A 69628-nucleotide genomic window follows, 5' to 3' on the forward strand; every position below is an offset into this window, starting at 1 on the left:
ATACAGGTCATATACAGGACATATACAGGTCATATACAGGTCATATAGAGGTCATATACAGGTCATATACAGGACATATACAGGTCATATACAGGTCATATACAGGTCATATACAGGACATATACAGGTCATATACAGGACATATACAGGTCATATACAGGTCATATACAGGTCATATACAGGACATATACAGGTCATATACAGGACATATACAGGTCATATACAGGACATATACAGGACATATACAGGACATATACAGGACATATAGAGGACATATACAGGACATATACAGGACATATAGAGGACATATACAGGTCATATACAGGTCATATACAGGACATATACAGGTCATATACAGGACATATACAGGTCATATACAGGTCATATACAGGACATATACAGGTCATATACAGGTCATATACAGGACATATACAGGTCATATACAGGTCATATACAGGTCATATACAGGTCATATAGAGGACATATACAGGTCATATAGAGGACATATACAGGACATATACAGGACATATACAGGTCATATACAGGTCATATACAGGTCATATACAGGTCATATAGAGGACATATACAGGTCATATACAGGTCATATACAGGTCATATACAGGTCATATACAGGTCATATACAGGACATATACAGGTCATATAGAGGACATATACAGGACATATACAGGACATATACAGGACATATACAGGTCATATAGAGGACATATACAGGACATATACAGGTCATATACAGGACATATACAGGTCATATAGAGGACATATACAGGACATATACAGGTCATATACAGGTCATATACAGGACATATACAGGTCATATAGAGGACATATACAGGACATATACAGGTCATATACAGGACATATACAGGTCATATACAGGTCACAGGTCATATACAGGACATATACAGGTCATATACACAGGGGTGCACATAACTTTTTGGGGCCAGTGCTCAGAGGAGCACCTAGGGATGCTGCTTGGTGCTCCCCGAGCTCGCGAGTCACGACCCGTCCCACAGGATGGATGAAAAAGGGATACATGGATAACTTATATTAGCAAAACGACATTTGTTCATAAATAAAGATGAACGAACAAATGATTGTGTACAAAACAAAAGAAACAAATGCAAAATCAAATGACTGCTCTTTAAGCATGAAAGTCTGTCAGACTCCTTTAAACACAATGAAATCAACTGACATCTCTTTAAGCACTAACTGAATGTCTGTTCTTTAAACACAATGAAATCAACTGACATCTCTTTAAGCACTAACTGAATGTCTGTTCTTTAAACACAATGAAATCAACTGACATGTCTTTAAGCACTGCTCTGTTCTGTAAACACTGAAATCAACTTTTCAACAAAAAGTTACAGCCTAAGCATTTATTTATGCTACAAGCGTAATCATCATCATCACTGCTGTATTGACTGCTGTTAATACTGTCCTCAATTTCAACCATGGTAGAGGATGTTGTAGGCTATCACTTTAAATAGCTCATTATTTTGATTGTGCAACAAAGCCTTTTTTTTCTAATAGAATTCCCAACCATATCCTGGGTCAGGGGTCGAGGTGCGATAATGAAAAACAGCTGTAAAACAAACGTCTGAAAGCTTCAGAGAAAAGAAACGTGAAGTGGTGTTGTTTTTCCTTTTAGCGACGAGTCGTTCGGGACTGAATTTTCACGTGCGGCGTGATAACCGTGATAACCGTGCGATACGCGATATGCGGAATGAAAGTACGAGTTACGATACTTTCCGAATGTTTTCGTGAGGGGAGTCGCCGTGGTCGTCGTCGGTCGACTGTTGTGATGCATTACTCGTCGGGCCTTCGGCTGAGGGGACGGCAGATAGTTACTTAGTGGGGCTTGCAGTGATGCAGCAGTCAGCAGTTGGATTTTGAGGAAGTAAATTCCTCTCCCAGCGCTTCCAGCTGTTGGTGCGCAAGAGCGCGTTCATGCCGCTGATCTGCCGCGCAGAATGCATTTTGGCGACGCATGCGCACTGGCGCACCAGTTATGTGCACCCCTGCATATACAGGTCATATACAGAACATATACAGGTCATATACAGGACATATACAGGTCATATACAGGTCATATACAGGTCATATACAGGACATATACAGGTCATATAGAGGACATATACAGGACATATACAGGTCATATACAGGTCACAGGTCATATACAGGTCATATACAGAACATATACAGGTCATATACAGGTCATATACAGGTCATATAGAGGACATATACAGGACATATACAGGTCATATAGAGGACATATACAGGTCATATAGAGGTCATATACAGGTCATATACAGGTCATATACAGGACATATACAGGTCATATAGAGGACATATACAGGTCATATACAGGTCATATACAGGTCATATACAGGTCATATACAGGACATATACAGGTCATATAGAGGACATATACAGGTCATATACAGGTCATATACAGGTCATATACAGGTCATATACAGGTCATATAGAGGACATATACAGGTCATATACAGGTCATATACAGGTCATATACAGGTCATATAGAGGACATATACAGGACATATACAGGTCATATAGAGGTCATATACAGGTCATATACAGGTCATATACAGGTCATATAGAGGACATATACAGGTCATATACAGGTCATATACAGGTCATATACAGGTCATATACAGGACATATACAGGACATATACAGGTCATATACAGGTCACAGGTCATATACAGGTCATATACAGGACATATACAGGTCATATACAGGACATATACAGGTCATATACAGGACATATACAGGTCATATAGAGGTCATATACAGGTCATATACAGGACATATACAGGACATATACAGGTCATATACAGGTCACAGGTCATATACAGGTCATATACAGGACATATACAGGTCATATACAGGACATATACAGGTCATATACAGGACATATACAGGACATATACAGGACATATACAGGTCATATACAGGTCATATACAGGACATATACAGGACATATACAGGTCATATAGAGGACATATACAGGACATATACAGGTATTTATTTTAAGATGATCATGCTTGTACTAGTCCAAAGTGCCTGTGTGATACTATGTCAATCAAATTAATTTATTCTGTAAAAGAGCTTCTGCCAAAGCATCCTGTATATGTATGACAACCCTAGTCGTCTATCTGTACAGTATAGTATAGTGGATAGTGTACATAGCCTTTATTTATGTAAACCAGCTCCTTCCCTTCTTGTGTTTTTTTTAGTTTTTCTTTCCTAGCACCAGGGGAGCCACCCCTCCTAAATGTCGTTGTTTGGTACCTGTACTATAGCAATGACAATAAAGACCATTCATTAATTCATTCATATCTGCAGACCTTGCAGACCCTCTGGCAGCCCAAGTAGTATGAATCACAGGTAAGACCGACCCATAGAGAATGAAGAACACCACATATAGTAGAATTATATAATATTATTGATATTCAGGGTGACCAAATCAGAAAAGACAATCTAAAGAAATGAATAGTACACTACACACTATAGCGTGTGATACATGAAATGATAATTTCATGACAAGCATGACTTCATGACTGAAATGTTTACTCCTGTAGTCCCATTGTCTCATGTGTAACCCTTCTCTTGCAGAAGAGGGCATGGTGCATTTCCTCCAACTCCAGAGAGAGGGCAATGTCCCGGCCCATATCACCCCAGAGGACATGAGTCGCTCAAGGGAGGAAATCAAGACACAAGATGTTTATTTGTCAATCCGGTTATACAACTACAATCGTGTGAGATACTTTCACTGGGATTGCTCCATTGAGGGTACATATAAAAAGACATATAAAATATAATAACAAGATATAAGATATAATATATAAAATAAATTAAAATGAGATAAAACTATACAATTCTATAGATTTAAGGCAAGAAAAATATACATAAAATATATATACATTTTGCACAGGAGATGGATAGCACTTTGTGTGTATGTGTGTGTGCGTGTGTGTGGTGTGCTTCTATGTGTGTGTGTGTGGGGGGGAGGGTCGTGTCTATGTGTGTATCGGTGTGCGTGTGTGTGTGTATCTGTGTGTGTGTGTGTTTGTGTGTGCATGTTATTTACTTAGCAGTCTTATGGCCTGGGGGGAAAAAGCTGTTCTTCAGTCTGTTTTTGCATGTTCTTAGGCTCCTGCCTCCTGCCTGAGGGTAGCAGGGAGAACAGGTAGTGGTGGTCTAGTGGATAGTGAGTTGGACTTGTGATCGGAAGGTTGTGAGTTCAAATCCCGCCTGAAGCCACACCACTACTAGTGTGCCCTTGTGTAAGGCACTTAGCCCTCAGTTACTCCAGGGGGAATGTCCCTGTAATTCGTAATTGTAAGTCGCTTTGGATAAAGGCGTCTGCTAAATGGCAAAATTACTAATTAAATTAATTAACAGGCTGTTGAGTGGTTGTGCTGTGTCCTTGATGACCTTCAGGGACTTACTGAGGCACCGCTGGCTGTACAGTTCCTGCAGGCTGAGCAGCTCACACCCAGTGATGTGCTGGGCCCTCAGAGGGAAGTGAGTACAGTGTGTGGCCTCATCGACATGTACATACGTCACTGCCATTCTCTGCTATAGACATTAGAGATCAAAAAACAACAGGCAGATTGTGATGTAGAGAGAGTTAAGTTGCTCTGTGTTTTATTTTAAGGTTGTGGAGGAATGCTCTGGAGGAGGGCAACGGCCTAGTTAAAATGGTCATAAAATCTCCAACCATCAACTGTACAAGAAAACAGGAAAACACCACCATCACCACCACCACCACCGCCACCACCTCCTCTACCTCCTGAGCCACAGCCGCCCCATAACGTGTGTGTGTGTGTGTGTGTGTGACGGGGGGAGGTGGAGTGGAAGTCCCAGAGTCAGTGAGAGGCAGGGGGCTTGTTTGTGAGCCCCACTGCCATGGGGAAGAAACTGTTCAGGTGACGGGAGGTTTTGGTCTTAATAGAACAGAGCCTTTTTCGGGATGGAAGTCTTTGGAAGAGGTGGAGACCGGGGTGGGGCTTGCAGCCGATGACCTTCTTGGCAGACCGAATGGTCCGCTGCAGTCTACGTATGGAGCTATTATAGTGCCATCACAAATTGAATTGTATTTCACAGATTTAATTGTATTTCACAGAATCAAATGAATTTACTTTCAACTTGAGATATTCAATTCAGTTTCTCTAAATTCAGTTTCTCTAAATTCAATTCAGTTTCTCTAAATTCAGTTTCTCTAAATTCAATTCAGTTTCTCTAAATTCAGTTTCTCTAAATTCAATTCAGTTTCAGAGGCACTCATCCGGGGACTCTAGGCTAGGTAGAACAATCTAGCTCCGATTCAATCCAATTCTGACAATGGGACATCTGTTATGCGGATTGAAAGGAAGTTTTGCATTGATTGCATTGTTCGGTCTGAAGCTTACACTCATATTGCACACAACAGGTTTGAACTGTCTGCCCTCAAGTCTTTATAAAAAAAAACATTGGTAAACACAATTAAAAATGCATTTAGCAATATTCTAACTCTCGAAGTATGGGAAGCTTAATTTTTCTTTACAAATCAGTACATTATTTGGGCTACATACCTCAAACCAGAGTTGGCCAACAAAAAATTGAACTCACCCAGTACTGGTCCCCTCACATTCAGCCTACACATTCAGACCTACCCTGGCCTAGTGGCAATGGGAACTAGAGCCATACACCAGATACAATACCAGAGCTGGCCCAGAGGCAAAGATCCAGGTATCACCCAGTATTGGCCCACCACATCTAGTCCAAAGTTGGCCCAATTACAGGAATGTATCAGAGCCACATTCTTCATTCCAGAGCTGGCCCATGTTGGAAGTTTGGCTCAAAGTTCATCCAGCATTCTTCCCTCAATCTTGGCTGACCGAATGGTCCGCTGTAGTCTATGTAGCTATTATAGTGCCAGCACAAATTGAATTGTATTTCACAGAATCAAATTGAATTTGCTTTAAACTTGAGATATTATTTCAATTCAGTTTTCAATTTGCTTTCAACTTGAAATATTATTTCAATTCAGTTTTCAAATTCAGTTTATCAAAATTCAACTCAGTTTCTCAAAATTCAATTCAGTTTCTCTAAATTCAATTCAGTTTCTCTGAATTCAATTCAGTTTCTCTGAATTCAATTCAGTTTCTCTAAATTCAATTCAGTTTCAGAGGCACTCATCCGAGGACTCTAGGCTAGGTAGAGCAATCAAGCTCTGATTCAATCCAATTCAGTAATGTAGTTCTTGGCAGTGGAGGCAGTGAACCAGACGGTGATCAATGAGGTGTGAACCAGCACTAGGAGTTGGAGTTACTCAGGTAGATGGGAGGATTTTTCCTGTGCAATTAAGTTCCCCTTATTTAGCTATAGTGGTTTGAATTTCCAAATGCTACCAAAGTTATAAACAGAGATTGATTGAAAAACTACTTTCTCTTATACTGTTTGCATTGAGGACCAGTCAACAACCACTGAATGACTCGGACAGTCACACTTTTCAATTCAAAAAGACTTGTTAATCATAATCTGACCCTTGCAGAGTGCAAAAAGACTGTATCAGGCCTCTGACAATGGGACATCTGTTATGCGGATTGAAAGGAAGTTTTGCATTGATTGCATTGTTCAGTCTGAAGCTTATACTCATATTGCACACAACAAGGTTGAACTGTCTGCCCTCAAGTCTTTATAAAAAAAAACATTGGTAAACACAATTAAAAAATGCAGCAATATTCTAACTCTCACATGTGTATTTGTCTGTCTCAGTGAAAAGGCAGATGGTGATAGTGAATCATGAACCATCTTGACTGGTTTTGATCAGTTTGACTGTGGCAAGCTGTAAAACTGCTAAAAGATTCATAAAACTGACAAACTGCAGACTTCAGTTATGAATCTCAGATGTTATCACTTCTGTGTGCCCTCACCAGTCTTTGTTATTCCATAGATTTAAATTGCTAGCCCAACTGCCAAGATCTGAATTGTGTGTGGCCCAGGCTGTAATGGAAACGATGTATGGGAAGCTTAATTTTTCTTTACAAATCAGTAAATTATTTGGGCTACATACCTCAAACCAGAGTTGGCCAACAAAAAACTGCCAATTGAACTCACCCAGTACTGGTCCCCTCACATTCAGCCTACACATTCAGACCTACCCTGGCCTAGTGACAATGGGAACTAGAGCCATACACCAGATACAATACCAGAGCTGGCCCAGAAGCAAAGATCCAGGTATCACCCAGTATTGGCCCGCCACATCTAGTCCAAAGTTGGCCCAATTACAGGAATGTATCAGAGCCACATTCTTCATTCCAGAGCTGGCCCATGTTGGAAGTTTGTCTCAAAGTTCATCCAGCATTCTTCCCTCAATCTTGGCTGACCGAATGGTCCGCTGTAGTCTATGGAGCTATTATAGTGCCAGCACAAATTGAATTGTATTTCACAGATTGAATTGTATTTCACAGAATCGATTTGAATTTGCTTTCAACTTGAGATATTATTTCAATTCAGTTTTCAAATTCAGTTTCTCTAAATGCAATTCAGTTTCTCTAAATTTAATTTCTCTAAATTCAATTCAGTTTCTCTAAATTCAATTCAGTTTCTCTAAATTCAATTCAGTTTCTCTAAATTCAATTCAGTTTCAGAGGCACTCATCCGGGGATTCTAGGCTAGGTAGAACAATCAAGCTCTGATTCAATCCAATTCAGTAATGTAGTTCTTGGCAGTGGAGGCAGTGAACCAGACGGTGATCAATGAGGTGTGAACCAGCACTAGGAGTTGGAGTTACTCAGGTAGATGGGAGGATTTTTCCTGTGCAATTAAGTTCCCCTTATTTAGCTACAGTGGTTTGAATTTCCAAATGCTACCAAAGTGATAAACAGAGACTGATTGAAAAACTACTTTCTCTTATACTGTTTGCATTGAGGACCACTCAACAACCACTGAATGACTCGGACAGTCACAGTTTTCAATTCAAAAAGACTTGTTAATCATAATCTGACCCTTGCAGTGCGCAAAAAGACTGTATCAGGCCTTTGACAATGGGACATCTGTTATGTGGATTGAAAGGAAGTTTTGCATTGATTGCATTGTTCAGTCTGAAGCTTATACTCATATTGCACACAACAAGTTTGAACTGTCTGCCCTCAAGTCTTTATTTAAAAAAACATTTTTTTCTATTAAAAATATAGCAATATTCTAACTACCACATGTGTATTTGTCTGTCTCAGTGAAAAGGCAGATGGTGATAGTGAATCATGAACTATCTTGACTGGTTGCTGATCAGTTTGACTGTGGCAAGCTATAAAACTGCTAAAAGTTGCATAAAACTGACAAACCAAAGACTTCAGTTATGAATCTCAGATGTTATCACTTCTGTATGCCCTCACCAGTCTTTGTTATTCCATAGATTTAAATTGCTAGCCCAACTGCCAAGATCTGAATTGTGTGTGGCCCAGGCTTTAATGGAAATGAAGTATGGGAAGCTTAATTTTTCAAAACAAACTCAGCCCTCTTTAAAAAAAACGCCCCCCCCACCCTCAAAGTTAACAAGCACATTATGTTTATATTCACACTGCTCTTCTTGAAAGAGGACTCTGTTTTCTTGCTGGTCCATTTTAGCAGTGATGAGGTCTCAGTCCACTTTGCATCTTGGGTAATTGCACATTTGTTGAGCATCTGACATGTACGGCAAGCGATGTTCTATGTTATGAACTAAGATAACTCAGTAGTAACCAGTTGTGGAATTATATTTATCACTACTTTGGCTGATGTGTTAAGACAGGTCCATGTTAACCTTATGACCATTCTGTTACAGCGACTCCCCCCCAGCCGCAAAACCAGCCCAACATGACTAGAATCACATCGAAAATGCAATTGAAATTTACACATCAATCAAAAATGCAATGCACTCATCTAGAAATGTAAAATGCAATGCACTCATCTCAAAATATAATGCACACATCCATAGACGGATCATGAAAAAATGGGCCCCTGGGCCTGGACGTGTAGAAAGGCCCCCCCCCCCCTCCCCAGCGCAAAAAAATAATGTTTTAGAGCGCAAGTAAACACAATGCCAACAGCATATAAGACAGCCTACGTTCACCTGCATCTCAACAGGTTTTACAGCGGAGGAACACTCAAAGCCAACAGCACAATAACTAGAAAAAATTCACCTGTATTTCAACAACACAGGATTTACAACACAGGCATGCCACACTCAATTGAAGCCAACAACAGTACATGTACAGTAACAAAATACACCGCTTTCAAACAAAAACAATTGGCAACACTATGGTGTCATATATAGCAACCACAGGATGGCTTTATAAGACTAAATTAATCATAAAATAGTCTTACCTTATGCAATGCATTTTTTCCTGGCTCTGCTTCGTGCAAAATCATCCACGATATCATCAAAGTCCAGTGATTTGGTCAGTTCGCTCTCAATTGCCATGAGAGAAAGAGCCTTGAGACGGTGTTGCGTCATTTTAGTCCGCAGTTCGTTTTTAATCCTGGACAGCACAGAGAATGACCGCTCCCCTTCGCAATTGGTTACAGGCAGAGTAAAAAATAGCCGCAGCGCAACATAAACATTTGGAAACATAGATTGCAGGCCACAATCGATAATTAGGCGGAGTAGTCCTTGTGGGCTTTTATCCTCTTCAGCCTTAATAAAAGATCTGAGCTGAATTAGTTCATCGGCTAAACTGCCATCTAGGTCAGATGGGTATGCAGATGCCAGAACTTTTGCCTTCTCAATGAGTGAGGCATTGGACTCATTGGATTTGACATAGAAAAGCACATTGAACAAACTGCACAGGTGTCCGTAGGCCTCCAGACGGTGTCCGAGGCTCTGAATAAGCGTGTCGATGGCAACATTGAAGGTCTCTATCTGAAACTTGCGTCTTCCATCAAGCTCAATATCCTGCTCTCCATTCTCGTCAGCAAAAGTCTTGCGTCTCTTTCTGCGATGGCTATCATGTCTGTAAGTCTGGCTGACACCCGGTATACTCAGAGCTGCGCTTTCAAAACTGTCAAAAAGGTCTCTTTGTGCAGCCACAAAATCACGCAACGATTCAAGTGCCCTAACTGCGGTTAAAAGGGCTATATTTCTTTGCTGCAAAATAGCGCTGGTTGCTTGAAATCTTGATAATATGGTATCCCAAAACTTGGCCAAGAACACCATTTCCAACCTATCCAATTGCGCACAGAGCCCAGCTACTTCAGAGCGCGTGCCCCTATTTTCCATCTCATCCGTAGACAAAGTCCGAAGCTTCTCTTGTATCTTTTAATAATTTTGCCACAGTGCTTTCGTTGAGTCAGCACGGCAACTCCAGCGTGTAGAGGAGAGAGATTTAAGTGTTAAACTTATGGGCATATTTGAATCCCCAAATACTGTGGCCCAGCGATGTGTGGAGGCGGAGGTGAACGCATATAGAGACTGCAACAAGTCAAAATATTTGCCAACTAGATCGCTACAGGCATCAATACTGTTGACACCGACCAGATTCAAAGAATGGGCAGCACAGGGGACATAGTGAATAAGTGGATTCCTCTTCTTTAGATGTGCCTGCAATCCATTGTATTTTCCAGACATATTACTGGCATTATCATACGACTGTCCACGGCAGTTTTCTATATCAAGTCCAAGATCGTGCACCATTGAGACAACACAGTGTGCTAAGCTTTCCCCTGTGTGACTGGTGATGGGTTCAAATCCTAGAAAGCGTTCCACTACATGGCCTGTTTTGCTCACAAATCTGAATATAAAGGTAAGCTGATCTACATGGGATAAATCGGGCGTCGAGTCGACTATTACAGAGAAATACTTAGCATCATGTAATTCCTTTGTAATGGCTTGTTTAGTTTTCTCTCCCATTTGTTCTATAAATTGTTCGCAAATTGTTGAGGATAAATATGAAACACTGCCCCTTCCCTTTTGTCCAAACTTTCTTATATGCTCAGCCAAGAACGGGTCATATTGTGACAACAATTCTAAGATGCCCAAGTAGTTTCCATTGTGTGGGGAATCTAGCAATTCATCACGCCCCCTAAATGCGTGACCCCTCTCCCCTAAGAACTTGATGACGGAGACAACTCTCCTAAGCACCTCTCTCCAATATTGCCTCTCTCCATCGATTTGCTTCATAAGGTCGGCGTCCACGGTGGCACATGTGATTCTCTGATGCAGGGCAAGCATGCAGGCACGATGTTCTTCACTTCTCTCGTGCTCGCCGATTCGCTCTGGGTGTTTCCAGTCACAATAGCCAGTAACAAAATGCATGTGACTTAGTGGACAACAGCTTGCATGCAAAACAATAAATATTTCCTGTGGATGGGGAATACGTAATCCACTCTCTATCAACCACTTGGCCATTGGGCAAAATGCATTTCAGCTGTTCATTTGTTAAAACTCTGGATTTGCCACCAATCCCACTATCCCTTACAGACGCTAGATAATGTGCACGCCGATTCTGGAACACTTTAACTCCTCTGTCAATTAGAACCGCCTTGGCCCGCTTACTTTGAGTGATCTCCCACAAAGCTGGGTCAGTTACGGTTTCAAACCAAGCCTCGCTCTCCTCTCTTTGAGTAGTCTGTAACTGAGCCGTTTGGCCTCTTGAGCACCGGCCTGCTCCTCTTCCTCACTCGCCAGCACCAACAGTTGCCCTGGTGGTGCAGCATTCGCACTAGCACTAGCAGTGCTGCTGACTGGCTCTGGCTGTTGCTCATCTCCCACGGTGGGCTCGTCAGCCTCCCCCGCAACCCTAATGTTGTTCTCTTCATTTGTTTTAATATTCTTGAAAAAAATTGAAATTCGAGGAACATGATGTAAAATATCAGATTGTTTTGCTTCTTTTGCTTTTTTATCTTTCGTTTAGCTGCTCCACTTAATGTGTGACGGTGCTCCATTTTACCTGTGCGTTGTCAGTCTCAAGTTCGTTGTTAATGACATTGACCTCGTGACCTCGTGACATTGACCTCGTGACCTGTCCCCCAGTACACAAACTGACAGCGCCCTCTAGTGTCTAGTTTCTATAGCCTACTCATTAATCTAATGGGAATGTAGCCTGTATTCGCATTAGAATCTGAGTAGGCTATAGAAACTATGTAGCCCACACAAGCTTCTCTTTTTTTTGCAAGACGTGGGCCCCTATAAAATTGTTCAAAATAGTATATTCAAAAGTATATTCAAAATAGTTTTTTTACGTTCATATAAGGAATCTCATTTGTCCCAGTTACAGTAGGACATTTTCTACCGGCATCCCTGCGATAAGAAATGCAAAGGGCCCCCTGATCTCTGGGGCCCCTGGGCCTGGGCCCGGTAGGCCCGTTCAGTAATATGTCTTTGCACACATCTCGAAATACAATGTACACATCTCGAAATACAATACTTTGATTGACTTTGATTTGACTTTGTATTGATTTCATTTAGGCACAAATATTCTGTATTTTTGCATTTGCATTTTGATACACATGCATTTCGATTTGTGTATCACATTTTCGATGTGTGTATTGTGGCACGATTCATCGTTCTTCGTTTTCAGTGACACCATGCCGTCTTTACAAATGCGTTTAAAAGTTACTGGTACTGCCCGAGTACTTACATTTACATTTACATTTTAGCAGATGCCTTTATACAAAGGGACTTACAACAAATACATTTGTCTAAGAAAATAAATCATCTATCCATCGGGCATCGTAAGAAAACGTAATCTATGCTATGATCATGGGGCATTAGCAGTTACACTGCTAAAATAATGAATAATGACTTTTTTGTAATTGCAAATCGCAAAACTTCTGTCCAGATAGCCTTCTTTTTCATTGTTTCCAAACATTCGACTTCAGACTGGCACGTTAAACACTGTGTCCAACCTACATTTTAGGTCACTGTGTCTCCAGTGTGCAGCCCCAGCAACCCTCAAACACATCTTGGTGGGTTGCAAGACCAGTCTAACTCAAGGAAGATACACCTGGCGCCACAACCAAGTGCTAAAGTGCTTGGCTGCCGAACTTGAGCACAAGAGGGTAACCACCAACGCCATGCCTCTAAATGCCCAGACTACCTTTCCACGGAAAACAACCTTCATCCGGGAAGGGGAGAAACAGCGGACCAAGCCATCACCTCCAGACTCAGGCCCACTGAACGCAGCCCGGGATTGGGAAATGCGGGTAGACCTCAGCCAGAGGCTCACCTTCCCACCCGAAATTGCAGCGACCAACCTGCGCCCAGACCTAGTCCTCTGGTCCAAGTCCTGCCGGCGTGTCTTCATCGTAGAACTGACGGTCCCATGGGAGGAGGCCATCGATGAGGCATTCGAACGGAAGAGGCTGCGGTATGCCAACTTAGCAGTCGAAGCAGAGGGGCGGGGCTGGAACGTGAAGGTGTGGCCAGTGGAGGTGGGCTGCAGAGGCTTTGTAGCCAGCTCCACCACAAGGCTCCTGAGGGCAGTAGGGATCAGAGGACAGGCCCAACGGAAGGCAATCAGAGAACTGTCCACTGCAGCAAAACGGAGCAGTCACTGGCTGTGGCTGAAACGTAGGGACCCAACATAGGCTCCCAAATGACCACGTGGTGCCACCGTGCGACACACACCCAGGCCTGATCAGCCTGTGGTGGGCCAACCTCGGCAGAGGGTGTCTTGTGATAACTGGCCGAAACACCCAATGAGGTCGGGGACCACAACTGAAGATGTGTCGTACTGGTGGCACCACGTGATCATTGCCAAATTCCACTCCACCCACTCCACTCAATTGTTGTGCTGAATATTTAGGGATTTTAACAACCAGTCCTATTAAGAATCCTGATGTCTGGTGTCAAAACCAGTGACCGCTGCGAAAGGGCAGCTGACAACCTGGGAAAGACCTGGTGACGGCCTGAAGAGACAGCTGACTGGAGGGAACAGACCCCAACGGGGCTGGCATGGGTTAGCTACCCGTGTTGGCAGGAGCCTTTCACTACACAGTGACTTGGTTCCACCCAACCATGGCTACGAAAAATGCAAAAGGAAAAACACCCCTAGAGTCTGCGAGAGCGGGGGCGGAAGATGACTCATCGGCGGATCACACGGTAACAGACCCTGGAACGGAAATGACAACGAAGCAAATGATCAGCACGGTAGTTGACGGAGTAACAACACTGGCAGGACACAAGCTACAAAGCTGCATCTGTGGCTGGAAAAAGATAACATCAGAGAAGGGTCTCAAGATCCACCAGGGCAGGAAAAAGTGCCTAAGAGAGCTTAGCGAGGTGCCTCGCATTGACCGCTACTTCCTCAGAGGTAGGGCAAATCAGTCGAGTGAAGCCCAGTGGCAGGATATTCACCACAGTCCACAGGGTATCAGAACCCCAGACGAAGCTCAACCAAGCACAGATCCATCAACGGACATGAGTCCAGAGCCTATCCAGCCACAGACAGCAGTAGAGAGGAAGATGAATGGACGAAAGCCTCAAATCTTGTGGCCTAAAGCCTGCCAGAAAAAGGAGTGGGAAAACACAGACACAGACCTTGTCCATCTTCTAGAAGGTCTGAAAGGGGGCGTGGAAAGAAAACTGGACAAGATTGGAGATATCATTTACAGCTATGGAGCAGAGAGATTTGGGGTGAAAAGTAAGAACCATGGGACACAGAAGGAACCATCAGCCCATCTCAAGTCCAGGAGACAACAAGAGATTGAAAGACTTGTGAAAGAAAGAAGGTGCCTGAGAAAACAGTGGAAGAAGGCCACAGAAGTGGAAAGGAAAGGACTTGAGGCACTACAGGCCGACATCAAGCAGCGTCTTGCAACACTGCGAAGAGCAGAATGCTTGAGAAAGCAACACAAGAAGAAAGAGCGAACAAGGACTGCCTTCTACAGAGATCCCTACAAGTTCGTCAAAGACCTCTTTGTCAAGGAGAAAACGGGGACCCTCAAAGTACCCATAAGGGAACTAGAGGAGCACCTGAGGAAGACCTACTCTGACAACCAGAGGCATGTGCCAGCCAGCATTCCGGATGACATGCCACCAATCCAACCACCTGAGCACCAGATGGAAACAAGGCCCCCTACATGGAGCGAAGTTGAGAGCACAGTAAAACGGGCAAGAACAGCCTCAGCCCCTGGGCCCAACGGCGTTCCATACAGGCTATATAAGAACAGTCCAGGCGTCTTGAAGTACCTCTGGAAGCTAATGAAAGTGGCATGGGAAAAGGGAATCATACCAAAGGCATGGCGAAGGGCAGGAGGGATCCTGATTCCCAAAGAGAAGAATTCCTCAACCATCGACCAGTTCCGCCAGATCAGTCTACTGAATGTGGAAGGAAAGATTTTCTTCAGTGTTGTGGCCCAGAGGCTCTCAGTATTCTTGCAGAAAAACAACTTTGTCGACACCTCAGTGCAGAAGGCAGGGATAAGTGGATTCTCAGGATGCCTGGAACACACAAATGTCATCTGGCACCAGATACAAACGGCCAAGAAGGAGAAGAAAGACCTGCATGTGGTTTTCTTAGATCTTGCCAATGCCTTCGGGTCAGTGCCTCATGAGATTTTGTGGACAGCGTTCAACTTCTTTCAAGTCCCAGAGGGCATCACAAGGCTGGTCAAAGCCTACTTCCAGGACCTCCAGTTCTGTGTTACAGCACAAGCCAGTACAACTGCTTGGCAGCACCTCGAGATAGGCATAATGGCGGGCTGCACCATCTCTCCACTGGCGTTTACCATGGCAATGGAGCTCATTATTCGAGCATCCCGATGGGTTGTTGGAGGGGAACGGTTGAAGAGCGGGCTGCGTCTTCCACCAATCAGGGCGTACATGGATGACATGACGACAATAACAACAACAAACGCATGCACCAAACGCCTGCTGGATAAACTCCAGGGAAACATCAAATGGGCACGAATGGAGATTAAACCCAGTAAGTCCCGCAGTATCTCCATTGTCAAAGGCAAGCTTGCCAATGAGAGGTTCCACGTCAACAACGAGCCAATACCAACAGTTCTGGAGAAGCCCATCAAAAGCCTTGGCCGCTGGTATAGCGCAGAACTCAAAGACTCGAAGCAGGTGGAACAACTCAAGCAGGATACAATCAGTGGCCTCAAGCAGATCAACAACACTGCTCTCCCTGGGAAGCTGAAGCTGTGGTGCTTTCAGTTTGGACTGCTGCCCCGTCTCATGTGGCCAATTTCCATCTACGAGGTCACACTATCCCATGCCAACCGGCTGGAGAGACTGGTGAATGCACAAGTGAGGAAGTGGCTTGGACTGCCGAGAGGCCTTAGCAGCATAGGCCTGTATGGCAACGGAGCCCTCTCCCTACCAATCTCAAGCCTGGTGGAGGAGTACAAATGTGCCAAATCAAGGCTGGAAATGACTCTAACAGAATCCCGGGATCCATTCGTCAGAGGTGCTGCTCCAATCCTAGCAACGGGGAGGAAATGGAAGCCATCTGCAGCAGTTGCGGTGGCAAAGACCGCCCTCAGACACCGGGATATAGTGGGGCATGTCCAACATGGCAGAGGGGGCCTTGGCTTGGAAACAACAACACCCACATGGCAAAAGGCTACTCCAACCAAACGGCGGAAGATGGTGGTTGAGGAGGTGCGCCACCAGGAGGAAGCAGCCAGGTGCGCCAAGGCAGTCTCCCAAGCCCAGCAAGGCCGCTGGATGAAGTGGGAGAGCGTGGAGAGGAGGAAAATCACGTGGAACGAGCTGTGGAGCATGGAGTCTAATAGGCTAAGTTTCATCATCAGAGCCACATATGATGTCCTGCCCTCTCCTACCAACCTACATCTCTGGTATGGAGAGGACCCAGCCTGTCTCCAGTGTGCAGCCCCAGCAACCCTCAAACACATCTTGGTGGGTTGCAAGACCAGTCTAACTCAAGGAAGATACACCTGGCGCCACAACCAAGTGCTAAAGTGCTTGGCTGCCGAACTTGAGCACAAGAGGGTAACCACCAACGCCATGCCTCTAAATGCCCAGACTACCTTTCCACGGAAAACAACCTTCATCCGGGAAGGGGAGAAACAGCGGACCAAGCCATCACCTCCAGACTCAGGCCCACTGAACGCAGCCCGGGATTGGGAAATGCGGGTAGACCTCAGCCAGAGGCTCACCTTCCCACCCGAAATTGCAGCGACCAACCTGCGCCCAGACCTAGTCCTCTGGTCCAAGTCCTGCCGGCGTGTCTTCATCGTAGAACTGACGGTCCCATGGGAGGAGGCCATCGATGAGGCATTCGAACGGAAGAGGCTGCGGTATGCCAACTTAGCAGTCGAAGCAGAGGGGCGGGGCTGGAACGTGAAGGTGTGGCCAGTGGAGGTGGGCTGCAGAGGCTTTGTAGCCAGCTCCACCACAAGGCTCCTGAGGGCAGTAGGGATCAGAGGACAGGCCCAACGGAAGGCAATCAGAGAACTGTCCACTGCAGCAGAACGGAGCAGTCACTGGCTGTGGCTGAAACGTAGGGACCCAACATAGGCTCCCAAATGACCACGTGGTGCCACCGTGCGACACACACCCAGGCCTGATCAGCCTGTGGTGGGCCAACCTCGGCAGAGGGTGTCTTGTGATAACTGGCCGAAACACCCAATGAGGTCGGGGACCACAACTGAAGATGTGTCGTACTGGTGGCACCACGTGATCATTGCCAAATTCCACTCCACCCACTCCACTCAATTGTTGTGCTGAATATTTAGGGATTTTAACAACCAGTCCTATTAAGAATCCTTAGAAAGCTCTTTTTTTTCTCTTTTTCTTTTTGTGTTTGGCGGGCACAATGAACAGCACAGATGCTGTAAAACTCACAATAAACACCCAGTCTCCAATAGGCTTGTTGCATTAACGTCGCGCTGCGGAACTTCCGGGTGCGTCTACTTGCATAATAACTTCCGGTGTAGCCGGACGTTGACATCCTAGTCATTAGTTAGCCGTCACATTACATTAGTTATTATACATTACATATTATACAATACATTACTTATTAGCGGTCATGAGTGGAACAATTCAAAAACGTGGGTTCACGTACCAACGACGTGAATCAGGCTCCACTGACCACTGTTGTGTGCCACAATGTGTGAATTCGGCGCGCTATAATTCACACTTAAGTTTTCATTCCTTCCCAAGCAACTCTGAGGCAAATGCTAAGTGGCTAGCGAAGATTCGGCGGGACGCATTTCGTGTCACCAAGAACAGCAAAGTGTGCAGTCAGCATTTTGAACCAGGTGATTTCGCTGTGCCAGCTGCAGGTGGGTTAAGGAGGCTGAAGAAAGGAGCCGTCCCGTGTCTCTTTAAATGGAACCAGTTCGCCAAATCAGCACCCAGGCTAGTATAGGTGTGTGGGAGCGCCGTGAGCATGCTGCGGTCGCCCCTATGATAGCAATGCAGGACTCCTCTGATGAGATGGAGGTCACCCTGCCAGACCACGATTATTGCGTGGCTCCTGATCCTGCTGCTTTGGATGATGTCCTGGCCCAAATCGAGTCATTGAGGAAGGACATAGAAAGGCTCCAGAAACAGCTAGAGACCGTCCAGCTACAGGCCAACTTCAGCCTGCGGCGATTCGCAGGTTCTGACGAGGACATACGCTTTTACACCAGGTATGTCTGATTTGTATAATTTCATTTATTAATCCCCCCAGGCAAATTAACTCACCTGTTCAGTCTCTCCACCCCCATCTCTCTCACGCACACCCATGCCATGTAGTAGATAATAAGTACTGTACCCATCGTGTGATAAGGATCATATTCTTGTGATAAGGATCATATACTGTATACAAGTCTACTAGTCCATATGTTTATAAAAGTACACAGTTACATGTTAACTCCCCCCTGTCTATATACTCCCCTGTGAATAGGCCATATAGTGTATATACGTATAGAAGTTCACATTGATTATAGATATATTCTCAGATGTCTACCGACCACTTATCCCCCCCCTATTTCTATTTATATCCCCCCCTATTTATGTCTCATTCTTGTTTTTTTTACTATCTTAAGACTGTTTGTTTGTTAGCACCTAGGGTTTGCATTTCGTTGTACCTGTTACAATGACAATAAAGATCATTCATTCATTAATTAATGTATACATACAGTACATGTTTGCTTGTAGTCTAACAACTGTATAGATACAATTAAACTAACACGTCATGTATTCTGGCTTGTCCTAAGGTTTGCTACCTATGAACATTTCATGTGCTTCTGGCGCATGATCGAGCCTTGTACCTCCAGAATGGTGAGGGTCACCCGGGCTAAGGTATCCTCTACTGACCCTGAGGAGCCTGTTCCTTTAAGAGCAACGGTATGTTTTCTTCTTTGAACTGGACATCATTTTAAAACAGGTTAAATTACAACATGTTGGCCGTTATAGTTTGGTTATATCAGCTGCTGTTCTGTTGTGGATCGTCTAAGTATAATAACAATAATAATAACTTTTTATTTGTATAGCGCTTTTCCTGCAAACGTTGCAGCTCAAAGTGCTCCAATCATTATATAATCATAATTGTATTATTTAGTCATTTAAAGGCAATATTAAAAAGATGGGGTTTTAGTCTTGACTTGAACATATTTGCTGAGGTTGCATCCCTAATGTAAACTGGCAGTGCATTCCACAATTTGATATAGAGAATATGACATATGACAATAAGACATTCGAGAGACGCAGTCCATCGCACGGTTGAGGGTCCATGTGGAGAGGTGCATCAGGAGGGTGAAGGAGAACAAACTGTTTGATACAGTCATCCCCCTCTCCATCACTGGGAGCATCAACCAGCTGTTCAGCGTGGCCTGCTTCCTGGTGAATTATCAGAATGGACCTCTGGTCAAAGCATGGGCCACAGTGATGGAAACCTGGCCTTCAACCTTCCCAACCTGGCCTGCAATCCTCACTTCAAAATATACATGAATTCATGGTCTAGGCAGCCTTTCTCAACTCCAGTCCTCGAGACCCACTTGCCAGAAGATTTGTTGTAACCAGGAACTCACACACCTGACTTCACTAATCAAGGGCTTTTCTGATGGTTTGGTTGGTTCAGTCATTACATTTTGTGTGTGAGTTCCTGGTCAGGAACTAAATCCAGTCCAGATTTAACACCTGATTTAATGACTGAACCAATCAAACCATCAGAAAAGCCCTTGATTAGTGAAGTCAGGTGTGTGAGTTCCTGGTTACAACAAAAATCTTCTGGTCCCGAGGACTGGAGTTGAGAAAGGCTGGTCTAGAGGTGATTTACAATTTAAAAATATTTTTTTTAACTCACTCATGTCTCCTGGTGGTTCATATCATGTACACCATGGCCTTCATTTACATGTAAACTTCTTTACAATACTATAATTTTATCTTTACAGAAAGTAAACTACCACTTGCATGTACCCACCAGAATAGTTAGGCTATAGCCAATCAGGACCAAGTACCATGGTATAATTACAAATTAACTTTAATACATTTAAAATACAGTGGTGATCCTCTTACTTTTTACAATGACTATACAACTATGCAAATGAATAGAACAGAATGCTGAGATGAGAGTAGAACAATGGAAATAACTATTAACTAATTGAATTGATTAAACAAAACTCAATGACTAATTCAGGTATCTTGGCATGTAAAAGTAAAATAAAAAATGGTATGCCCTTTCTCTGATGGTGTTTGCAATGCCACTGTCTTTATAGATCCGTTGGATCAGCATGTCCTCCTCAGCAAACACCACAAAGTCACACCAGTCAAGTCCTGTGACAAGCAGCTGTCCTTGCACCTGCCAAAAGTAGGCGTGTTGTTCCTTCAGCTTCAGGTTGCCTCCCTCGAGCTTCAGGTAGGAGCAGTCGACAAAGCTTTTTGCATTGGGACACTTAACTTCAAGCAGGCCAAATGGTGGGCTTTCTGTGGGGTCGTAAATCAACCCGTCCGGAGAAGACCCCAGCCAGGGTGCGTTAGGGTGGATGACGAACCCACATGGTGAGTAGTTCACAACCCTGGTCTGACAGTACTCTCGGACAGCACCTGCCTCCATTTCCAGACCCCTCTTCATCGCTGCTGTCTGAGGGGTCCCTCGCAGGATCCTGTCAGCGAGGTGTTGAGCTGGAGTCGGTCCTCTAACATGGCACACCTCCCTGAAGTGTGAGGAGGTGAGGCGCGGAGAAGAAGGCAGCCTTCTTAGCTGATGCCATTCTGAGACCATACTCTGGTCTTTGGTTGCAGCTTCAATTTTGTGAGCCATATCCCACGTGGTCTCCAACGATGTTAGAAACAGCTGTTCCTTTTCGCTGCACACGAACATGCAGTTTGATGGGTCCAGTCTGTAGTGCTGCAGAGGAAGGGGTGGTGGAGGAGGGGCATCTGGGTAGAATGTTATTTTCCTGCTTGCGGTCAGTGGTTGCTGATACGACAGTGGACTTCCTGCCTGGACCTTTCCAAGTGCAGAGTCCACCAGTGGGACCTCACTGGAGATGCCCATAGTGGTAATCAGTGGTGCACAGGCCATGTTTTTATACACCTCTGATACCTGCAGAAGAGAGAGGTCTGGTAGTTCTCCTTTATATGCCTTGTAGAGGGTGCTCCTGTGTAAACATAACAATTTAAATGTCACGAAAATGCGAAGCAAACCATCTGGTGGAGTCAGGTTACCATTTCACCTGAGCATTCCTTGGGACTAACAACTCTCCTAAACTGGCTAACTGTTTCATTCATTGTAAAAAAAACAAATAGGGGATCCATACTGCACTACTACCATGCCACTTACCAAGGGCTCTGTGGATGCCCTTTTTTTAACAATGAACAGAATATTTTATGCACCTGCAGTACCAGATAACTGGGTGTGTGAGTGGTGTTATCGTAAATGATGTGTCGGATTTATATTTCAGAACTTACCTCACGCCATCAGCCATCGTCCTCTGTTTTGGTTTAGGCCTCGTAGACAAGACAACCATTTTGTCTACTGGGCCTGGCTTCACACCCTATTTAATTGAAAGACATTTGTTTAGATATTGATGTCATGTGTGCTTATGTAGGCCTTCATATGTTTTTCCCCCCAAACTACTTACTATTGTTCTTGGCTTGTGCCAACGCTGCTCGCTCTCTGTGCAGCTCAGGACAGGCGGGACCACTGGAGTCTTCAGCTGCGAGTAATGTGCAGACTGATACAACAGAGCAACGGTGTGGTTGCATAATGTTGTACCAGCGACACAGGAGCACTGTGTATGAATGAGCTCCACAGGGCATGAGTCCTTCAATTAAACCTGAAATAGTAAGGAAAGAGGTGACATTAAAAATGTGTTCATACTTTATTAAATGGTAGTAGAATTGTCAGTCTTCATTTACTGATTCATGATTTAAAAAGAAGAATAAGTTGAGACAGACCTTACATGGGTTCAAGGAAAACTCTAAATCTGAAGTAACATTTCAGCAGGAGAGAAATCTGCACTGGATCTTTTACATTTTTGGTTCTGGAAACTGTCTCAACTGATTCATTTAAAGGAAGTATGAATATTGTGAATAGCAACAGATACAGTTAGGTGAGTGGAACATCTGAAATAGAACAGAAATTCTCTAACCATTTTCTGGGGATGCCAGGCTAAACATGCTGCACCTAACGTTCATTTCAAATCACTGACTGGTGTTTTGCCTAACATCCAAACTCTGGCAACATTGACTCCCCAGAACATGATTGAGAACTAGAGCTAGCTGTAAAAGCTAGATAACTGTGCATCCCCCTACTCTCAAATTGTGCGGTTTCTCATGCTTCCTCATGGACCTATAGTAGCTCGCCCTGACGCTGACCTCTCCTGTACTTGTATCTTTGTTTGATACTGAAAAAGAGACAGATAATAACGTTAATGTTAATCAAGAATGTAACGTTACTGATATTGTGTTTTGAATGTAGCTGGCTAGTACAAAGTAGCAAGGTAGTTGCAACACAGCCAGCTAAAAAGCTAACGTTAGTGCTAGCTAGCTAGTATTCTAGCTAACTTGTCAGTAAAAACACACTGAGGACCCTATCAGGAGCTCTCATTCAATGTCACTTCGACTATGCCGTAACATCATGGTACTATAGAACCACAAAGGCCCATAAAACAAGACTCCAGACAGCCCAAAATAAACTGGTTAGGCTTCTGCTAGGCCTCAACCCTAGGACACATCTAACCGCTGCTCATTTTTTGAGCCTTGATTGGCTACGAGTAGTTGACAGAGTGCAGCAGCTTGCACTGGGCCTGGTCTTCAAGATACGCTACACCACAAAGACACCCAAGTACCTGTCAACATACTTCCAAAAAGTGAACAACGTCCACACATACAACACCAGAGGAAGCTCCACGAACCACGTTCAACCGCGTTGCACCACAAACAAGGGGTTAAACTCGTTTGCAAACTATGCAGTAAAAATGTGGAACGCCCTTCCTATAATCTTAAAGGAGTGCAAAACACTGCCCACCTTCAAAACCACTCTCAAAAAACATTTACAGGAGGCTGCAATCCGTAACTGGACCCTCTAAATCAAAAATCAGATTAAAAGACCCGAACTACCCACTGTACATACTTTGTGTTTTGTCCCCCGCCCCCACCTGTGGTGTATGTCCCCACCTGTCCTACCCGCTGTACATACCTTATGTTTTGTTGTATTGTTCTTCACATGATGGATGTATGTTTATCTTGTAGATAGTAATAGTTATTTGTCTGTATTATCTTGTAGATAGTACTAGTTTTTTTGTCTGTCTTACATGTAACAATGAATTGAGAATCAAGGACCCCAATTGAAATAAGCCAGTGGCTTTCTTGGGTTTTTATCCTGTTAGTTGACCTTGTATGTAATATGTACTTTCATGTACCTACTTCTGCAAATCTTCTAATAACGTTTTCAATCAATCAATCAATGATGCCGTTACTCACCCTCATAGTTGTGGAGGTAGCTCGAAATATACATCTTGAATCCCTTTTCTTTTTTGCTAGAATGGGCTACCGAGGAATGATTTTTGGGAGATCCTGTAAACAGCGAGTGTAAAAAGCCATCTTTTTCTGTAACAACAAACCAGACCGGAAGTTATTATGCAAGTAGTCGTACGCCGGAAGTCAAACGACGCCATCTTGTGCACCTAGGCTATAACAGCTTGATTCTAATATGCTTGATTCTAAAACACCTGGGCCCTGTTCCTACAACGCTGATTAAATCCGATCCAGGTTTAAATCAGATCCGGGCGCTAATTTCAGCTTGCGTTCCATGCAGTTTGATGCATCAATGTGATGCAGTTCGTTCCATCAATGTGGCTCAAATAATTTGCTGCTTGGTTGCTATGCAACCAATCCTTCTGAACAAACCTGGTAGCGACCAGGGCTGTGTTCGGAATGGTATACTAGCATACTGCATACTAGCATACTCAATGAGTATATACTGCCTACTACCTACTAAATTCATAATTAAGTAGGTTAAGTATCCGAAAACCAGCCGATCATTATGCATACTGCATACCTCCTCCCAGAATGCCTCCCAGAATTCATTTAGCCGGGAACGGCGAATTTAAACCTCAATTTTAAACCTCCATTAGCTAAAGTATGTAATTTTGGCTTTACAAGTGTTAACATGTAATTTTATGAAGTTTTAATATGTTTTCAGGCGAGAAAGTAACCACATATATTCCCAAAATGGAATATAATTCCACAACTGGATACTACTTCATTTCCAATCATAGTTAGCTAGATTACTTACTTAGCTAGCTTACTTATCAAATGTAAATGTTGTGATAGACGCATTACGGAGCAGTGAGCACACACACCATCTCCTCCCACAGCTGTCCTACATCGCGCAATCATCTTGTATTATGCGTACCATCACCAAGTTCTCCCATACTGTGCTTTTGGACTAGTATAGTATGTTTATATCAACAGTAATCAAGTGCTTTAGTTGGCGAGTGAACTATGGTAATAATGGTAAGCATAATACGAGTTTACTCGCTGTTAAATTATATGTGAAAAATATGATGATAAATACATATAAAATGGAGGTATGATATATGGCAGTCTCACGTCTACTATGTCCCAGTTCTGCATCCAGTTGAATGCGTGATTCAAGTAGGTTGTGCAAACCCGGGACATGTGTGAAAAGATGCAACGCTGCAATCTTCTGGCATTTAGCTCATGTGTGAACAGTTAAATAACTATAAAAGTCAACATTTTCAACTATAAAAGCAACAAGGTCTATAACTAAAGACAATGACAAATTAACACCAATAAAATCTAAAATTGCAAATAAATAGCTATTAACAACCAATATAAAAGTGCTAAATATTCCAAATAAAGTGAACACTACAAAATTGTTAACTATGTTAACTACAAAACAACAGCTATAGGCTACTGTAGAAACTAAATAACAATGAACAACTTCTAAGTATTCAAAATAATAAATAGTAACGTCAACATATTTAAACTATAAAAGCAACAAGCTTGCACATAACAAGGTATATAAGTAATGACAAATGAACACCAATAAAAACGAAAATATTTTGACAAATAAATAGCAATGAACAATCAATATGAGTGCAACATATTCCAAATAAGTAAAGTGAACACTACAATATTGTTAACTATGTTAACAACATAATACTAAAACAACAGGCTACTGTAGAAACTATAGCTATCCATCCTTTCACCACCATCCAACATCAGTCCTAAAAAAATAAAGATGATTTATTTATTTAAAACATTTCTTTAAAGTGTGGCCCCCTCTAGTGGTTATGGCCCGAAGCGACCGCTTAGTCTTTTTATGCGTTCGGATGGCCCTGTTTGGTCCTCATATCGGGATCCATTGTTGAAAATCAATGACATATCGCTAGTCAACTAACATAGCTTGTTTTGTGAGCCTGCTAACAATGTAAAGTAGTGTTATAGTTAACTAGGTAGCAGTGGGGATTACTCACCGAATCCATTGCACTATTTTGGCTTGATTAGCGAGTGTTTGTCGTGATTTTCAACAACATTGAAATGTATTTCTGTGTTTCAAAATAAAAATCTGAACATTTTGATTTGGTTGTTCCCCCTTTCACCAGACCGTGTCACTTATGACAGGGAAATCAGAGCGTTAGGAGCAACTAGTAGCGAACCATTGTTTTTGTTTCAACAATTTAAGATTCGCAATGTGCTTGATGCCTTACTTACTTGATTCTTTCCTGTTACAGCTTTCTGCTCCCCTGATTACTGAGTCATTAACTCATATTTTAATCTGACAATTATATCAGGTGTTATCCCCAAGGTTTGGAGGGAAGCCCATGTGCTAGAGATCTGCCTGACAAGCTAAGCATTTACCCCAGTCCCTGGTCAACTTGTAGTTAAAACATGTTTAACTTCCCATTCTATTTTAAATGTGCACCAATCTGGCTTTAGACCTGGACATTTTCTGTTATCTATATTGTTTTAGTTGTTTTAAACCTATGTTGTGCTACTGAAATGCACACAGAAACTTCTGAGTTGAAGGGTTTATAATCATGTATATTTTATATTTTATTTTACCCACATGTACCTTGTTCTTACAGAGCTCTTCCATAAAATAGACTAAGATGTCCCATGTATAAATGAAGGATAAATATGAATAACTTAATAACATTAGATAGATTGACATTTGTTAGAGATTGATTCACTATACATTGCATGCTGCTCTGCCATTTTGCTAGATACAAATGTAACAGTTCTAATTAATACATTTCACAAGAGACTAAAGGGAAGCATGAATCATTTTAGCACCTGTTAATTTAGCAATTACTCTTAAAACATGCACAAATAGCCCGATTGTAAATACTCCCTTCAATTATACCCATAGTATTCTTATACAGACAATGTGAGTCATTTTCTTTCCTGTGTTCAAATGAACAATATACTTTTAAATGAGTATTTAAATGCAATCAACCTTTAAACCCAGGGTAAAAGATGTTCAACTAACAATTATGACAGGGTGATATGTATGTGCCTATTTATCTGTAGCTTTGGACCGTTAAGAATGATCACCAAAGTCAATACAGTTCTGGACTCAGATACGTGGGGAGGGTTAGCATGCATTCCAAGCATATTCTCACCAGGTCCTGAGTCAACATGGGGGATCTTTACTGTTGGATGTGACCTCTTTAGTTATCCCAGGCTCTGGAACAACATGCTTCAGACACATTTAGAAAATATGTCTGTGGAATTGTGCAAGGGTCATCATCTCTAAGCTGATGACTATTCTTAAAATGTTCAACAATTGCCAATTCAAATTTATTGAGGTATTTATGACCTCTAAGGGAATTTACTGAATCCTAGGGGCACACAACTGTTACGATAGATAGCTTTTGTATTTGACAACGCCTCATGTTAGCTCATATTCTTATAGGAATCTAGGTAACAATGTGCTTAAGTTTTATTACCACTATCACCACTATGAGTGACCAACTCAAGTGGAAAGGCTCTGTTCCAGTACTAAACAATTTTCGCTGATCATCCACAACTTTATAAAAACATAGGTTGTCTGTCTTTACAACAATTCTGTATTGTTATGTGTCAATAACATTACATATACAGTAAAGCTACATTTATTCCTACACATTTCAAGCTACCACAGTGACATACACAGAGTGATATAACAGAACAGGACACAATTAAACATAGTGTAGCATTTTTTTAATAAAATAAATATAAAATCATCAACATCAAAATGTCCAAAAATATCCTGAGCAGATCAGCGTACCTGTATAACTGAAACAGACTTCAGAGCAATCAGGCAGCCTAACGTCTCTCCTTGAGAGTTTAGTTAATGAATAAGGAGTACATTGTCAAATGTTTTTCATTTTCTGTTAAAAAATCCTCAAGCTAACTGGGCAGTTACCATTTGGATAACTTTTGAGTAGTCTTTTTTGTGATTCATGCCTATTGTCTCCTATTCAAGTTGTCTTCCATTGATGAATGTTTTACTGATCAGGCATGAAAGGCTATAGCTCCCTATCAATCACATTTGCCACATCAAGTAACCAATTATCTTCACAGTATCATGCAGTCTGTTAAACATTTAAAGGGTAAGTCCAAATCCATCTTCTCATCTTTGTTAGTGTCTGACAGTTGTTTATCTTATTTTTCATTTTGGAGTCAGGTACTGTATATATTGTAGGCCCATGTGTCCTCCAATTTTAGCACACAGATTGACAAAACAAGGTGAAAATAGTGCTTCATGTTTACTCAAGTGTCTTTGGGCCAAGTTCATTTGCATACATATCTCTCCACTGTCCGTTCACACCTCTTACAGGTGACATAGCAGCACCAGTGGTACTTGCACTGACATCTCTCCACCATTGTCTCTGTGTAGGCGTTGTAGCCCCGACCACAGCACATGAGATTGCAACTGCCACTGTCATTGGATGTCTTATTGCACTGCCTGCAGACAAATTGTTACAATCAGTATAAATAGAACAATTTGAATACAAAACAATGCTAATGCCTTTATGGATATAGAGGAAGATGGACACAAAAAACATATCATTACATATGATTTAAATTATTAACACAGCCACAACTTTACCTGTCTTGTGTGCCCAGTGAGCCATGCTTCTCGTTGTGTGTGCAGTAATCCGGGGAGCTGACCAGATACACCAGCTCACTCTCTCTCACTGGCCGAACATCCAGCTCTTTGGGGACCAACTGCCTCCTTGTTCCAACATGGCGATGTTTCACCTTGGTGGCAGCCAGGTACTTGGATTTGAGATCCATGGCAATGTGACCGATATCAAGGAGGCTCTTCCAACATGTCTTGACAGAACACGAGCCGGACACCCCGTGGCATTTGCATTTGGTCTCGTGGGCGTCAACTAGTGCCTGAACGTAGAGCACAAACACACATTTGATTTAGAAGCAGATATATGATTAAACATGAAGCCAATGGCACTATAGTTTAGGGCTGCCGGAATGCACACTGAGTCCCCCAATGTGAGATGCCCGTGCGTCGCGTGCGTAAAATATGTTATTTGTAGACTTCAGTGTAGGCTACGCTACCTGTCTTCCAACCGCGTTGTTATGCAAGTGCATCAGTCTGAATGCCTGCGAACCGGATCTGCTGTTTCTCATTGATGTATCAGAAAATGCTGAGCCCATTTGGAGACCGTAGCGCAGGTTATCACCGCATCCTCCCCACCTGAAGTCTGGCCCGGCCTGTTCAGCAGGCGCCGGAGCGCAAGAGCAGCTTGGGAGCTCCCCTGAGGAGCAGGCTCTGGCGATGGAATGACTCACTACGGCAGCGGCAAGTGAGAACACAAACGCAGATTCTCTAGTACCTGCAATAACACACATTCAAAAGCTCAGTAAATGCTTCACAAGGAGGTTATAGACGTAATCAGCGTTTATTGTATACGCCTGTGGAAAACCACGACCATTAAATATGTTTTCGTTCTTCATCCTACCTTTTGCCAAATCCGGGGTAAAACGAGGGGCACTTTCAATAGACGAACAGTTCCACCGCATGTCACTGAAGGTCTTTTGACAGGTGTTTTTAGTCAACTTCGCTGCGTGAACAATACTGTGCATCAACTCAAGATTTCGCCGACACACTTGCAACTGGTCAGGAGCCAACCCGTCCAGTAGCTTGCAATGATGAGTTTGATTCCAACCAACAGAGCTCCCATTTACAGTGAGTCCACTGCAAAGACAAAACATATACAAACATAAATTAGGTCATCAATAAGCTATTTCATATAGCATACAGGCTTATTATTAAACACATTTAGGCTATTAAAAAAATACAAACTAAAGATTCATTATTGCACATGAAAAAGTAAAGAATATTCACTTACAGCCAGTGTATGGCAGCGCAGAAGTAGTTGTTCCCAATAAATATCAGTAGTAATAAATCTATGTGGAATTTCATTGTAAAATATTACAATAGAGTTACTCCTCTGTCGAAAGTTGTCAATGTAGCTCCAATGAGAAGAGTATTCCTTAATAGTCCAAGAGGGATGACGTTGTCCTCGGAAAATGAAAGATTAGGTTTGGAGGTTAGTGCTCTCACGCTGCTGGCCACTGTGACCCACTGGGACTTCTTATGTCGGCTTTACTACGACAGCCACGCCCCATTCAACTGCTAGTGAATGGACATCTCCATTATGGGTTAAAACCACGCTCTCTTTCAATATTTACGCGCAGCAGGGCCTACATGCATTTCATATGCGCATACACTATTTTTGAACGTTTCCTTAGGCTACTGGGCACGACGTTTAAAAGCACCCTTTTATGCATGGTTGATGTAACTGTTATTCTGGCCTATTACGCGTCTTTAATCGTGATTAAACAACAGCCATCCAAAGTGTGAGACGTGGCAAGATTAATCTATTACGCGAAACTATTTTACTAGCCATTAGGACCTTTGAAGATTTCCTTTGACCCATGATCTGCAACATACTAATCTGCATTAGGCACTATGGCAAGGATAAACCCTTCATTAGGCAATTTGCCTTGTTAAAGTCAAATATTTTCAATAATTTTACAATGATAGACTGCTTGCTCTACTCTCTCTACTCTCTCTTATGGATGACAAGGTGCGGCAAACGGCACAGAGCGCGCTTTTGACGGGAAAATCTGCGTTTTACACACGCGGATCGCAAAGTAGGATTCATCTTCAGTATTATGTCTTCACCAGATCTCCTCCATGCCCATTACAGTACGGGCCCATTCGTTTATAATCCACGCTACAAATAGACCAATGGGATGCATACTCTGTCTAGCTTCCCTGCATAATGAAAGAGTGAACATCGAAACCAACAACACTTTGATGTGGGTGGAGAGGAAAGGCTAGTGTCACACTCCCTTGTTCATAAAGATTACAGCAATTCGACTGAACAAGACGATTGACGGCACTAAACAAATTGCTGAACTAATCCAATTAACATTTCGGTAGCCCTACCTGTATTATCAAGGTAGCCTACATGAGCTCTTGCAAAACAGAATATCAGGCTGTCTTGAGTTTTATGCTGTGTGTGTGTGTGTGTGTGTGTGTGTGTGTGTGTGTGTTTCACTTTGGTCTAGCCAATAGTGCCCTCACATTCTTATAAACAAAGAATGCCAGGAACCCAAAGCTAGGCTTTCAGCGGCACGGACTAAATGAGGCAGTAGAAATGATTCATTATCTGCATGTATGAGCACAGGATTAGAGGGTGAAAGAGGGTTTCCAGGGGACATCAGTATACTTTAGTGAGAGGATTATTCAAGCTCGTGTTTATCTAACCACTATTATATTCCCACCATGACAGAGGCGAGCTTTTCTCTCTGAAGTAGTCTTATGACTTTGCAAGGCTTTGCAAGGACACCTTATTAGTGGCTTGATTACTGTCAATGAAACCTTGGTATGGGGTCATGTTGTTAAAACAGTTCAGGGTCTATCTCGCTGAAAGAGGGGGGAAGGGCAGGAGTCCTTTTGACTCTGCAGGTATTTGAAACCAAAACATATAGGCTAATTTGGTTGTATTTTGCAGTAGTGTGAAACATAGAGTAGCAACATTTGTATTTACCAAATCACCACTCTCTCTCACTCTCTCTGTCTGTCTCTCTCTCTCTCCAATATCATGTTATTGCAAATAGGGCCTGGGAGCTATTTTATTTAATATGTCCTTGTTCTCACCTACCATACACACGTTTGAATGGCCAGGGAGTTTATTTGCTCCAGCCAGCCCTCCCCCAGAACATTCGCTCTGCTGTGAAAGCCATTCTACTCCAAGACAATCCTTTTGTTGGACCCCCAGTTTAAAGATTTGGTGTTAGTAGTCTTGAGAGGTGAGAATAACATTCATGTTTATGAAAGGTACATTTTGGGGTGTGAGCTTGCATGCAAAGGGTTGACCTTCCTGTTCATCCTTTTATTCCTCTGAGAATGCTTATTCATCCCTTTATTCCTCTCAGAATGCTTATTCGTGGAATCTACAGTTAAAGCATCCCACCAAAGGAATGGAAGTGTACCTACAACATGCCTGTGTATTGGAGGTTTGAGAGGCAGACGTTTGAAGTCTTTGCTGAAAGGGTATTGGGTCTCTCTAAGTGCTACTTCTGAATTGGGAGAGATGAAAACGAATGGAATAAGTTAATTTGGTCTTATATTTTAATGATGATACTAAAAAAGATGTCCACTTGTATGGGTATGCTTTCTGGCCACAAGGGGCCACTGTACATCAACACAAGGCAGAGAAGAAAGCCTTCTGATCTATACATGCACTGTAGCCTTGACATGCTGTTGTCACTGTTCCCTCTTGCTGCTCAAACTAATCATGTGAACACATTCTTCGTTTTGCTAAATTATAACTGCACCAGTCGATAATCAAAACGTTAACACAGACTGCCTAAGGTTTTAGTGTAGAGGAAATCAGCAGGCTCTGAGGCATATCTCTGTCCATTGAGGAGGTGTAATAGGCCTACATGAAATGTATTGGATGAATAATGTAAAAAAAAGAAGAAGCATGATCTATCTAACCCATTAAAGGAAGCTCACAGAATGTTTCATAAGTTTTTTCGAAAGACAGGTAGGCATATATTCATGTCAATGTGAAATCAATGGGAAACTCTGCTCTTAATGGAGCTATGGTCATCTTCTGTGGTCAGCCTTGTAAATCGCTTTGGAATAAGGTGCTATATAAGTCCATCCATTTACCTTCAACTACACTGATACAAATTTCACAACATTATCCTAGAAATTGGGTGAATTTAAAACAATTTAATATTATAAATCAATTAAATTTACAAAAACAGAATTCTATTTTATGTACATATTTACAATCACAAAAGAGTATACAAATGTACATTATATTCAACATAGCACGGAAAAAAATATACCCTATTTACCTACAAACAATCAAAAATAATCCACAATGTATTCTAACAGTTAAGGTGAACAATGTTTCAATTCAACCAGGACCTATTGCCACTAGCCTGGGGGTCAAATCTAAAATGCTTCATGACAACTCCTCTTGCAGACATTCAACAACATGACTGAATGAAACAGGATACATATCATAATGATGACCACGAAACAATGGCAAGCCATCTGGACCTCTAAACTGAATTTTTGACCACTGAAGTGAAACATTCTTTACAGTAAACATGTTTGGTCATGTTTTCTCATTACATGGGATATCGGGTCAGATTTTGGATTTTGAATGATGTAGCCTAATGGTTTGACTTGAATATGCAAAAGGAAAAAAGATATGAATTCCATAACCTCTCTTGGTAATTGTCTTACATATCCATCCTTCCTTCCCAAGTTGGATCTTGTTGAATGAAATCATTCAAGACAACTGGATTCTGCTTTTGTTGTCAATAGTTTTCCATAGGGTTGTTGGCATGGTGATTGACAAGACCCTGTAATACTTACAGTACATGCACAGTGCAGAGAGATTTCATAAACAGCAAGAAAATGTATGTTGATGGATAATTTGTGCCCTTAAATGAGACTAATGTGTTCATTCAAATATAAACATATACATGAGTAGGAGTTATATGCTGGAAATGTTTGGACTTTGTGTGATATTTACAAAAGCTTCAAGCTGCCTATGTTTCCGGAAAGACAGAGTTATTTTGAGGGAAAATTTGATAAATGCCCTTCCAGAAACAGGACATGACTGGTTCAGCTCAAACAAAATGACAAGTGAATGAATTATTTAAAACAAACCAAAGCCGAACTAAATACAGAGACGAAACCCCATCCATACACCAAAGTCTTACGACCCTCCGCCAACATAGTAACACAAAGAATGCATTTAGGTCAAATTAGTAATTTGGAAATAAAGAAAAGGAATACTAATTAACATTAGATCTACAGTGAGCAACTTCATTTAATCAAAAGAAAACATTCATATCGACCTTAAGGGAGGGAGGGAGAGGGAGGGAGAGGGAGGGAGAGGGAGGGAGAGCTAAAGAGAGCGAGAGAAAGCGGAGAGGAGAGGAGAGGAAAGGAAAGGAGAGAAAGAGAGAAAGATTTGCCTACTCATCCATAATTTGTTTTTATCAGTGCTCTTTGCGAACTGAGAAATGCTTGCGCTGTTTGTTCATTTCGTCTGCCTTTCCTCAAGCATGTTATGATAAGGGAAACTGAATGTATTTTCTTCCCATTTAACATCCTCCCATCTTCGATGCCTTGGAACATTTTGCTGTCTACAATCACTGCAAATGATCATCACTTTTCGATAGAAAGAATATCCCATTCATAGAGAAAAAGGTGGTGGGCTCCAATGTCTGCGGGGGTAAAGAGAAAACTGTGGGGGGGGGGAAGCTCAATGATTGGTGGGTTGACTTATCAGCTCAGTAGTAGCCTACGGGCGGGGGCGGGGGGGGGGTGGTCCTGGCACCGGCTGAGGGAGGGAAGTGGCGTGTAGATACTGTGTTTATGGTACAGACGGGCCTCCTCATCACTGGACAGGTGATTGGTGATGATGAGTCGGGTCTGAAGGCAGGAGGGGGCCTTGCATACAGAGTTAGGTGTGTGTACGTATGCCTGCTCAGGAATGATTGGCTGGTGGGGCCTCACCCAGACGGATGCTCCCCAGGAAGGTGGTGTGGTTGGTCATGCTGATGGAGGTGTCCTCGTAGACCATCCGAATGGAGATTTTCTGCCGAGCGCGGAGCAGACACACCCCCGCCGTGTAGCAGGTGTTGAACTTACGCTGACCCGTCTCGATGCTCCGCGTACAGCGCAGGAACGGCGTCTTGTCCACCATCACCTCGTAGCTAGCGATGTCAGTGAAGTTAAGGTAGTAAACCTGAGACAGAGAGGTCGGGTTGAAAACAAACACTGTCACGGAGAGGTTGAATCCGAAGGGCTTCGCATCACAAGTGCATGCACGCACACACGCACGCACTCACACACGCACACACACAGACACTCACACACACACACACACACACACACACACACACACACACACACACACACACACATGTTTAGGATCGCATCATATGTCAATAACACATTTAATCCAAGATCAACCTTTTTAATTTACAATCTTGGTAATATGTGTCACGTTCTAATGCTTTGGTCCTCATGTCGGGATCTGATGTAATGATCGGATCTTTCTTTCGAAAAACGTCAATACATTTTCGCGTTGTTGAAAATCAATGACACATCGCTAGTCAACGAACATAGCTTTTTTTGTGAGCCTGCTAACAATGTAAAGTAGTAATATAGTTAACTAGGTAGCAGTGGGGATTACTCACCGAATCCATTGCATTGCATTTTGACTTGACTAGCGAGTTTGTGTTGTGATTCTCAACAACGTTGAAACGTAGTTCCGTGTTTCAAAAGAAAAGTCAGATCATTTTGATTGGTTGCCGAAATGCGGACCAAATGATCAGACTGTGTCACATATGGCAGGCAAACCGTTTTTTTCATATGGTTCTCTTTGTATCATGTGATTCACTTTGAACGGCATGCAATAAACATGAAAACGTGAAAAATGTATGTACTCACTGCAATGTCAGTCGCTTTGGATAAAAGCGTCAGTTAAATGGCATATATTTATTTATATGATTATTTTAAGTGCAGAGAGAAAGGATGAGTGACATGCAAGGCGATAGGAAGAGTTAGGCCCAAGACCGTACTCACTTCTACCTGACTATAGATGAAGTAGGTGCCGTCGACCAACACCTCCAGCTCTCCGGAGCGCGAGTGCATCTTGAACACCTTGTGGTGTATTGATATCATTTTCCAGTTTCTCAGTACGCCTTCTGAAAGATCTCAGCGTGAGAAAAGGGCAGTCACTCAACATCCGTTATTGTCACAACATTAGAGACAAAGAAAACAAAAGTAGACTACAACAACGACTACAATGTTCATCACTCCAGCAGTATATACAGTCAGGTATCCACTTATTCAAAACTATTCTGATACTGTCCGTACATAAAAATGTTTGGAATATAAATGATCATTATTTGACTATTTCTGATATCCTGGATAGTATTTGCAAAATAGGATGAGTGCACACAGTGTGTTGACCATGACAACTGTTTGACAATGTGAAGAGCAGATTATCTAAAATTATCACTTACCTTCTTTGACCTGTATGGTTGTCTCCTGTCCTTGGAGATGTACCACAGCAGGCTGAAACACAACAATACATCATTTATTCCTGTAACGATTGAGTATAAATCAATGAAATTCATAATTAAAACAGAACAAAATGTGGGTAGGGATTTTCCATTGAGTAATGCATTTTCCAATGCTCTCATTAAATAACTACTAATGCTACTAATAACTATTAATGCTTCAATCATCTCCATATATGTGGGTCTGGTGAAAAAGTTTCACAAGTAGGGCAAGGTCATTTTTGATGAAGATATGCTTATTTGAATGTTGGTACACCTCAAACCAAATACCGGAGAAACTCGCTCTGAATAAAAAAATAAATAAAAAAAAAGAAGCTATAACATTGTTATGAACATCTAACTGCATGTTTAGCACAACACAACATGCTGATAGAACGTCAACATGCTAAAAACACATAACTACACATAATTACATGGTTTACAAGCCATGTATCACGAACCCAGTAGTCTGAAGCAGGACAGGACACGATACAGTGAATCTAATCCACAAATGATAAGTATTTAGTGATCCTAAAACTGTTGTTTGTTGTATTGAGTGGGCTCTTCAACACTTACATTTGTGTAAAAAACGGAAAACATATTTCAAAAAAATAAAAGAAGCTTTTTAGTCATTTGCGCAACTTGAGAATTGCCCACATGCGGACCTTTTCACCAGACCGTGTCAAATATCATCAGACAGTAACAACAATGAGTAATATGAGTCCAAGATTCTTTCGGATGAATCACATACCTGGATATCTCTGAGTCTGACTTTATCCATGCCTCCTGTGTAGGTTAGAGAACAGTTAGACAAATCAAACAACCAGCTCACTGAGGCTTAAACATGGACATAGACATGGAGATAAAAAACTTCACAAACTAACAATGTCTGATTTCAACAAACTGAGATCTGGGGTGGAGTCCTGACTGGAGATGCATTAGTATCCCACATCTCAAAGGTTTGAATAGACCCTCAACTGATACAAGTTCAATCAGGAACACTCTGATAATGAGAATGAAGTGAGCGTTTCTGGTTCTGAAAGTTCTGGAATGTTTTTTTTTGTATGGCTCCATCTTCTCAAGCAGATATGGGGTCGTCTGGGGGCCCCAACCAACTGAGCAAGATGAAGCTAGCAAGCTTGTGGCATAGAGTTGGGAGTGACACAACCGTATCTCCAGTCAGGACTGTTGGCTCCCAATTCAAATGAAACTCCGGAGGCACCTGAAGGTCCTTGAGGCCCAGGAGGTCCCTGTGGGCCCGGGGGTCCGGCAGGCCCTGGAGGTCCGGGAGGTCCTGAGGGACCCATGGCATTGTTCCCAGGTATGCCCGGGATCCCAGGAATCCCAGGTGGACCCTGCGGCCCTGGGGGACCCGGGGGGCCTGGAGCCCCTGGAGGGCCTTTCTTGCCTACAGAGAAAGACAACAGAGAACGAGATAGGCCTTTGACGACACATCAGACACAGTCAAACGCTCCGATTTCTCTAATGGTGCACTGAACAGCCTACGCTGAACACTGAATACTGCTGACACAGCTACACATGCACTAAAACGTTTCACTGAACGAGAGCTGTACCTTTTTTCACTTTTCGTCTTCCATTCGATTCTGTAAAGAGAGAAAGCGTTAGATGACCTAGTATGCATGTACCTTCAAATCATTGTTTTTCTCCCATTATTGTTCTGCATCAAGTACCACATGGTGTCTGTAAATCACTCTGGGGGGTTACTGGCTATAAATGGTGACCACTGGAGGAAGCTCTCTACTAGTGGAGGGTCACAGTCCCAAGAACCTTGACCACCTGTCCTTCACAAGACTCCTGTATGAACCAAACACACTTGACCAGCATTACTCTCCCTATGAAGCTAAGGGAGGCTGAGCTATATGACTACGGGTCCTCCTCATTTGAGAGGAGGTGTGGTTTTCAGACGCATCATAAAAGTCAGACAATCATAGTAGAGGGGGGCATTCAGTTGAATGCAGCCAAAACATAGGTTGAAGCATAGACTACCCTCTGGCCCTACCACAAGACCATGTGTTATGCCAGCTGCCTATCCTATCTCTCTCCGACTTGATTGCAGATTAACTCATGAGTCACGGCATAATGATTTACTGTTAGGAGCATGTGGAGATAATGATTGGAGTTTGCTTGAGGTGTTTGTGTACCCAACTGATATGAAAGAAATCAGCATGCTATTGGCCTGAAAATAGAATAAGCTTTTATTTTAAAAACAGTCTGTCCATGAAATTAGAGGGCTTAGCTTTAGATGACACATCTCTATTCCTTCACAATGTGTCAAGTTCACATATCAATAGACTTTCTCCCTCGATAGATTAGTGGCTGGCTTTACATCGTTTTCCTCTTAATGAGTGATATCAAATCTGGAACACGTTAGACGTGAAACATCTGAAATGCCAACTCCTTTTGGATTCTGCCTTTTTTTTGGTCTGTGTATCACACAGGCAAGCAGGAGGTGGTCTGGGAGTAATTATCATTTAAGGACTCAGGAATTTTACTGATTTGAGGAAAATGTCTCTTAAGGTGGTTTTCATTTTTTAAAGGTGGTTTATACTGCTGTATTGTTTTGCGTTGTTTGCTATGTCCAACAACCCAAGGGATAAGCTCTGAGAAGCTTCTTTCACATGCCATGGAATAGGAAGGAAGTGTTTAAAGCCTCATAATAACCACTTCAATAAAGCAAATCTGGGGATGTCACACATTAAAAAAATATTTCATAATATAATTTGAGAAAAGTTCTGTAAGAGATGTGACCAAATCCCAATCCATGTGCCATGAAGCCCATGAGCTGAAACACTTGTTATTAATTAATAGTGAGAGATGGTGTGGCACCGCGCCCAGCGCTCTGTAGTCTATTTGTAGGCAATGTATTTGTATAAAGTGTGTTCGGGTTTCCCGAAAACAACTTCCCCAACCATAGCTTTCATAGCTGGCAGGTAGTGCATGGGGCTGGCTAAACAAAATGTAATTGACTTCATGACTTCAAAAACAACGAGACTTCAGTGTTACTGGACCCCAAATCCCAGTCTGGGATGGTCATTGAAAATCAAATTGCTTCACTGAGAGCACATGCTGTTTCTTGTAGTTGAATTACATGAATGGATCCCTCCACAGGACTGCAAGTCTATTACTCAGAGAGTATTAGAGTATCCCCGACCTTCCTCAACTCAATGAACAACATCTGTGTACCAACTGCTTCAAGTGTTCAAGTGAAACAGCCCAAGAAGACTGTCAATCATACTGTAAAACCTGTGACATCCATGCTCACTGCTATACGCCTGTTTGAATTGGCTCACAAGTTGTTTTCTCAATAAATGTCATCATTTTGCTGTTTTAATTTCCATTGTTTCCTAATGTTGTCTGCATGTCTTCTCACGCAATATATAATTTTTTCTCAAAACATGAAAGATCAAAAGTAGAAGAACAATTTTCTTAAGACGCTAGTTACAATTTTGTATTTATTCCAGATGACATTCATTCCAAATGAGTTCAATAGATTCTTTGATGTTAAAAAGTAAACATCTATTGCATGGCTAACTATGCATCAGAATAGTGAATACGTCTACAGTGAAGATGGGAAAAATATGAAAGTGTCAACACACAAAGTGCCTCAGAGCACATAAACCAGACTCCAAAACCTTCCTTTTTACTGGAGTTTCACTTTGTTTGTGCTATTTCACATTGTAAAAACGTCATAGACCCAAGATACAGACACATTTGTATAAATAAGATGAAGGTCCTCATAGCAAGGGAACCTGTCCACCTACGGCACCGCCCACTAATCAATCTGTCCAAAATCTGAGCACAAAACAGTCCAATCTGTCATGGCCACAGAGGAGCCAAAGAGCATTACTCATTAAACTAATCTGCTGGATCAGCGATAACAACACTTTTCACTTTGTTTTCATTGGCAGCGGCCTCGGAAAAGACTGTTTTACTGGAAAGGAAAAAGGCTAGAATCCGTTGAGATTAATGCACAAAATGAATAGAAATCTTCAGCAAAACCATGAGCATAGAGATTGTTTTGAGCAAACCGTTCAATTTGATTAAGATATATGAGGCTACAAAGAGAACATAACAGATTTAGAAGAGCGATATTTCCTTCATTGAGTGTCTTTGTTCGTCATTATGCATGGGAAATATGTAATAATGTTCGCTAGCCATTCAGGGATAGTGGGACATGGATTTCTGGTTTCATTGATAAGTTGCGTCCTGTATGGTTGGAGACTCAGACAGAAGCACTTATGCAAAAATCTATTTCTCTGACTTGACCTTATAGCTGAATAAACACTTGTGATATTGTTATGGTGAAATTGAACCTTGAAACAAGTCCAGTTTGACAGGAGATTTGTAAGGCTATAACAAACACTTAAAATACAATTTCCTCTTCATCCCAACGACGTCTGCTTTCTCTCATGGCCACGCTGACATGTCATTCAAAATGGACAGTTTTGTTACATGATAGCAAAGCTTAAGCACTTCTATTCTGCATGTTTTATGTCTCACTTGTCAGTTACATCTGGCAGGAGAGGTCAACATGCTCACAGACACGGACAACCCTGAAGATTGCGGGAACCACTGTGTATGCTATGGGGATTGTTGCAGGATTCAGAAACAAGCACTATGGTTGAGAAACATCCAAAATGCAAACAGAACTGGAAGCCATTTCAAGCATAAATGTCACTGAAAGAACTGCTGACAATATGTGGCCAGATGAGCTCCATTAATAACACAACACAGCTCCTTACTCAGCTGTTTCTAAAGCAGGTGTCCTCACTTAAGGCACATGCTTAGCACAGCCTCCAGAGGTGCACACACCATTTAATGGGTGGGCCATGGGCAATACTTACTGGTCAATGTGTTACGGAGAGAGGGGAATGTCTGAGCTTGAACAACAAAGAGACGAGAGAACAAGCCTGTCCTGTGTGTGTGTGTGTGTGTGTGACACAGTTCTAATGGACAAACACTGAGAATTGATTTCTTTCTGTAAACAGATTGTGACTAAAAAAAGTAGTAAAATGCTTTAATGAATGGAACAAATTAGCATCAAAGAGGGCCAACATTGAAAACACATTTTCACAACACGTACTACAAAAACACATCTGCTTTGGAATGGGCTTGCAAAGGCAAACTGCATATTTATGAAGGCAAAGTGCATCTGACATGAAAGAGAAATTATATTTGGCAAATGCTTCAGTACCAGCTCCTTTGGTCTGATAACGCTGAGGCCTCTTTCAAGTCCTCTCCCAGGGCCATCTGATTGACTCCCATCATTAACACGTAGAGATCGTGGCTGAACAGCTGAAGATTGGGGTGGATCCCCAGTGTGTACTGTTAACTGTTAACATTCAAAAGATACAGATGGTCGGTCTACCATTTGGAATCGATCCAATCCATTTGTACAGGGGTAGTAACAACTCTCTTATTTTTAGCAATTGTATAGCAATATTGTCTTGGCATATCTCAAACACTCACACTGCCAAAAGCATCATGTTTGAAACATATGTCAAACAAATGACTTGCAATTTTAGGTACATAGCGGTGTTTATCAAAATATTTACTTTTCCGTGCACATTTTTTTGGCATTGGATGTATTCATTCTGAACAAACATTACAAAAGAGGAAACTGTTATCCAAACATATCATCTGAATAAAGTAGTTGACTTTTTTTGACAGTTTCTTCAAAACATGTTTTTCCCAGTATTTGCTCATATTTATAATTTTCTTTGTGAATTAGCCATACCCAACAACACATCATCATCCCACTCATTATCATCAGAAAGTGACAACTGGAATCGGAGGCCTTCCATCATGCCAGACCCCTAAGGAACAACTAGCATAGATGTATTATTTACTATGTGTACTGCTAATTGTATCCTGTCTTATTTTCTATTATATTGTCACTTATGTCCTGTACTATTTGTCTTTTTATCTTAAATTATGCCTATTGCCTTATTGTCTTGTGCTGCAATGTCAGGAACCGAAGCCTAAAGGGCTCTGCACACAGCGTGCGATTTCTGTTGCCCGTCAACATTCCATTTTGAAGTTTGAATGGAAGTCTATGAGAACATCGCATTTCAACACACACGGCCCCGATTTTAATCGCATGGCGAAAATTCGATTCCATTCATTTTGAATGGGAAAAAGCACAAATTTGACAGTGCGACAAAACTCGCACGCCGTGTGCTTTGTCCCATTCAAAATGAATGGAATCGAATTTTCGCGTGCGATTAAAATCGGGGCCGTGTGTGTTGAAATGCGATGTTCTCATAGACTTCCATTCAAACTTCAAAATGGAATGTTGACACGCAACAGAAATCGCACGCTGTGTGCAGAGCCCTTAAGAATTGTGATGTAACAATAACACTTGACACTTGAAACTTGAAATTGTGTACACTTATGGAATGTGGACACTGAAGATGTGACTGTGAGCGCCTGTATATCCACGGGACGACATTTCAGATGGTGAATTCTGTTGAATTCTGTTGTGAATTTCTTTTCTCCATAAACTTTTTTTCTTCCAGTAAGTATTTTGTAGTTTAAACGGATTATTTGCTGTAATATTTGATCTGACTGTTGATCTGATTACTGTAATATTTGATCTGACTGTTGATCTGATTACTGTAATATTTGATATGACTGTGGAGGATGAAATGTACATATTTTTTTTTTTTTTTTAAAGAAGGGTGATACTTTGTACAGTTGTAGTTTCATTTTCAATGTACTGAAAAGTAGATGTTATAATCTGCATGAAGGCAAAATGGTCAAGATGAGCTTCTCATAGTAATCTACTAGAGAACCAATGTGGGTGTAAGTATAATTTTTAAATAATTGCTACTTTTAGGGAGAGGTTCAATGCTTTGATATTTAATAGTTTCAATGTTAATTATATAGATATGCCTGTTTAATTTAGTCAAAAAAACTGAAATCATCGATGTAAAATGTAATATGACTAAGGAGTTAATCAATGTGATTTTTCCATTGATAGGCATTTACCTCTCCAATGTTGCAAGTTCTTGTCTATTTTAGTTAACTTTTTTTACAGAAATGTATGGTAGTTAATTTATGTCTTTGGGAATATGAATACCTCTAATATGTCTACCTCTAACTCCCATTTTATTGATAAATAAAAATTTTATCAGCGATCCAATATGTAGTATAGTAAATCTTTCATAATGAGGTTTTAATCCAGAAAGACTAGAGAAGTCTGTAATAATACCTACAAGTGATCGGGATTGAGGACTCAAGAAAAAGCTTGACTCAATAGCTTGAAACCAACACGGTGACAACGGACAACCTTGTTTAACACCTCTTGACAGTTCAATACTCTTTCAATTATTTGACACCTGGGGTTGCTATACATAACTTTGACCCATTTTATGGGTTAACCCAAGGGATCCTCCAAAATTACAGAAGTCATGGCGTTTGAAAATCAATTAGAATCACACTTCATCATGGTGTCATCTGTGGATCTATTGGGGTGGTAGGCAAACTGAAGAGCATCCAGAGTGGCAGGTAATGATGAAGAGCGTCCAGAGTGGCAGGTAATGATGAAGAGGGTCCAGAGAGGCAGGTATCAGGTAATGATGGAGAGGGTCCAGAGTGGCAGGTATCAGGTAATGATGGAGAGGGTCCAGAGTGGCAGGTATCAGGTAATGATGGAGAGGGTCCAGGGTGGCAGGTATCAGGTAATGATGGAGAGGGTCCAGAGTGGCAGGTATCAGGTAAAGATGAAGAGGGTCCAGAGTGGCAGGTATCAGGTAATGATGGAGAGGGTCCAGAGTGGCAGGTATCAGGTAATGATGGAGAGGGTCCAGAGTGGCAGGTATCAGGTAATGATGGAGAGGGTCCAGGGTGGCAGGTATCAGGTAATGATGGAGAGGGTCCAGAGTGGCAGGTATCAGGTAAAGATGAAGAGGGTCCAGAGTGGCAGGTATCAGGTAATGATGGACAGGGTCCAGAGTGGCAGGTATCAGGTAATGATGGAGAGGGTCCAGGGTGGCAGGTATCAGGTAATGATGGAGAGGGTCCAGAGTGGCAGGTATCAGGTAATGATGGAGAGGGTCCAGAGTGGCAGGTATCAGGTAATGATGAGTTCATGTGCGATTTTGAATATGTCTGTGAAGACATCCGACAGCTGATCAACACACACTCTGAGGACATGGCCAGGGATGCCATCAGGTCTGACAGCTTTGCAGGTGTCGACACGCTTAGAAGCCTTCCTCACGTCGGCTGTGTGGATTGCTAGCATGTTGTGTTGTTGCGCGTTGGCATAGGCTCCTGTAGTGTAGCGCAGGTTTGGATGAGCTGGGATTGATAACACTGACAAATATATGCAATGCCCCCTGATCAGAGCTGTTTATGGAGTCTGGATAGCTGCACTCGGGTGAATCTGCTGTAGGCCTTGTGCCATTTACAGGAGACCTGATAATTTCATGCTTTTCACTCACACTAACTACTACGTTATTCTCCCATCAACCAGAATGAAGAACGTCAGTGTTGAATAGAAATCTAATAACAGAACAAACCAGCTCATTCTGTCCAGTTTTCTGGCCATTGTTAACAAATGGGTGGGGAACGGGGAAGGGGGAATTCAATGTCTGTGTGTGCTTGTGTTTCCAATTCTTGTTTCTGATAACAAACAAAAGCAAAGAATATTTATCCAGCGTGCTCTCCCCCTTCACAATGCGCTATACAAAATAAATAAATAACAATAATAAGTATTATTATTACATTATGTGGATGAGAGAAGGCTGCCCTTGCGGAAATGTGGATGTTCGCACCCTATTATGGTGGTTTTAACGACTACAATAACAACTGTAGGCTGCTTTTCTAGCCACTTTCAATCCCACTGAAAGCCAACATCCTTACTCCGTCTTACATGAACATTTCTAACTTAATTCAGTAATGAATACGTTATTAAAACCGACTCATATTTCATTCATGTCAGACAGCACTCAATGATGTCCCTGTTTCAGGCGCTGTGAGAGAATGCCTGATGACGGTAGGAGAGGAGATAGCAGTTGGTCCTCATTAAAATAACCTGATATTTAAATCATTTCCATTCTTCATCACTACAATTCATGAGCTGCTGTAATAAACTTGATTTTGGCCATCTTTATCTCTGATAAGGCAAATCATTCTCTTTCAACACATTCAGAGCTCTGTTTCTGCACTCTCATCAGGACCTTCTGAGGTTCAGAGCTTCAGAGCTTCTGCAGGCTCTAGCTGAGGATACCTTTAAAGAGTGCATTAAAATAATACAGCCTTGAGGAGACAAAAGTGTGCATCAGTCTGTGTGCCGGACAATGTTTTGATATGTTCTTCAGGTACAGGAAAGAAGCTTTACATACAGTATGTTTTTGAGGTGATACACCAGGGAGGAATCCAATTTGATGCCTAAGTTGGAGACTTGAGCAGAGAGAGAGAGATGTTTGGTGGGGGGTGTGTACAAGTAGGGCTTCAGTTTGCTGCCGTTAAGTTGACTGTCATCCAGGCCTTCATCTCATCAAGGCAGGTGTGCAGTGGCTGCAGTGTTTCTATATAAAGTTCAATGTCTTTTGTATAACAGTGGAAGGAAATTCTGTTTCTGCAGATCACGTGGCCGCGTGGAAGCAAATAGAGTATGAAAGGATAGGCCACAGGACAGATCCTTGTGGGACACCACAAGAGACCATGTGGGGAAGCTTTACACTTTCCTAGGGCAACATATTCTCACCTATCAGTGTAGCATATCCTATCGGCATAGAGCGGTCTCTGAGAGTCTGATGGTGGTTCTGAGGCACTCTAGGAGAATAGAGCGGTCGATGCTATCAAAGGAGGCACTTAAAATCCAGGAGCCATCAGCAGGTCATTTGTAAGCCTGATGAGAGCCGTTTCCGTGCTGTGACTTGATCTGAAACCCGACTGGAACAGTTCATAAATGCTATTAGAATTGGAATGGTGTTGGGAGCTATGTGGCCAAAACCGGTAAAATAATGGAAGGAGAACAATCATGGAATAAGGCGGCTTGCATTTTAAGGCTTAACATTAAAATGAGCACAGTTCAGGCAGGGGCAAGGGATTACGTTTCAGCTTAGCCTTGTTGTATAACAGCTAAGCCACCGCTGCAGCTACTGCAACGAGCTCTCCCACCTACAGTGCCGGTTCGCAGTAGGTTCATCTTGCGAACCTTCTAAGAACCGGTTTGCTTTTCCATGGGCTAGAGAGCCACATCATTACGTCATTGTATACGTCTGTATAGATCTCTGCTTTCTCCAGCTTCAAGCACAACAACAACAATATAATAATTAGTGCTGTCAATCGATTACATTTTTTAATCAAGTTAAACACAATAATAGGCTGTGATTAATCATGATTAATGACAAGTTTAAAATACTAGTATGTACTTGTATTTTTGGCAGTTTTGATGATTTCTGAATAAACACTTAGTGATTAGAAAAAGCTTTTGTCTCTATGGCCCAATCCCGTTTCCCTTCCCTACCCCAATGGCTCGTTTTGGAGTGCCACTCACTTTGGAGCCAAGGCCTCCGAACAGAGCCACAAGGCGTAGTGGTTGAAATCTTCCCCTATGAAATTGGACAACCCTTCAAGACCCTGATACGTCATCAGAAGTCAGTGGCGTGCAGTCAGGTGAGGCAGGGTAGGCAGTGCCTCACCCAGGCATTTAAGAAAGAAAAAGAATATCAGTCTTTTACAAATATTTTTTTATTATTTTTTTATCTAAAAAAATTATATATTTTTTTTTAAATTTATTTTACTCATTATTCTTAACTTTAATGTGTTAAAATGTTGTTAAAATAAAAATAAATGATGTAAAATGTGTTGTTATAAAAATATAATGCATGCCCTGGCACCAGGAGAGTTTGCTCCCAAACCTAGCTGATTGCTGATTGCTGGCGAGAGGCACCTGTGTGTGCGAGAGGCAGACTGTGCTTGTGCTTCTGTGCTATGCGAAGTGATAGACCAACGGTTTCGTAGGTTTGCGCATGCGTAGTCTGTTCTCACATTGTCTTCATTGATGGACGTTGAGGCACCGTGCAGGCTGCCTCTGACAGCATGATTGACAGTTTGCGTTTGGCTTGCCGTAGCGGCATTCCAGTCCTCTGCTGTTCGCGCCGCGGTTCTACATTTCCACAGCTAACTTGAGATCAGCATCATGGATATCCAACAGTTAAGATAATGTAGGCTATTGCGTGCCGGTTCAAATGCTGTAAATCCTGTGTTGTTGATGCAGGTGAATTTATATTGTCATTGAGCTGTTTTGTGTGCTGCTGTAAATCCTGTTGAGATGCAGGTGAATGTAGGCAATGCCATACAGGCTGTTGCGCTACGCTATGTGTAGTTATGAGATAACAATACATGACATTTTTGACCAGCTATTTCATAGTATAGTATATATGGGCTATGTGATTGACTTTATAGTATAGTATATTAGCCTACATTACATTACAGTCATTTAGCCGACGCTTTTATTCAAAGCGACTTACAATAATTGCATTTAACGTAGGAGTGTACTGCTTTTTTAAGACAAAATGAAGAATAGCAAACTAAAAATACAGTATAGCAATATAGCAATAGCAATAGCATAGAGAAGAATAGCAAACTAACAATACAATAGGTGCTTGAAGGATTCTGGTAGTAGGCCTACTTCTTGAAGAAGTGAGTTTTGAGCCTGCGTTAAAAGATATAAGGGCTATTGATTGCCTTTATATTGTAGCGAACGGGAATCTTCTAGTGTAACTCGCCCCATGCGGGAATCGAACCCCGATCTCCCGCATCACCGACGGCCGCGCTAACCATTAGACCAAGAGAGAACTCGTCTAATGGTTAGCGCGGCCAACCATTAGACGAGTTCTCTCTTGGTCTAATGGTTAGCGCGGCCGTCGGTGATGCGGGAGATCGGGGTTCGATTCCCGCATGGGGCGAGTTACACTACCAAGTCTCCGTTCGCTACAATATTATGCGCTATGCCATTTGAAGTCTGGCTGCTGCGTTAATCGCATGATTTTTTAAAAATAGCTCACTGCCTACCCAGCCAATGACCTCACTGCACGTTACTGTCAGAAGTGTCATAGAAAAGCAATGACGCCCACAATATGTTCACAACTTAAGTTTCGATCAAACATGTCATCAAATAAAAAATAACAATTCTTCATGATCAGACCAGTTCATGACAGAATAGCGATGTTCTATAGGCTAGCAACCCGTGCTCCTACCCTGCCAGTCTGCACTGATATAGGACAACAGTGCAACAACTTCGGCTGAACTTGAGTTAAATTTCAGGCATCATATGCCATGAAAGGGGGGAAATACGACATGGAAATATGACAAAATGCACGACTGTCATGCACAAATCAGCCTTAAAACATGTAACGTTAGACAGATAACGCTAGACATCTCCGCAGATTTATTTTTATGGCGTCAGCGTGATCATACAATCTCCGCGTTTGTTGCAGAGGAATAGGGCGACTGTCACCCTGTGACAAACGCGCACATATGAGTGCTCCGGTGTCTTGCTTTGGGTAGTCTAATGGAAGTGCCCAGGTAATAGTTTTGCCATTTTGCTATTTGCTATAGTTTTGCTATAGTTTTCCTCTACTGTGGAGCACCAAAACCTTCAGATCTTAAACTTTGCTGAAGCGCGCTGGACTTTGGAACGGTGTATTTCTACTGGTTCGCCAGAAAGCACCAACGTTCTGAGACTCCAGAGCGGGAATCTGAACTGGCACAGAGCCCTGCCGGTGTGAAAGCAGTGGTGTAGTCTAGTTTTTTCTAGTGGGTATACTGTGATTTTGCCCTCCCAGTCAGAGCGACACCTGTCCCGTAGCGACACCCCATAAGCACCACCACACTCACTTATACATACAGTATGCATCTACACCAGTGTTTGCTGCCTTGGGGGGGGGAGTGGCATGGACTGCACTTGTACGCTGCCTCACGCTACAGAAACAGGAGATAGGCTCCTGCCCCCTAAGGGCCGTTAGGCTCCAGAACCATTGGTTCTCAAGGCTACTTACTTATGTGGTCTTGACTACCTGTCCACTTTCTCACCTGGTTCTTGCTCTCTCTCTCTGGTGTGCCGACACCATCCTGCTCTCTCCTTCTCTCCCTCCCTATCCTCCTCTTTCCCTCTTTTGCTGTCAACCAAAAGGCATAACAACCAGAGTATTTATAATTTAATAAGAGGTATACATTGAATTCATATCAAATCATAACATAATTCTAATTGAATATTGGGTTGCTGTGGGCAATGCAGTGAGATACTGTCTTTACTTACTCTCTCACCTGTAAGAAAATCGTATGTCCAACTACAAAAACCTGACATTTCCATCCACTGTCCATGTACTGTAAATATACCATTATGGTATATCCATAAAGCCCAATTCTAGCAGAATAAGAAAGATTGTATATCTACTTTAAGTAAAATAATAAAGTGCCTCCAGTTAGCTCTTTAGCTGGCATGTGTGCAGCAGACTAGCTCATCTAACCACCTGAGCTAGCTAGCTTGCTAGTTCTTTGACACTATTATTCACACCATGAAACTATAATCAGACACTTTCTAATCACAATAATAACGACTAATTTGAACCAACTTTCTCTGTCAGAACACAGTAATTATATTTGCTAACGTTTCAACTTGCTTACTTTCTTCTGCAGAGCTTTCACCCTGCAAAAACTCTCTCGCGTCGCACGCGCACACAAAACAAACCAAAAGCATTCTCCAGCGGCACGAAGCTGTGTGTGGAGGTCTGGCCCGCCCGCGAATTTGCGAAACCTAGGATGGTAAGGGGAGGCAGGGCAATACCGCTACCTGATTGGTTGGCGAAGCACTCCCTCATTGGCTGCCTCCCCCTACCATCCTAGGTTTCGCAAATTCGCGGCCCGCCCACCCCAAGGCTCTGTAGGGGAAATACTGAGACTAGCATTCTGAACGACTGGTTATGCGATAACAAACATGTCAGAAAGTTCGAAGTAAGTGCTTCGTAACACAGACGGGTTGAATTTTATGAATGAAAGTGAAAGTTCTGTCACAAAACGCCGTTACGTATCCTCGCGTATTTTCTAGTGGGTATACGCAAATCCTTGTCCTTTCCTAGTGGGTATACGGCGTAGTCCTGCGTATCACGTAGACTACACCACTGTGTGAAAGGCCTATCTGGAACCACTTTTCCTGAACAAGAGCTGGGTCTTCCGCTGTCGAAACGCGATGAACTTAGGGATTCGAACCGGCTCTCAGACTGCCTTGGTGGAAAAGGGGTATCAATGTAGTTGTAGCCAGGAGGACAGGTCTCATTCAGAGCAGGGTAAATATTATTTTGTTGCCAGGTTGCAGTTAAACACATAATATCAATGTTCTGTTCATCATTTGGTCATGCAGCAGCAGAGATTTGATAGTGAGTGTCTGGGCATTATCAAGTTCCAGTGATATGGATGCAGTGGGTTAAGAGATACTCCAGTTGACATTAAATCAGTGGTGTAGTCTACGTGATACGCAGGACTACGCCGTATACCCACTAGGAAAGGACAAGGATTTGCGTATACCCACTAGAAAATACGCGAGGATACGTAACGGCGTTTTGTGACAGAACTTTCACTTTCATTCATAAAATTCAACCCGTCTGTGTTACGAAGCACTTACTTCGAACTTTCTGACATGTTTGTTATCGCATAACCAGTCGTTCAGAATGCTAGTCTCAGTATTTCCCCTACAGAGCCTTGGGGTGGGCGGGCCGCGAATTTGCGAAACCTAGGATGGTAGGGGGAGGCAGCCAATGAGGGAGTGCTTCGCCAACCAATCAGGTAGCGGTATTGCCCTGCCTCCCCTTACCATCCTAGGTTTCGCAAATTCGCGGGCGGGCCAGACCTCCACACACAGCTTCGTGCCGCTGGAGAATGCTTTTGGTTTGTTTTGTGTGCGCGTGCGACGCGAGAGAGTTTTTGCAGGGTGAAAGCTCTGCAGAAGAAAGTAAGCAAGTTGAAACGTTAGCAAATATAATTACTGTGTTCTGACAGAGAAAGTTGGTTCAAATTAGTCGTTATTATTGTGATTAGAAAGTGTCTGATTATAGTTTCATGGTGTGAATAATAGTGTCAAAGAACTAGCAAGCTAGCTAGCTCAGGTGGTTAGATGAGCTAGTCTGCTGCACACATGCCAGCTAAAGAGCTAACTGGAGGCACTTTATTATTTTACTTAAAGTAGATATACAATCTTTCTTATTCTGCTAGAATTGGGCTTTATGGATATACCATAATGGTATATTTACAGTACATGGACAGTGGATTGAAGCATTGGAACAAACCCTCACTCATTGGAAATGTCAGGTTTTTGTAGTTGGACATACGATTTTCTTACAGGTGAGAGAGTAAGTAAAGACAGTATCTCACTGCATTGCCCACAGCAACCCAATATTCAATTAGAATTATGTTATGATTTGATATGAATTCAATGTATACCTCTTATTAAATTATAAATACTCTGGTTGTTATGCCTTTTGGTTGACAGCAAAAGAGGGAAAGAGGAGGATAGGGAGGGAGAGAAGGAGAGAGCAGGATGGTGTCGGCACACCAGAGAGAGAGAGCAAGAACCAGGTGAGAAAGTGGACAGGTAGTCAAGACCACATAAGTAAGTAGCCTTGAGAACCAATGGTTCTGGAGCCTAACGGCCCTTAGGGGGCAGGAGCCTATCTCCTGTTTCTGTAGCGTGAGGCAGCGTACAAGTGCAGTCCATGCCACTCCCCCCCCCAAGGCAGCAAACACTGGTGTAGATGCATACTGTATGTATAAGTGAGTGTGGTGGTGCTTATGGGGTGTCGCTACGGGACAGGTGTCGCTCTGACTGGGAGGGCAAAATCACAGTATACCCACTAGAAAAAACTAGACTACACCACTGCATTAAATACAACATCATCAACACTCTTATACTGTGTTGTGGACAAAACAATGTACTACAAACCAAAAAAGGCTGTGGATGAAAATCCCAAAAGGTGTCATAAAGAACATTGTTTATTACATTTGTAGCTAATGTCAATGTTAAGTGAGGTTCTAGTCATGTAATGACACTTTGTTGTTTACTTCCCTTTGTTAAGAATCAATAGGCAATCTTGTTACAATGTTGTGTGTTGACAGACAAATGCTGACTTTAAGAAAACCTGTATTTACGAAAATAGACAACACTTCAAAAAATATTATTTTCAACTGTGCTGATGCTGACCGTCAAATGCCAACGTTAAGAAAACATTTTGTCATTGCACAGAGCACAACAAAATGTTTTTTTTTGCTCTAGGCACAGGGTCAGGCATAGCGCCCCTGGGGCAAATAGGGGTTAAGTGCCTTGCATTTAACAACGTAGGCATCTTAGATATGATGCCAGCAATAGTCCAGTCAATCTGTGGTTTAACCCAGGGGAAATTGCAATAGTAATCATTCAAGTTTTTTTGTGATCCCTAGGGACAACCAAATAACATATTAAAAGTCTTAGTCTTAATATTTATTGGATCAAGGTAAATTCAGGGGTCGAAAATGTGGGTTTTTGTGCCAGGCGCAACACAGCCAGTTAATAGGATAAAAAAATTAACTAATAGATATCACCATGAAACTTCCCCAGTTAATCACTTACATTAAGACTACTATTTTTTGTATTACAAGTTTTCTGAAATATTATGTTTAAATATGCAAATTAGGCATTATCTAAAGAAATATGTGCTAATTTGCATAACATTCAAGATCAGAAATCTGAACATTGGATAAAGCCAGGTTAAAAATTCTTGTTTCATCTTGTTGTCATATTAGAGTCAAGGTCCTCTATAACAGGGAATTTGGATAACTCTTTTTATCACTCCATAAATCTAAAAATGCTGTCAACAGCCATAAAAAGTAAGCTTTGCCATGTTTTTAGGAGTAAATGTTACATAAATCAGGCTATGAATGATATATTAACAAACCCCTCTATAGCAGACCTCGGAATGTAGATAGGAATACAACTGGAAAGTTTGGTGTATGTAAGTGCTACTGAAGTGGAGATTTCTGGCTCAGAGTATGAGAAAAAACTATTTTTGAGAAAACGGCCATTACCCACAATTATATTTTTATTTTATTGTATTCAAACAAAGTCAATCAAATTAGTTTATAACACATTTATTATCATTGACATTTCGGAACATAGAGAAATGTTAATGTTTTTCTATGAACCATGTTGCATATCATATACAGATTAAACACTTCAATGAGAAATAAACCACATAAACCTATAAACCTATTACAACTTTATAAATACAATATTAAAAAAATTAGACCAAGCTTGAAATATGCCTTTACTGTAGTCCTACATGTAACCTTCACTCCATGTCCTCATCCCAATGTTGTGCCGACATATTCGCGCACACACCTCTGCATTCTGAACAGGCTACAGAGCAATCAAGTCCTTGACGACGGCATTTCCGGCGCATAGTGCCACAACCTGACTTGCAATTACAGCGCACAAGCTCCAACAAGTATTGAGGAGCAGGGTCCTGGTCAGAATGGACGGGAATGAGGCATGAGTCTTGGATCCTCCAGCCCCATTCCTCTGGTGGTAGCGAGTTTCCCATCCATTCCTGAACCTGATGGTACACTCTGAAGCTGTGAAGCATGGCAGACGATGATGTTGGCGGCAAGTTGCGAGGGTGGATAGCCGTTTTGCTGTCAGTCACTTTAGTATAAAAACTTTTCAGCCTGAGGTCATTGAGAGAATCCATTTCTGCTCCTTTGTAGATTAGTATCATTGCCCTTTCCCCTGCAGCAGCAATGTCATCCTTGGTAGCAGATTGTTTCTGAAAAATGCTGGCCTGTACTCTGAATGAGTCGCTTTCTCTAACCAGACCCAGAGATACCCCTTTCCCAACCCCAAAGAGTCTGGATGTTGTATCACAGCCAAGCATGGCATGCGCGAATAAGATGTTGTTGCTAACGTCTTCACCCAACACATCTCTTGCTTGCCCAATGTTCAAAAACCTGTAACTTGATGAAGACGACTTCTTGGGCTCAGACATGAAGTACAGTTCTCCTTGCTGATAATGGTGTAACAGAAGAATGAGGAGGTCGGTGTCGTCTCCAACAAGGACAGTTCGATGTTTCAATGCTGCTGTCACTGCAGTTTGAACTATGAGCACATCGGCGTCTCCCTGAGCATTGTGAATGTCAAACCCTGCAAGTGTTAGTCCCTCCCCCAACAGGTTTATGAAACGTTGTTTGTTCTCATTGTTTGACAGAAATTCCTGTTTTTTCAACCTCAGTGACATGGTTGACGTGAATGAAACCTTCCGGCCAGTGTTTGTGTTCCTCCTTTTATGGGCACCATCCTTTGTAGATGGCTGGTTGCTGTACCCATCAAACACAATCACCACTGATTGCCCATAATGTTTTCGAACATAACCTATGTACGTTTCCACTATTGCTCCATATGTTTTTCCTATCTCCCAGGGTAGTCGGTGGAGGAGGGCCCCTCCATCTAAAACGTACAGAATGTCTCTTTCTGGCACATCATCATGAGGGACTGCGTTCCATATTGCTTTTGCAATTTGGGGTTTGTTCGCTGGGAGAAACACTGTTTTCGTTTCGAAGAGCGCAGGTGGATACCCGCAGAATTCATACTTGAAGGCTTCAGCTAACTTGTCTGCCTGTGTCCCAGCAATCACTAGTCTCTGAAACAAGAGCTGCGAATCAATATGGACAACTTCTTCTTTGTTCAGTTTGACTGTGGATTTGGAATCCATGGTGACTGCATGTGCTTTCCTCTTGAAGGTATATTCTGTCACCTTTTTCCCTACCATGTCCTTTAAGACCCTTCTACCAACTTCTTTTGAATGGTCCACATTCACCGCATTATGGGCTGTCACACCAGTGATTAGGTGCTGAAGGTGTTCATACCCGGCAAACAGATTTTGTGACTCCAACAATTGAAGTATTTTGATAGTGTCAGCGTTGTCTCGTGCCTGTCTTGATGCAGAAAGGTCCTTGTGCTGTTCACTAGTTTCATAGTTTACCCCTGTCACTTCTTTCATGGCATTGTTGATTTCAGATGTTGCAGGGTTGGAAAGAACCCACACCAAACGTTGTGTTTCAGACATACCCCTTCCCCGTGTCAGTCCTCCGGTTGATTTCATACTTCGCATGAGTGCTTGTTCTATTACAAGGTCGGGGAATAGTCCGGGCCAGTATTCATTTGATCTACGAACAACTTGCAGACCATCTTCCTGAAATCGTTTGTAAACTTGGGGATGTGTGTCTTCTAGTTGGCGCATTTTCTGGAGGTATATGGTCAATGATTTTACATACAAGTTATGTCCGGAGGCAGCCATGAATGGCATCATGTCTGTCAGGGTATCAAGGTGCTGATCCCAATTTCCAGTTCTCTCCGATCCAATGAATGCACGGACTAGGTCGATCATCTCCATGTACTGTAGCCAGAGTGCTGCTGTCCGGTCATCTACCATGGTTCTCTTCTCTGCCTCCAAACGCTGAGCTATGATCTGGAGAAGTGCACTTGCATTGGTCCTGGTTGCAGTGGCAGCCATAACACTGTCATACAGATCTGAGGCTTCTGCTAGTTCTTCTGGTACTTTGGCATGGTCTGTGGATTCTCCATCTGGCTGATCAGAAACTGTTTCCTCACTGTCATCACCAACAGTACCATCTTGAGTCAACTCTGACACATCCTCTGAGTCCACAGCATAGTTTGCTTTGTTTGGGACAGGCAGTTTGACATGAAAAGTTTTCGCTGCCAGTAGGGTGTTCAGTGCTCCATCAACCAGGAAATGACCTCGTATGGCCCTGGCAACTGCTTTTCCTTCGAGCATTTTGGGCACCGTATTTGGTGTGTACACTAATTCAAGGATTTCTTCCAAGCCAGAGCCTGACATCAAATGGCCAACTGCGCCAAGGAAACTCATGAGCACATGGAACCCACCAAGTCGGAGAACGATAGATTTCAATGGATTGCCAGGTGCTTCACTTTCAATAATTGTCATCGCTTTCCACCATAGTGGTTGATCAAAGGTTAGAATTGGAGTGACCTGGTAGCGAGCTGCGTGATCATGAACGAACTGCAGAGTGGAATGAATGCAAGTCAGATCTCCTGGATCCATGTCAATCATGGGTAGGAAGATGACTGACGACTGACCAGGATGATCTCCAGTGTTGAGCATTTTCATCATCCCGGACCATCCAGGCCTTGAGCATTTGCCGAGCAGCAAGGACAGCTTCCAGAGTCTATCAGCAGGCGTCTCTCTATCGTCTTCAGAGTGCTCTTCACATTCCCTGTAGGTAAGATTCTTGAGGCCCCCAGACTTCTGTACATATGGAACAATGTTAATGCGTCCGACATCTGTTAGGTCCTTTGCTGTCACCTTGATACGTGGAATGATGGAAGCTTGTTCAATTTTGGGGGTGATGCATGCAATAATTCCCATGCCATGGAACGTTCCATGGCCATCAATTGTTCGGATATTATGGTCAGCATTATCAGCAACATATTGTATGAAGTGCCCAGGTGTGAGTCCACGTACCTCAAGTTTCTCAGCTACTACTAATGTGTTTTATTGTATTGAGTGGTAGAATTAAAGAAATGTCTAATCCTTTGTTTGAACTAGGCTACTTACCAGTGACAGCTGTACACACACTGTGGCTAGCTAGCAAACGTCAGCTAACCGCTAGCGAAGAGTAACCTGTAATTCAATGCAGCAAAAATGACGATTGATGACAATTATAAATGTGTTTTATTGTATTGAGTGGTAGAATTAAAGAAATGTCTAACATCTTTGTTTGAACTACTTACCAATGACAGGCTGGGAGTGGTGTTTTCATTGTGTAATTTTATTGAAATTACGTCATTCACTTTATTAATTAATGATGCATCAAGTTGTGTGTTATATATTGTATTCACAGGATGGGGGGGGGGGGCGTGACACATGATGAGGAACATTTGTGATGAAAGCCAGTCTAGCGCTAAACCAGTCCCAGAAAATGAGAGTGAAACTTATTCTGTCAACAATATTTGGTTTCGTTTTTTCTATCTCATAACACGCAACTTTAAGTTTTAAAATTTATTTTCATAAATATGTAGTTATGTGTTTTTAGCATGTTGATGTTCTCTCAGTATGTTGTGATCTTATAAAAATGCAGTTAGACGTTTGTAGCGATGTAACACTGTTAGCAGCGTTTGTTGTGGTTTCATCAGTGACTTTTCTCCCATTCTGTGTTTGAGGTGCACCAACATTCAAATACTCGTGTCGTCTTCAATTTCTGTCCGATTTCAATGTGAGACACATCATTTGAAAGCTTACAATCTGTATTTTCAGAATATGTAAAAAACTGAAAGTGTATGTTGGCAACTGATTGATGAAAACATTGTCTGGCGTCACATTTGGCAAATAAGTGGGTGTTGGGGTAGTTGTACCCCTAATACAGGTATAAGACTTAAGAATATCCTCTGAAAAAGTGTTTTATTGGAAAGATTGACCCCCAAAACATAGGAAAAGACACCAAATATGTTGGATAGGTATACATAGGCCCTCCAATATTAACACAATTTTACCCAGATGGCGTCACTCTAAAACATTGTTTAACCTCTTTTGACCTTGAAAAAAGTATGATCCAATAAATTAATTAATTAAGACTTTTAGTATATGATGCAGGAGGGTATTAGGAACAATAAAAACTATGAAACATTACTATTGCAATTTCTCCTGGGTTGGGCCTTTTTTTGAGTTAGATTGACTGGACTACAAGCCACCAGTCACGAGCTCCCATGCAACCCCCTCCTGAGGCGGGGATCGAATCAGCGACCTTCCGATTGCTAGCCGGAACTCACTAGCCTCTAGGCTAGGCTACCGCCGCCCCCCATCAAAAGCCATTCATAAACCAACATGGTAGAATCCTATTACCATATTCTACTGGGCAAAGTTTGGTTTTAACATTCCATTGCCTCTTTATGGATGGCAAAAGACAGTGAATCAACATTTTGCATATATTTATACAACGTTTGGATTTAGACATTGCTGCAACATACCATTTTCCGTCATGACTGATGAAAAGACAATGTTAATACAATGTTAATACAACGCCCAATGCCCATGAGGTAACTAAAGTGAGTTTTCAAGCAGTCTCAGCAGTTTTCTTCCTCTTCTTACTCCAGCATGAACGATTTGACCTAGAAACCTTTTCTAAAGGGAAATAAAAGAGGCGGGTCTTGTGCGCATACTGACACCTCATTTGTTATGATGGGCCAAAAAGAGAGTGGAGGGAGGGACCTCCAAAGTCAATTGGCAAATCCAAAGCACTGTTTCACTGGAGATGAGCATGTTTTTCCCACTGTGTTAACAAGCACATGACATTTCTGGCAATATGAAAATCACGCCTGTGCAACGTCATATCACAGCCATTCAGATACAGTGAATTGTCATATTCAGATTAATCTTCTGATGGATTTTTGCATTGGACATGTTAAATGATGTATAGCTTTTATGGTTGGGTGTCGTAAGAAATGCAATTTTCTCAACTTTCATAAAATAATCTGAAAAAACAGAACTAAGTTCCCCTAAATGTAATTTACTTGATAGCTAATTTTATTGTTATGAAAAGTGAATTTATGAGTTTGGAGAAAATGGGGGGGAAATGGGATTAAACCTGGGAGGGTTAATGGGATATTAGTCTGTATGTAAATGTAGCGAATGTGTCATTAATGTATGTGTTACACTAAAGTGAAAAACATTACGGAAAGTACTACTCTACCCGTCACCTCTATTACACCTTTATTCTTTGGAAAAAATATCGCCATTACCTCTAACAACGTAACTGGATAGGCTGGGGGATGCTTCTATGGCCCCTTTAGAGAGATAACTGAAAAGGGAATCAGAGTGTGAAAACATCCAAAGTGTCAAGCATTTTGAGCTGGGAGCTCTACTTGTCTGCCCCAAGGTACTACTCCAAACAATCTCCTCAAAACAAGGTTGTACCTCAATCTCATGTAATGGTTAGAACCGAATCTTGAGAAATACTTCAGTTTCATGTTCCCTCTGTACTAACTGAGAGTGCATACTACCACATGGCAACATGCCTTTCAAAATAACTCAAATTAAAGGCACAAAGTAAACCTTGGCATGGCACAAAAATCTCTTTGACTGCCAAGAAGCCCTCACCAGTTGTCCAAATGGAATAGGATCTGCTTTATGTAATCTCATACTGCATGGATCCTGTATGGTGCTGCTCCAAGTTCAGACTGTGATTCATGGCAGGGTATTCTAATACAGGTATTTTTTTCTTCTTCTTTTAATCAAAATATAAAAGAGCGACAGACCCTGCCAAGATGCAGGTGGGGAAAATTGTTAACATTCTTTCAGCCTGAGATTGTCGCACTTTGGTTTAAAGATCAATCTTAATTGAATAACCATGTAATGTAGAGTTGAACACAAGTCACATATCCATTCATTAATACAACTATTCTCAGTAGAACATCATCTATCTTGTTTCCTAATTTGGATACATTTTTTTAGACTGGGGCTGCTTGGGTTTTTCAAAGTCGTGTAAAACAAATTAAATGGATATTACGTTTAAATCAAATTGAGTTAGAAAAACAAATGGCTTGTTATTCCAGACAATGAGTCAGCCAATGGTCATGTCCGAAAATGAGCTCTGTGCTCCCCAGTTCCATGCAAGGGGAAAAACAGCATTATCTAATGCAGTGAGCTGGTGCTCCCAGTCCTGTCAAAGCCTCTGTCATGTAATGCTGCCTGTGTCAAGGGGAGGCCCTGGGGAACTTAACACAAGCCGAGAGGGGAGGGAGGGCAACAGGGAGATGAGCCAACTGGCCGATCTGTCATCTATCGCCTAATTTGATTTAAAAAGAGTAAAGTTAGCCAGCAGCTCCGTTGCTGCTCCAAGTCCCGCAGTAGGAGGCCCTGATTGGTTGCGGACCATTACACAGCAGTACTTAAATGACAACTGGAGGTCTGAAAATTACATGATGTTCTTTTTTTATTTCATTTTCAATCTTGCCGTAGTCGATGAAAACGCTCTCTTAAAATTGCCTCAGTAATTCGCCTTGGTGGATTTGTGAGGTGATATATGTTTTACTTATGATATACTGTGGAGGCAGAGAAGGGGAACCGTGCTGCCGATTTACTACTGGGGTGCTGTGGTGAGGAACCACGGCAATGTAGGCAGGAGAATTATGAGAGCTTGGAACTTGGAGCCAAAACAACATCAGATTTATTTTACATAACGGGTCTTTGATTTAATAAGCCTACTGTCTCTGCGCTTTAGATCCACGAAACTCTGTACCTGCCTATGTTTAAAGATGTTCTTGATAAAACTGACATCTCCACTTTGCAGTGAGAGAGTATCCAGTGCATTAAACGGATGTAGGGGTAACAAACACTGAAGACTCGCAAAATGTATACATATGTCATTCTGACAGTCAACATGCACAGTGTTCCCGTTTACACAATGCTGTAATGAGTGCACAAGGACACAGGGGCCTTTTCATAACTCGTTTCAAGCCACTTCCATTGCAACCACAACTCTATACTGATGAAAGGAAGGAATAAATCCTTAAATCAGATTCAGTCATTATGATGAGACTTTAATTTCTCAATCGAGAGGTTTGACTTGAGTGAAGACAGATGGGGTTTGTGTGGTCTGAACACATCTTTCAGAACGAATTCATTGACACATGTAGGTGATGATAACGAGGAGAGAACATCATGACACGACATGACAGGTGAACACGAAGCCCTTCCTTTTAAGAGCGGCGGCCCCGTCTGTGTCAGAACATGTCTCCGTGTGATTCCACCTCTACTGGTTACAACTGTGACCCCCCAGCCTTTGATCAACAGGTGAACAAATCACAACCATTTTGTACTTGTAAAGATTAATGCCACCCCTCAATACAGAGCTTAATCTCCCCGGGGGAGAACACCACAGAGGGGGTTGGGTTCCCTCCCTTCCCCCCAGCTTTGTCTGTTAAACCAACGGAGGTAAAGATCAACACAGATCAGGTGTCACAACGGCAGTTTGTTCGTGCATGTTTCGTCTGCGTATTTTTGGGCAGAATACGGCGGAAGTGTCCAGAGCATGGGCAGGGTGGACACAGCCATAGACAGTCGGGCCATTTCAGTCCACTGACAATAAACAGATGATTCCTTACTGAGCCCCAAATACAGGCCTTCTCATCACAGTCCATTGGGCCGTTCATGGGTTGATCATTGCTGGAACACGCTACTACATTTTTACACACACACACACACACACACACATGTTGTTTTACGAGATCATGGAAATCACAGTGCAGTCTGAAATAATGCATAGAGACAGGCACAAAGCCTTTGTAGTGGCTCTATTTCTCAATGCTGTTCCCATATATAGTTCCCATATATGTATTAGTGCATACGATTACATTTTTAAATCAAGTTAATCACAATAATCGGCTGTGATTAATCATGATTAATCATCATGGTTAATCATAAGTTTAAAATAGTAGTATTAACTTTTGGGGGGAGATAAAACAAAAAGATGTGTGGTGCTGGAATAAAGATTTTTTTCTTTCTCTTTCTTTTTGGCATGACAAACTGGTTAGAGGAAACTTAACTTTACATCTCAGCTCAGTTTTGATGATTTCTGAATAAGATTAAATTAATATAGAATTATAATTATAATATTTTAGCTGGTAACAGACAAGCTAGTCTGAAATTTAAAAAAAAGTTTAGTTTTCATCCTTCTCTTTATTTTCCACACACACACACACACACACACACACACACACACACACACACACACACACACACACACACACACACATACACATGCGCACACATGCGCACACACACACACACACACACACACACACACACACACACACACACACACGCATACACATGCGCACACACACCCACACACCCACACACCCACACACACACACACACACACACACACACACACACACACACACACACACACACACACACACACACACACACACTCTTTACCTTGGATCGAGGACAGTTGTAGAGTTGTAGAGACAGTAGAGTAAGTGTTTAGATTTAAAAAAAAAATAAAAATACAAAATGGTGTATATTTATTTCAGATACTGCAGTGGAAGATATCCTCATTTCCAGTGAAGTAGCCGCCATCTTGTTATGATATTTTTGTTTATCCTGCCTCTTTGTCACTTTGATTGGGTCCAATGTCACGAATGTAACCTGCATATAGTTAATTTCCTGGTTTCCTGATTAATCGTGAGCGTTAATGCGTTAACATTGGAGCTTTGTTGTTGTTCTAGCCCTCCGTAATGTCTGTCCTTCCCACATCCTTCTGGGTTCTTTTGGAGAGACCCGACTCTCCATGCTTGCTCCCTCTCCTAGGCCTTACATATGTTTGTAAGGGATCCATTCTTCCATGCTGATGCATGTAGTAGTTTAAGGCCAGGCAGGCTTCTCAGCCAAAGATCTAGTATCTCCACTCTCTGCCTTTTTGGCATATTTTGTGCTTTGCACACTTCACATGCAGAACTATTTTGGTACAATTGTGCTTGTGTGTATCTGTATAATCAGTAGGACCCTTTACCTGGCATCACTTTACCCGTACTCAATTCTAACTAGCAATATCCAATTCTCTAAATGTGCTTGGTGACTGACAAATTGCCACTGAATATACTGTATACTATAGATCACAGGGCAGCAGTAACATGCATTCCCATCTGAAATCTCAGCACCATTTTCGTCCATTCAGTATCTTGACTGAAAATCACAGCACTGCATTTATGTGTAAATAAACCCTCTGCACAGGAAGCGGACGCCTTCAAAACACATGCCAATCATCTCCCCAGCCTCCCCTGACTGGGGTTGGGAGGTAATCAGAGGAAAAGGAACAATGCGTCAGTGGTGCAGGCAGGATCATTCCAACCTTATTGTGTGTGGGGCTGAGGTATGTAGACTCACTTCAACTGATATCTTAACAGCAGTAGACCACAATGGAATTGGAAGAGAGAGAGAAAGAAGCGGGGGGGGGGGAGAAAGAAATGCAAGGGTAATGATAGAGCGCCCAAACAAATTACTGCATTGTAAATGTACACATGCAATGCATCTCAGGCTTTGAACTGCACACCACATCAAAAAGGTTTGTGCTCACCCCTGTCAAACCAAAAAACCAGGAGGGGGACCGCAAAAATGTCATTACTTAAGTTCTGGTTTCATACCAACTGCCTAGAAGTGGGGGGACAACGTTTCCCTCCCAAAATACAGCAGCCTCTGTAAACAAGCACCACTAGCATTCCAAAACCTCACTACCACCAGGAGCCATATACTCTCTTGATTCAGATGATAAGCATTCATTTCACCATCCACCTGGCAAATTAGAGCAAAATGTAAGGCATTCTGGGTGTAATCCTGACTCGAGATCCTCACGTAACGTTTTGCATGAATCTTGCATCGGCTTGTGTGACGATTCCGTTTAAGCACGCTGGATCTCGAGTTAGGATTCCACCCTCTGCGAATACAATGACATCATTTGGAGTCCGTACCTGATTCAGGTCGCTTATTCTGGCTCCTTTTGGAGCGACGGAGGATGACATGCTCACTGTCTTCTGAGAGGGGAGAGTTCTCCACCCTGTTCTTCTGGGGCAATGTATTCTGTTGTGCAGTGGGAGATAAAAGGAACATTTGAGCTGTTAAGAGTATTTATCATTTCACATCTGCAGGTCCTCTAAAAGCCATCAAGAGAATATGCAAAAAGAAATACAAAATGTGCTGATATAATTGAGAGGAGATTCGTGGAAATTCAGAGGGCAATGTGTACTAAGAGAGGGGAAAGTTGATGTTCTTTCAAGGACGAGAATAAAAAACTGATATTTCATATCCAGACTGGAACCCTGCTGGGTTGGATTAGATTTGTCTCTGTTTTTTGGCCTTTGTTGACACAGGATTGAATTACTTGGCTTTGTTCACTTTTAGTATTTATGAGACCTGCACTTGTGGAACATAAATTAGACCAAACTGCAATGCGATCGGCAAAGTTCCTCTCAACAGATACAAAGAAAAATGGAGGGGAGAGATTAACGTCTCTGCTGCATGCCCAACTCCAGGGAAACAATGTGAAAACATGATTCCATTGATGGAAGGCATCGGGCTTGTGTGAATGGTACAAGATGCAGCAAACCAAACCCAGGCAGCAAAAGAGGCTCTGATGGATAGTAGAGAGTCAGATGTTGGACTCAACAACACTGCCCTTGACAGGAACAGGAGGCTTGGTGCCAAGGCGCACTCTTGAGCTGTGTTATTGATTACTCATTGAAAATAGCACATTTATGACGATAGTAAGCAGTAGCCATACATTTCACGGACTTTAATGCCAGAGGCTGAGATCAGGCTTACCCTTCCAGCAAACACTTGAAAGCAGGTGAGACCCTCATGGACATCAGATAAAACAGAAAACCCTGTTGCAGATCATTTCGAACACGTATATTTGATCAGATATAATGTAGAACCACACCCAAAGGAAACAATGGGAAGTCCATATAAGCTGCACTAAAGGTCTGTCTCTTGCATTATTGCTTTTGTAGGATATCTAGGAGGATAAAGGATAATTAAGTTGCCTCTATGCCTGTGTAGTAACTTTGTAACCACACTAGTAAAAACGTGTTTTTTGTAGTTGCATTGTAATGGAGTTGTAGCAACTGTAACAACTGTAGTAGACAACACACCTTCTTAGGTAGGCTACCATCTACCATAGATGTCTTCAAAGTACTGTTTAAAAAGTAAAGGTCCAATATGAAGGAAAACCATACCTGTAAAATTAAAAACCGTGAAAATTGGCAAAGAAGACTGGGCTTGCCAAACATGAACAATGAGTAAAGCATTACCTCACATGACTTCATGCCAAAAGGTTCATTTTATGGCTCTATTGCATTCCTTTGGGGTGATAGTCCACGTGCACTGACGATGATTATATACTCCTGAGGTGATTCTGATGTGCTGATATGCGGGTGTCAGCATTTATAGTGCAGTCTTGGTTATATGGATACTCCTAATTTTTTAAATGTTATTTAACCTTTATTTTAACAAAGACTCACATCAAGGGTGCCCTGCAATACAACTGATCCAAAAATATACGATGAAAAACAAAAAAACAAACAAAACATACGAAAAAACCCTCCTAGGGGTAGTGGTGGCCTAGTGGATAGTGAGTTCGACTGGTGATCAGAAGGTCATGAATTCAATTCCCACTTGGGAACACCACCACTAGTGTGCCCTTGAGTAACACACGTATCCCCTAAGTTACTCCAGGGAGACTTTTCCCTTTAATCTCTAATGTAAGTCGCTATGGATAAAAGGATCTGCTAAAAGTGTAAAACAAATGCAAGATTCAATTTCATACAAAACATGAACACTCCTCTGAAACCAGGATCTCTAGGAGCAAGAGAAAGTCTAGTTTTAGTATTTGACTGGTTTGACCACCAGTATTTCTGACGATACAGGCTAAAAGCTGTTCCAAGGTCGTGGAAACATATTGGACCTCAACAACTAACCACTCCTGTGATCGGGTGGAATACCTCATGGTTCTATAATTTAGGAGTGAAGTTTGGTAGAAGTTTTGGTAAAAGAGCTTTATAAATAAACAGCTTGCTACCAACGCGATGGTAATTCAGAGGCATTCTCTCCGGTATTTGGTTTGAGGTGTACCAACATTCAAATAAGCATATCTCCTTCAACTATTTACAGATTTCAATGTATGACACGTCATTTGAAAGCTTACAATCGGCACTTTCAAAACTGAAAAATGACCTTGCCCTACTTGTGGACTTTTTTACCAGACCCTGTGACATATAAGTATAAGATATACTGTACTTAAGTATATAGAAGTGGGCCTGAAATGGAACCCTGTGGCACCCCTTTCCTGACTTCAAGGAATTCAGACGTCACACCATTCACTACTATAGACTGAGTTTGACCACTGAGAATCAATCACAGGTGCCCTCATCCAAACCAATAGATGCCAGTCTATTCAGCAGAAGATGATGATCAACTGTATCAAATGCCTTAGAAAATCAATAAATAGAACAATACATTGTATTTTTTTTAATCCAGAGCACTAACAATGTCATTTATGACCAGTGATGTCGCTGAGATGGCCCTATGACCAGGTCTAAAGCCAGATTGCTGCATATTCAGAATACACTTTTTAGCTAAAAAGGACCGCAGTTGAGCAAGGATTCTAATATTTTATCTACACATGGTAACTAGTGTCTCCTCCCTTGTGAAGCGGCAGCACGTGGACTACTTTCCATATGTTAGGAATAGTCCCAGAAATAGGGTTTAAAAATACGTGACGTTTTTTGGGGACACTGCTAATGCTACACTACTGTGGTTTTTGGGATTGCAAATGTAGATATCAGGTATTTCACTACCTGCATGAAAGACCTTGCTCTACACAGTCAGCAAAAAAATAAAACAATGTTATAGGAGAAAAGTAGTTCAAGAAGAACTTATTGAGAGTGACTACAACTTGTTTACAGTGCCAACGCCTTTATTCTGCATTGAGGATGTCCCCTGCATCACACTGAGCTGACGGATCACAACAGCAGGCTTCTGTGGATGCTGCCGGATTGAGAAAATCCTGGAGTTCGTGCTTAACTCTGCACCTGGGCGACATTAAAACCGGGCAGGACAATAAAGGGTGAGAGCAGTGCTGGGAGTTATTTTGTTTATCGGCGGGGCCTTTGAAATCCCAGCCAGCCCGTAAAGAGAGAGGACAGCCAAAACTTCAGCTAACCTGACAGGCACTCATTACAGTCTGTGGAGCCTTAAAGAAGACCCCTGAACCTCAGCTTTGTGTGAAATTGACTCTCAGCAAGTACTTTTCCACCGAAGTATAACCACAAAATAGATGTTAGGTGCTTATACTGTATGCCATTGCCCGCCTTTACACTAGAAACACTCGACATATTCAGCCAATGTCAATACAATATGTGGCTTGCATCCAATGCTTACAAGCGTGACCCTCTGCCCAGGATAAAGGATTCACACTCTGAAGTATGGGGATAACAAGGGATATGATTAATACATACATCATCTCAGCAGGCGGTCGATCACTACGTTGTGCTTTATCTTCATGTCTATCAAGCATATTTGCACATCTGAAACAAGATATTGGCAAGAACAGCCTGTAGCTGGGAAAACTAATGCTGTTGAACAAGATTATTAATGAAGAGTAATTTGAAGTCTTTGAGTGATCACACAGGCAGAGCTCTTAAAAGGTTTTGAGTTTCACACTTACTGGATTAAGAATTAAGTTCTCAACATTTGACAAGAACATGGGTTCTCGAAGCAAGATATTGTCTTACAGTGGGATGAGTAAAACTAACAATCTGTGCTTGGGTAAACTGCATGGGTGCTTGGGTAAACTTCATACGTACATCAGTTGTCATATTTAGTTTAGCACAAATAATAAGTAGGAAAAAGCACCTCAGTTGTTGATGGCCCACAGCATGGATATGACTAATGCTTTATGTATTCAAGTTCTATTACAAAAAAAAAAACCTGGAGAGAAATCCAGACAGACTATGCAAAACATGAGAGAAGTGCTGAGTTGAAACACAAATCTACTATGTCACTTCAGTCCTTTTTAATGCTATATTGTAGAGTTCACACTCCAAGTCCCTTCTTTGATGCTCCTGTGTACTGCTCACACAGGTTGAAATGGATCCATGGATTGAAGCTTCAAGATAACAGTGATTCATCAGACAGGCGCAAAGGTACAGTAGGTAATACAGAAGAGACCATCCATAGCAACAGGGGAAGACAGGGGAAGTAAATCAGGCAGGAGAGTGGAGGTCAGGTAGCAGGGTAAGAGAGACAGAGAGAGAAAAAGAGAGAGAGAGAGAGAGAGAGAGATGAGAGATGCCCTAGGGAGCAAAGGAACACATCCAATATTAGATGAGCCCAGTGTGGGGAGGAGTAGGCTATCACCGGGAATAGATGCTGACCTGCCAAATGCTAACCTAATGCGCCCGGGCTCTGAAAGGCTGGAGAGACGCGTTGTCTAGACGATGCAACATGAGTCTGCCGTGAGACATGGAGCATTTCTATGCAGGTGGTGTTTCCAGGTGCGTTTTAAATTGCATCTTTTATACTGATGGCGGACATTGCCATCTCATTCATGGCACTGTAATAGAGGAGATCGGAGTACAGACCTTTCACCCCCGTATCTGGTAGTGCAGCTAACCAGGGTTGAGACAGCTGGGCTGGAACTGTAATGATGTTCTCTAACCGAACTCTACACAGCCAAGAGACCAGAAGGGGGTCAATGAATATGGGCCCTCCAACCCCGGCTGTTATTGGACACCCTAAGGAGACCTCTCAAAGAGGACAGGTCTTTTCAGGGGGGCAGGTTCTCCTCAGGTTACTCATAGGGATCTTTGTTAATCACAAATCAAACTCCTAGAACCATCTGACACTAGAGACTTTCAGCCACGCTTTAGGGCCCCGGCCTTTGGAACGGCTCGCCGGAGGACTTGAGGGTGGCAGAGTGTGGATATCTTTAAAAGAAAGATTTAGCCTGGCTTCTATCTAGTTTATCTCAACTTGCACTTTTACTCCTATTTCTTATCTCCAATTTCTTCTGTTTTATTCCTGGTTTTATTGTGTTGTATTTGATCTATTTTTGAGTCGCCTACCTCTTGTTTTATTGTGTTGTATTTGATTTACTTTTGTTTTTATGTTCAGCACTTGGAGTGGCCTTCAATGTATGACTTGCGCTATATAAATAAAGTTTGGTTGAGTTTGATACATACTATAAAGACTAGGGTGCTTGATTATGGGCCCTGGACAAGCTCAGCTGGCATGTTCTGCTTTGTGGCATTAGACATGTTAGCCTGTTCTCACTTCACGTACACTATGTAAACAGGCACACAAGGAAGCATGTACTGTATACAGTTTCAGTAGATCAGAAAATCAGTTCTAATCTAACTGCTTTAATTGGTCTTATATGCATGCCTGATCTGAGAGACATAATGGTTGGATCCCTCGAGCATAAAGTTACAAATAATCCCTGAGGAGATGTCCTCTGTGTATGTCCCTAGACCGGGTCATGCACTTGGCTTGGGGGATTGATTTAAAGGCTTCTTTCTTTGTCAGATATGTACTCTGCTCAGGGGCCAAGCCCAACAGGGAGCTTGTAGCTGAGCCAGACACGCACGCCAAACCCCCTGAGGAGGCCAGAGGGACAGTGGGTAAAAAAAAAAAGACGGTAAGAGACCGGTTTGACTTATTCCTCTTCACAGACCACCCAGCGCCTTGCCCTTGACGTGGGCCAACACTGTTGTGTTCTGTGTATGTGCGTGGACACGAGTGTGAAGAATGTTCTTCGCTCTCTGTGTCAACAGCATATGGAGCTCCAGAGGGGGTCAAACAGACAGATTATGTGACATGGGAGTGGAAACGTATATATATAAAAAAATAAAATAAAAAAAAAACCCGATTCTGATTCCTAAATCTTTGGATTCAGTCCTGCAGTGACATGTAG

The 69628-nt window shown here is 42.2% G+C and overlaps 2 protein-coding genes across 2 annotated transcripts; both read right to left on the bottom strand.

Moving 5' to 3' along the window:
- Positions 1-28216: 28216 nt before the first annotated feature.
- Positions 28217-29873, bottom strand: wnt11f2 (wnt 11, family member 2; the record flags this gene model as incomplete). Its single annotated transcript, XM_080528439.1, has 5 exons — positions 28217-28391; positions 28536-28828; positions 29006-29283; positions 29410-29645; positions 29800-29873. The coding sequence occupies 5 exons, from the start codon at positions 29871-29873 to the stop codon at positions 28217-28219; spliced, it is 1056 nt and encodes a 351-aa protein (XP_080384565.1).
- Positions 29874-34482: 4609 nt separating this feature from the next.
- On the bottom strand, positions 34483-39341 carry eda (ectodysplasin A; the record flags this gene model as incomplete). Its single annotated transcript, XM_080529298.1, has 6 exons — positions 34483-34743; positions 35586-35716; positions 36029-36080; positions 36816-36850; positions 37287-37472; positions 39329-39341. The coding sequence occupies 6 exons, from the start codon at positions 39339-39341 to the stop codon at positions 34483-34485; spliced, it is 678 nt and encodes a 225-aa protein (XP_080385424.1).
- Positions 39342-69628: the final 30287 nt, after the last annotated feature.

This window comes from Nansenia antarctica (genome assembly GCF_963989245.1).
Source record: "Nansenia antarctica genome assembly, chromosome: 4".
Classification (NCBI taxonomy): Eukaryota; Metazoa; Chordata; class Actinopteri; order Argentiniformes; family Microstomatidae; genus Nansenia; species Nansenia antarctica.